Source organism: Salmo salar, chromosome 06 (assembly GCF_965601325.2).
Source record: "Salmo salar chromosome 06, fSalSal1, whole genome shotgun sequence".
NCBI lineage: Eukaryota > Metazoa > Chordata > Actinopteri > Salmoniformes > Salmonidae > Salmo > Salmo salar.
This window is the reverse complement of record NC_138296.1, coordinates 73,091,051-73,163,139: the sequence shown is the minus strand read 5'-3', so window position 1 is coordinate 73,163,139 and position 72,089 is coordinate 73,091,051. Positions and strand designations below refer to the sequence as shown.

The 72,089-nt window shown below is 42.0% G+C and overlaps 1 protein-coding gene and 1 long non-coding RNA gene across 3 annotated transcripts; one reads left to right on the top strand and one right to left on the bottom strand.

The window, feature by feature from the left end:
- Positions 1-29,708: 29,708 nt before the first annotated feature.
- LOC106608022 (ALK and LTK ligand 2b) lies at positions 29,709-34,221 on the top strand. The gene is made up of 6 exons (XR_001329360.3): positions 29,709-30,508; positions 31,013-31,355; positions 31,967-32,020; positions 32,162-32,242; positions 32,399-32,473; positions 33,050-34,221. It is a non-coding gene; the product is annotated as an ALK and LTK ligand 2b (long non-coding RNA).
- A 2,917-nt stretch (positions 34,222-37,138) lies between these two features.
- On the bottom strand, positions 37,139-50,252 carry acp1 (acid phosphatase 1). Of its 2 annotated transcripts, none has more exons than XM_014205655.3 (6): positions 50,026-50,252; positions 48,861-48,934; positions 46,758-46,871; positions 43,465-43,526; positions 41,401-41,506; positions 37,139-37,448 (listed from the first exon to the last, which is right to left on the bottom strand). In XM_014205655.3, exons 1-6 carry the CDS (start codon positions 50,066-50,068, stop codon positions 37,371-37,373), a joined length of 477 nt encoding a protein of 158 aa, XP_014061130.1. In that variant the 5' UTR covers positions 50,069-50,252; the 3' UTR covers positions 37,139-37,370. The 2 variants fall into 2 exon arrangements, with proteins under 2 accessions (XP_014061130.1, XP_014061132.1); XM_014205657.3 differs by lacking the exon at positions 46,758-46,871 and adding an exon at positions 46,581-46,694.
- Between the last annotated feature and the right edge of the window lie 21,837 nt (positions 50,253-72,089).

Genomic DNA, 72,089 nt, shown 5'->3' with positions numbered 1-72,089 from the left:
TGGAGGCTGTCTCGTCATTGTTGGTAATCAAGCCTACTACTGTTGTGTCGTCTGCAAACTTAATGATTGAGTTGGAGGCGTGCATAGCGACGTGCTCATGGGGGAATAAGAAGTACAGGAGGGGGCTGAGCACGCACCCTTGTGGGACCCTGTGTTGCGGATCAGCGTAGTAGAGGTGTTGTTTCCTAACTTCACCATCTGGGGGCGGCCCATCAGGAAGTCCAAGACCCAGTTGCACAGTGCGGGGTTCAGACCCAGGGCCCCGAGCTTAATGATGAGCCTGGGGGGTACTATGGTGTTAAAGGCTGAGCTACAGTCAATAAACAGCATTCTTACATAGGTATTTCTCTTGTCCAGATGGGATAGGGCAGTGTACAGTGCGATGGCGATTGCATCATCTGTGGATCTATTGGGGCGGTATGCAAATTGAAGTGGGTCTAAGGTGTCAGACAAGGCAGAGGTGATATAATCCTTAACTAGCCTCTTAAAATGCACTTCATGCTGACAGAAGTGAGTGCTACGGGACTATAGTAATTTAGTTCAGTTACCTTTGCTTTCTTGGGTACAGGAACAATGGTGGACATCAGTGGGGACAGCAAACTGAGATAGGGAGAGATTAAATATGTCCGTAAACACTCCAGCCAGCTGGTCTGCGCATGTTCTGAGGACCCGGCTAGGGATGTGTCATGTTGGCTAGATGTCCTTTGGGTGGTGGACCAATCTTGATAGACATGAGAAACTTTTGAGTGTAAAAAACCCAGCAGCATTGGAGTTCTTGACACAAACCGGTGCGCCTGGCACCTACTACCATTCTCTGTTCAAAGGCACTTAAATCTTTTGTCTTGCCCGTTCACCCTCTGAATGGCACACGTCACTGTCTCAAGGCTTAAAAATCCTTCTTTAAGCTGTCTCCTCCCCTTCATCTACACTGATTGAAGTGGATTTAACAAGTGACATCAATAACAGATCATAGCTTTCATCTGGATTCACCTGGTTAGTTTATGTCATGGAAAGAGCAGGTGTTCATCATGTTTTGTACACTCAGTGTATATATATAAATGTAATATTCTCAACATTCCCCAAACTAATGGATAATAAGAGGTCCCCATCACCATACATCACCAACGAATCTCTCTTCTCCAATGTATCAGAAATCAAGGTAAGACCCAGATGCAGACACGTCAAATTGACAATGGTTTAATATTCCAACAGGGGCAGGCAATAGACAGGTCAAGGCAGGCAGGGGTCAGTAAACCAGAGGTGGGGCAATGGTACCGGACAGCAGGCAGAGTGGTCAGGCAGGCGGGCTCAGAGTCAGGACAGGCAAGGGTCAAAACCAGGAGGGCGAGAAAAGTGAGACTGGGAACAGCAGGCGCTGAGAACAAAAATGCAGGTTGACCTGACAAACAAGGTGAACTGGCTACGGACAAACAGAGAACACAGATATAAATACACAGAGGATAATGGGGAAGATGGGCGACACCTGGAGGGGGGTGGAGACAATCACAAGGACAGGTGAAACAGATCAGGGTGTGACACAATGCTTTCATAGATCAGAACATAACCACTCTTAAACATGGGACAAGACCTATATTCCAGATTGATAGAGTCCAAGAAAGTGAGTCACTGATTTAAAATGGTCAGGCCTCATTCCCATGTTATGATCTAGTATATGGAAGCGAATGAGGAGAGGGATTCATTTATAGATATTGATGATGGGTGGTGATGAGGACCTCTTATTGTTCAATATCTACAAATGAATCCCTCTCTTCCAATGTGTTCATACACTAGAATATAATTACTCTTAAACATGGGGAATGAGGCCTGACCTGTACTCCCAAATGATATAGTCCTAGAAAGTGAGTCATTGTGCATGTGTGGGTGTGTGTATGTATATATATGTACAGTACCAGGAAAAAGTTTGGGCACACCTACTCATTCAAGGGTTTTTCTATATTTTTACTATATTCTACATTGTAGAATAATAGTGAAGACATCAAAACTTTTAAATAAAACATATGGAATCATGTAGTAACCAAAATAGTGTTAAGCAGAGCAAAATATTTTTACATTTACATTTACGTCATTTAGCAGACGCTCTTATCCAGAGCGACTTACAAATTGGTGCATTCACCTTGAGGTTCTTCAAAGTAGCCACCCTTTGCCTTGGTGACAGCTTTGCACACTCGTGGCATTCTCTCAACCAGCTTCATGAGGTAGTCACCTGGAATGTATTTCAATTAACAGGTAGGTGTGCCTTGTTAAAAGTCAATTTGTGGAATTTCTTTCCTTCTTATGCGTTTGAGCCAATCAGTTGTGTTGTGACAAGGTAGGGGTTGTGGACAGAATATAGCCCTATTTGGTTAAAGACCAAATCCATATTATGGCAAGAAAAGCTCAAATAAGCAAAGAAAAACAACAGTCCATCATTACTTTAAGACATGAAGGTCAGTCAAAGTTTCTTCATGTGCAGTTGCAAAAAACATCAAATGCTTTGATGAAACTGGCTCTCATGAGGACCGCCACAGGAAAGGAAGACCCAGAGTTACCTCTGCTGCGGAAGATAATTTCCTTAGTTACCAGCCTCAGAAATTGCATCCCAAATAAATTCTTCACAGAGTTCAAGTAACAGACACATCTCAGCATCAACTGTTCAGAGGAGACTGCGTGAATCAGGCCTTCATAGTCGAGTTGCAGAAAAGAAACCACTACTAAAGGACAACAATAAGAAGAGACATGCTCGGGCCAAGAAACATGAGTAATGGACATTAGACCGGTGGAAATCTGTCCTTTGGTTGGATGAGTCCAAATTTGAGATTTTTGGTTCCAACCTCCTTGTCTTTGTGAGATGCAGAGTGAGTGAACGGATGATCTCCGCATCTGTAGTTCCCACAGTGAAGCATCGAGGAGGTGTGATGTTCTGGGGGGGCTTTGCTGGTGACACTGTCTGTGATTTATTTAGAATTTAAGGAACGCAACCAGCATGGCTACCACAGCATTCTGAAGCGATACGCCATCCCATCTGGTTTGTGCTTAGCCTGACTATCATTTGTTTTTCAACAGGACAATGACCCACATTTGACCAAGAAGGAGAGTGATGGAGTGCTGCATCAGATGACCTGGCCTCCACAATCGCCCGACCTCAACCAAACTGAGATGGTTTGGGATTAGTTGGACCGCTGAGTGAAGGAAAAGCAGCCAACAAATGCTTAGCATATGTGGGGATTGCTTCAAGACTGTTGGAAAAGCATTCCAGGTGAAGCTGGTTGACATAATACCAAGAGTGTGCAAAGCTGTCATCAAGGCAAAGGTTGGCTACTTTGAAGAATCTAAGCTATAAAATATATTTTAATTCGTTTAACACTTTTTTGGTTACTACAGTGATTCCTCCTTAAAAATGTGTGTAATACTGCGGCACACCTTGCGTGCTGCCGCATAATTCATTTAATTGTCAGCCATTTCTTCTGTTACTTTGTAATAACATACTATATGGGATTGATTTTAAGAAATTTGTCTTAATTAATTTGATTAATATTATTGTTTCTATTCAGAGAGAAACGTTTCCGTTTTGATGGAATGGAAAATATGGCACTGTACACATGACGGTTCGGAGTAGGCTACATAATTGGAGGATTCTAAATTGTTTGCCTTCATTAGACAACTTTGTTCCAATATTTCTGTGAATCAGTGATATTTATTCCCATAGTAATTTGTTATGGATCCATAACTAAATCAACATCTGCATTTTGAAAGAGTATTTTCTTATCATTATTTTATTATCGAAAGGTGTTTATTTGTTTATTAGGCTACTGTGCAGTCTAGAATACATACTGTAGTAAGCATGGGAAAGTGCCTAATTCCTTACATAAGGGAGAGCAGGCCATGTCTGTACTACAGAATGCGGGGCACGCAGGAGCCCGATGTTATTTCATAGTTGTGATGTCTTCACTATTATTATACAATGTATAACATTTTAAAAATAAAAACAAATCCTGGAATGACTAGGTGTGTCCAAACTTTTGACTGGTACTTGCTTAATAAATTTGATTAATATTATGGTGTTTCTATTCCATGAAAAATGAAAAACCTTCTGGGTTTCCATTAGGATGGAACAAAAAATTTGGCGCTGTACAACGTGACACTCATAAATTCAGTATTGTCAGTTTGTAAATTCAGACCGTTTCGCTCTCGGAACGCACACTGGACGTTCGGCCCAAGGAGTAGGGTTGACTTGAACGTTCTGGCCTTACAACGGCAGTCAAGCACCCAAGCTAACGTTGGCTAGCTTGCTAGTTACGTCCAGACACAAATGAGTCCACTCTGACCATTTTACTCACCCTAGCAGAGCTGGTACGGCAGTTTTCGTGCTAACCAGAGCGTTGGTGAATGTAACCGTGCTACTGGAAACAATTTAATTACGCTGTTTTGCCAACGTTTACTGACTCCGGCCATATTCAACAGGTGTTGAGCACTCGTAAATTAATTATTCTGCGCTCTGGTACACTCAGATGAGAGTGCTCTGAAATCGGTGTAGATAGCCAGAGTGAATTTACGAAAGCACCCGAATGTCCATTGAGAACACACAACGACTATACCATTTAGCAAAGCTAAGAATGACGGGAATAAACAAGTCAATAAAAGTTTGGTAGTTAGATATAATATATATACTATAGTTAATATACTGGCAAGTTTGATGTATAACTAAACTCAGCAAAAAAAGAAACGTCCCTTTTTCAGAACCCTGTCTTTCAAACATAATTCGTAAAAATCCAAATAACTTCACAGATTTTCATTGAAAAGGGTTTAACCTCTTACATCTAGATGTTCCGCTAGCGGAACACCGCTCCAATATCCAATGATAGGGCGTGGCGCGAATTACAAACTCCTCAAAAATCCCAAAACTTCAATTTTTCAAACATATGACTATTTTACACCATTTTAAAGACAAGACTCTCCTTTATCTAACCACATTGTCCGATTTCAAAAAGGCTTTACAACGAAAGCAAAACATTAGATTATGTCAGGAGAATACCCAGCCAGAAATAATCAGACACCCATTTTTCAAGCTAGCATATAATGTCACTGTCACGTCCTGGCCAGTATAAGGGTTAATTGTCATTTTAGTTTGGTCAGGACGTGGCAGAGGGTATTTGTTTTATGTGGTTCAGGGTGGTGTGTTAGTTAGGAGGGCGTTTGATTTATTATTTCCGGGTTTTGAGTTATGGTCTATGTTGATGTATTTCTATGTGTAGTCTGGTTGATCTGTTTCTATGTTGAGTTAATTGGGGTGGACTTCCAATTGAAGGCAGCTGTGTGGTGTTGCCTTTGATTGGAAGTCCTATATTAGTTGGGTGTGTTTGTCTGTGTATTTGTGGGAGATTGTTCCGTGTTTAGTGTGTGTAAACCTAACAGGACTGTCAGTGTATCGTGCGTTCATTTTTGTTATTTTGTATGTTCGTTTTGGAATTTATTAAAAGTTCAAAATGAACCATCTCAACTCTGCTGCATATTGGTCCTCATTTTCCGATGATGATTTCGCTATATCGTCCTCCGACGAAGAAATCCCTGACAGTCACAGAAACCAAAACCACAGCTAAATGCAGCACTAACCTTTGATGATCTTCATCAGATGACACTCCTAGGACATTATGTTATACAATACATGCATGTTTTGTTCAATCAAGTTCATATTTATATCAAAAACCAGCTTTTTACATTAGCATGTGACGTTCAGAACTAGCATACCCACCGAACACTTCCGGTGAATTTACTAAATTACTCACGATAAACGTTCACAAAAAACATAACAATTATTTTAAGAATTATAGATACAGAACTCCTTTATGCAATCGCGGTGTCCGATTTTAAAATAGCTTTTCGGTGAAAGCACATTTTGCAATATTCTGAGTAGATAGCCCGGCCATCATGGCTAGCTATTTTGACACCCACCAAGTTTGGCACTCACCAAACTCAGATGTACTATAAGAAAAATTGGATTACCTTTGCTGTTCTTCGTCAGAATGCACTCCCAGGACTTCTACTTCAACAACAAATGTTGGGTTGGTTCCAAATAATCCATAGTTATATCCAAATAGCTGCGTTTGTTCTTGCGTTCCGATTTTGCAGGTTATCAAATACTTGTTCTCCCCACTGTATGTAAACATTATTAAAGTGCCATTATTTAAAGTGGCATTGTTTAAAGTGACTAGTGATCCATTTATTAATGTGTCCAGTGATTGGGTCTCAATGTAGGCAGCAGCCTCTCTGAGTTAGTGATGGCTATTTAACAGTCTGATGTCCTTGAGATAGAAGCTGTTTTCAATCTCTTGGTCCCAGCTTTGATGAACCTGTACTGACCTCATCCCTACCTCGCCTTCTGGATGATAACGGTGTGAACAGGCAGTGGCTCGGGTGATTGTTGTCCTTGATCTTTTTGGCCTTCCTGTGACATTGGGCGCTGTAGGTGTCATAGAGGGCAGGTCATAGAGAGCGATGCGTTGTGCAGACCGCACCACCCTCTGGAGAGCCTTGCTGTTGAGGGCGGTGCAGTTGCCGTACCAGGCGGTGATACAGCCCAACAGGATGCTCTCAATTGTGAGCATCCTGTCGAAGTTGTACTTTAAATATTTTTTACCTAAGTACTATACACCACTGATGTTTTGTATACTCAGTGTATATTTCCACACTATGAGGTTGGAATAATACTGTGAAATTGTGAAAATTACAATAAAGCCCTTTTAGTATAAGAGCTGTTTGAACAGATTGCCTTTGTTGGTGGGATGGAGAGTTTGCTTGTATGGTGACATCACTAATAGTTAATAGACCATTAAGAAAAATAGGTCTAAGCCAAATCAAATGTATTTGTCATATTTTGTAACGGTCGTCGTGAACACAGGACCAAAACGCAGCGGGAATATGAATGCTCATCTTTTTAATATTAAGAAAAGTGAACACTTACAAAATAAACAAAACAACGACTACACAGTTCCATAAGCCAAAGTAGCTATACAGAAAACATCTACCCACAAAACCCAAAGGAAAAACAGGCTGCCTAAGTATGACTCCCGTCGATGAGAATGGGAGTGTGCCCAGCCCTCCTTTGTCTTGATCACATTGAGGGAGAGGTTGTTGTCCTGGCACCACACTGCAGGTCTCTGACCTCCTTCCTATAGGCTGTCTCATCGTTGTCGGTGATCAAGCCTACCACTGTTGTGTTGTCGGCAAAAGGCAGTGCGGAGTGCAATAGAGATTGCGTCATCTGTGGATCTGTTGGGGCGGTATGCGAATTGGAGTGGGTCTAGGGTTAGGGTTAGTATAATGTGTCCCTGAACAAAGGGAGGGTCAAAATCAAAAGTAACAGTCAGTATCTGGTGTGGCCACCTGCTGCATTAAGTACTGCAGTGCATCTCCTCCTCATAGACTGCACCAGATTTGCCAGTTCTTGCTGTGAGATGTTACCCCACTCTTCCACCAAGGCATCTGCAAATTCTCAGACATTTCTGGGGGGAATGGCCCTAGCCCTCACCCTCCGATCCAACAGGTCCCAGACAGGCTCAATGGGATTGAGATCCGGGCTTGGCATTCCTATCTTGCAGGAAATCACACACAGAACGAGCAGTATGGCTGGTGATATTGTCATGCTGGAGGGTCATGTCAGGATGAGCCTGCAGGAAGGGTACCACATGAAGGAGGAGGATGTCTTCCCTGTAACGCACAGCGTTGAGATTGACTGCAATGACAACAAGCTCAGTCCGATGATGCTGTGACACACCACCCCAGACCATGACGGACCCTCCACCTCCAAATCGATCCCGCTCCAGAGTACAGGCTTCGGTGTAACGCTCATTCCTTCAACGATAAACGCGAATCAGACCATCACCCCTGGTCAGACAAAACCGCGACTCGTCAGTGAAGAGCACTTTTTGCCTGTCCTGTCTGGGCCAGCGACGGTGGGTTTGTGCCCATAGGCGACGTTGTTACCGGTGATGTCTGGAGTGGACCTGCCTTACAACAGGCCTACAATCCCTCAGTCCAGCCTCTCTCAGCCTATTGCGGAAATTCTGAGCACTGATGGAGGGATTGTGTGTTCCTGGTGTAACTCGGGCAGTTGTTGTTGCCATCCTCTACCTGTCCTGCAGGTGTGATGTTCGGATGTACGATCCTGTGTAGGTGTTGTTACACGTGGTCTGCCACTGCGAGGACGATCAGCTGTCCGTCCTGTCTCCCTGACGGTACATTTCAACTGTGAGAGATGGAATCTAAAACAAAAATCCAGAAAATCACTTTGTATGATTTTTAAGTAATTCATTTGCATTTTATTGCATGATATAAGTATTTGATACATCAGAAAAGCAGAACTTAATATTTGGTACAGAAACCTTTGTTTGCAATTACAGAGATCATACGTTTCCTGTAGTTCTTGACCAGGTTTGCACACACTGCAGCAGGGATTTTGGCCCACTCCTCCATACAGACCTTCTCCAGATCCTTCAGGTTTTGGGGCTGTCGCTGGGCAATATGGACTTTCAGCTCCCTCCAAAGATTTTCTATTGGGTTCAGGTCTGGAGACTGGCTAGGCCACTCCAGGACCTTGAGATGCTTCTTACGGAGCCACTCCTTAGTTTCCCTGGCTGTGTGTTTCGGGTCGTTGTCATGCTGGAAGACCCAGCCACGACCCATCTTCAATGCTCTTACTGAGGGAAGGAGGTTGTTGGCCAAGATCTCGCGATACATGGCCCCATCCATCCTCCCCTCAATACGGTGCATTCGTCCTGTCCCCTTTGCAGAAAAGCATCCCCAAAGAATGATGTTTCCACCTCCATGCTTCACTGTTGGGATGGTGTTCTTGGGGTTGTACTCATCCTTCTTCTTCCTCCCAACACGGCGAGTGGAGTTTAGACCAAAAAGCTCTATTTTTGTCTCATCAGACCACATGACCTTCTCCCATTCCTCCTCTGGATCATCCAGATGGTCATTGGCAAACTTCAGACGGGCCTGGACATGTGCTGGCTTGAGCAGGGGGACCTTGCGTGCGCTGCAGGATTTTAATCCATGACGGCGTAGTGTGTTACTAATGGTTTTCTTTGAGACTGTGGTCCCAGCTCTCTTCAGGTCATTGACCAGGTCCTGCCGTGTAGTTCTGGGCTGATCTCTCACCTTCCTCATGATCATTGATGCCCCACGAGGTGAGATCTTGCATGGAGCCCAAGACCGAGGGTGATTGACCGTCATCTTGAACTTCTTCCATTTTCTAATAATTGTGCCAACAGTTGTTGCCTTCTCACCAAGCTGCTTGCCTATTGTCCTGTAGCCCATCCCAGCCTTGTGCAGGTCTCCAATTTTATCCCTGATGTCCTTACACAGCTCTCTGGTCTTGGCCATTGTGGAGAGGTTGGAGTCTGTTTGATTGAGTGTGTGGACAGGTGTCTTTTATACAGGTAACGAGTTCAAACAGGTGCAGTTAATACAGGTAATGAGTGAAGAACAGGAGGGCTTCTTAAAGAAAAACTAACAGGTCTGTGAGAGCCGGAATTCTTACTGGTTGGTAGGTGATCAAATACTTATGTCATGCAATAAAATGCAAATTAATTACTTAAAAATCATACAATGTGATTTTCTGGATTTTTAGATTCCGTCTCTCACAGTTGAAGTGTACCTATGATAAAAATGACAGACCTCTACATGCTTTGTAAGTAGGAAAACCTGCAAAATCGGCAGTGTATCAAATACTTGTTTTCCCCACAGTATCTTACTTTACTCATAGCACATGTATATACTGTATTTTAAACCATCTACTGCACCTTCCATATGCCACTCGGCCATTGCTCATCCATATACTTATGTGTACATATTCTCATTCACCCCTTTAGATTTGTGTGTATTTGTCACGTCGTTCGTCGGAAGGAGCGGACCAAAGTGCAGCGTGTATATCATTCCACATATTTTATTGAACTGTGAAACTATGCAAGATACACAAATAAACTAAAGAACAAAAACAACAAACCGTGACGAAGCGGTGCAACATACACTAACTCAAAAACAATCTCCCACAAACCCAGGTGGGAAAAACAACTACTTAAGTATGATCTCCAATTAGAGAAAAGATGACCAGCTGCCTCTAATTGGAGATCATCCCAAAAAAACAACAACATAGAAATACAAAAACTAGAACATAACATAGAAAATCTAAACTAGAAAAAAAACCTGTCACGCCCTGACCTACTCTACCATAGAAAATAACAGCTTTCTATGGTCAGGACGTGACAGTATTACCGTAAATTCCGGACTATAAGTCGCAACTTTTTTCCCAGGCTTTGAACTTCGCGGCTTAAACAATGACGCGGCTAATATATGGATTTTTCCCGCTTTCAAATGTTTTTTTCCAAAAAAACACATTCTGTGACGTGCTCAGTTTTTTGGCGGCATGAAGCTTTCATTAGACCAATGAAATTGCCGAACGGGTTAAGGTCAAACAACTTTTTTGTTTACTGTTTAGATTAAATTGAGCGCTCTCAAACTTCCCATCATTCTGATTACGGTAGTTATTTTGTCACCCTCATCATGGCAAAGACACGGAGAAATGCATATGATGAGTTGAAGGCGATTGATCTGGCTGTTGGAAAAGGAAATAGAGCCGCTGCACGGGAGCTTAGTCTTAATGAGTCGATGATAAGATGTTGGAAACAGCAGTGTGAGGAATTGACTCAGTGCAAAAAGACAACTAAAGCTTACTGCTAATTTTTTATTTTTTGTTACAAGCCGTGTTTCGTTAAAGCCTATTTATTTTTGTTACAAGCCGTGTTTCGTTAAAGCCTATTTATTTTTGTTAAAAGCCGTGTTTCGTTAAAGCCTGTGTAAAGTTAATTTGTTTCAATGTACCGGTAGGCACCTGCGGCTTATAGACATGTGCGGCTTATTTATGTTCAAAATAATATATATTTTTAAATTCAGTGGGTGCGGCTTATATTCAGGTGCGCTTAATAGTCCGGAAATTACGGTAGGTAGTTGTTGGGGAATTGTGAGATTACTTGTTAAATTTGTGTGCATTAGGTAGTTGTTGGGGTATTGTTAGATTACTTGTTAGATATTACTGCACTGTTTGAACTAAAAGCACAAGCATTTCGCTACACTCACATTAACATCTGCTAACCATTTGTATGTGACCAATACAATTTGATTTGATATGACTTAAGTCGTTTTTGGAGAGATTATTACTTTACTTTACTATTCATATTTTTGACTACTTTTACTCCACTAAAAGTTCCTGAAGAAAATGGTAGTTTTTACTCCCATACATTTTCCCTGACACCAAAAATTACTTGTTACATTTAGAATGCTTAGGCAGGACAGAATTATGGTCCAATTCACGCACCTATCAATATAACACATTGTCATCCCTACTGCCTCTGATCTGGCAGACTCACTAAACTCAAATAAATAGTGTTGGAGTGTTCCCCTGTCTGTCCATAAAAATTTCAAAAATAAACAATCGTGCCATCTGTTTTGCTAAATATAAGGAATTTGATGTATTTACTTTTACTCAAGTATGACAATTAACTACTTTTTTCCACCACTGTACTTAAGTACATTTAAAACCAGATACTTTTAGACTTTTACTCAAGTAGTATTTTACTAGGTGACTTTTACTTTAACTTGAGTCATATTCTCTTAAGGTATCTTTACTTTTACTCAAGTATGACAATTGAGTACCTTTTCCACCATTACAAAACATTAAGGACACCTGCTCTTTCCATGACATAGACGGACCAGGTGAATCCAGGTGAAAGCTATGATCCCTTATTGATTTCACTTGTTGAATCCACTTCAATCAGTGTAGATGAAGGGAAGGAGACAGGTTAAAGAAGGATTTTTGTGCCTTGAGACAATTGAGACTGATTGTCTATGTATGCCATTCAGAGGATGAATGGGCAAGACAAAAGATTTAAGTGCCTTTGAACGGGGTTTGGTAGTAGGTGCCAGGTGCACCGTTTTGTGTCAAGAACTGCAACGCTGCTGGATTTATCACTCTCAACAGTTTTCTGTGTGTATCAAGAATGGTCCACTACCCAAAGGATAATCAGCCAACTAGACACAACTGTGGGAAGCATTGGAGTCAAAATGGGCCAGCATCCCTGTGGAACGCTTTCAACATCTTTTAGATTCCATGCAACTCAATATTAGGAAGGTGATCCTAATGTTTGGTATACTCAGTGTATATAAAACACAGGAATATCATGTTTTTGACTGCACTTGGTCTTTAAAGAAAAATACAATGTAATTAATCTCTTAGTCAGAAAGTGTTCACTCAGCCTGAACGTTGACAGTGATGCTGCTGTATCATATCCCAACTCATCCCTCCCACCAAGCTAGCATTAAGCAATGGCAGAACAAGGAAGTGTTGGCTCAAGCACAAACAGACTGGCACCTAGACAACCCCCAAGCAGTCCATAACAGTGGCGGCTTGGTTGATATTCATTATTAAAGTACATGCTCATACAAAGGGGAATCATTGTAGTTTTCCACAACAAGTTCTTCCAAACCAGCTTTAATTTGAGGGTATTTTTATCCATATCAAGTGAACCGTTTTGTACATAGTCCCCGCATTTTAGGGCACCAAAAGTATTGGGACAAATTCACTTATGTGTTTATTAAAGTAGTAAAAAGTGTAATATTTGGTCCCATATTCATAGCATGCAATGAGTACATCATGCTTGTGACTCCACAAATGTGTTGGCGCATTTGCTGTTTGATTTGGTCGGTCCAGATTATTTTGTGTCCAATAGAAATGAAATGTAAAATGATACAATACATTATTTACCATTAATTTCTATTGTACACAAAATAATCTGGACCAACCAAATCAAACAACAAATGTGCCAACACATATGTAGAGTCACAAGCTTGATGTAGTCATTGTGTGATAGGAATATTGGACCAAATACAAGAATAAGTGAACTTGTACCAATACTTTTGGTGCCCTAAAATTCTAGGACTATGTACAAAAAGTGCTGTACGTTCTACACGGTTCACCCGATATAAGTGAAACTACACTCAAATTAAAGCCGACAGTCTACACTTTAACCTTATAGTCATCGTTTGATTTCAAATCCCAATTTTTGAAGTATAGAGCCAAAAGAAGAAAAAATGCTTCGCTGTCCCAATAAATATGGAGGGCACTGTATACATATGTGTATTAAAGTCGTCAAAATTTAAGTATTTGGTCCCATATTCATACCACACAATGACTACATCAAGCTTGTGACTCTACACATTTGTTGGATGCATATGCTGTTTGTTTTGGCTGTGTTTCAGATTATTTTCTGCCCAATAGAATAGAATAATGTATTATAATAAGTATTGTCCCAATACTTTTGGAGCTCACTGTATGTTCAAATACTTTCAAACACTTCAGCTGTGCTTGAGTGGGTATGGTAAAATAGAACCAATGGAATAGTCCCAAAAGTGCAAAGTGCATGTACTTGACTCAGGTCTAGATACTGTTCTATATACGGTTCAGGAAGAAACCGTTGTTTGTGACTTCAGCATTCTTCCATAACTGTAGAATCTGGGGGAAGACAGTCAGAGGAATGTTCTTTTTATTGTCATGGTGATTTTGGAGTTGAAATGCAGCGTTGTGGAATGGAATGAAGGGGCTATTTCACTTCTGGCATCTCTCTTGCTCTCTGCTCTCTCTCTTTCTCTTGCTCTGTCTCTTGCTAATTCTTTCTCTCTCCCTCTCTCTCACACACACAAACACAGACACACTTTATCCCCCACTTTGTCGCTTGCTGTTTCCACCCTCTTTATATTCTGTGCCAGTGCTTATTTGGCAACGGCAGCCAAATATTGTACTTGTTGGGGGGCTGAAAGCAGAGCTGGTAAGCCTCCTCAACCTCAACCCTTTAGCAACAGGAGACAGGGGCAAGACAGAGAAACAGTCTGGCCTCTAATCGAGCGATCCAATTCTTCAGAACACACAGTATATAACAGCATCAGACAAAACACACAGGAATCAGGTAAAATAGGTGCTTGGTGCTCACACACATAACTATCGCATAAACATGCTTCCAATGTATGTACGTTTTAGGAAAGGAAGACAGGACTTGACAGGGGTTAAGATATGGTTTGATTTCCAAGGTTATTATCAAATGAGATTTTTATTTACAGTCAATCTGTTAAAAAAAAGGAGAAAAAAAGGAGAAGATACAACTCTGTATTGACTAGAGCAGACTTCTCGTGGACTAAAGATTATTTTTAGACTAGGTAACAGCCTTTCACAACAGACAACTCATTTACTTATAACTCTTGGATTGTCTTAAGCTTTTGCTTGTTTTTTCAGTTTAAGTAAACACCCAAGAGTGTAAACTTCCAAAACTTTTGGACAGGAAGACAAAATGTCCAAAAACCAACAAATCCAGACAGTTGTCTGATTTGTTGCAGGATTGTTTTACTGCACCAATAACCAGTCTCCCCATTCAGCAACCCTTCATTCCTTACTCAGCTCCAACCACTGTCTCCATCTTCCATGCAGATGTGAGAAAAACTTCAAAGACTCGCGTGCAAACACAAAAGATGTCCGCCAATGACTGCGTTCTAATCACGTCTTCTTCATCAAAGCTTGAGGAGGCTCTGACACCTGAGGCTCTGCATGACAGGCAACAATGTTCTGATGACTAACACATCTTAAGATATATTATAAACAGTACAGTCACATAATCATATTTCCATGATCAAAAGATTTAGTCAGTTGATTTTGGGCAGTATGATGAAAAACAATGATGACTGAGTACACATGCCCAATTTCCCAGTATTTGAACGCACAGTATGCTGTATAAAACACCATAAATGAGGTATGTGGTCTGTCTTTTAGCTTTTCGGGTGGAATTTATATCCTTTGAGTTTCTCCGCACCCACTGTGTATTTATCATGAAGCCTAATGGACTCAGTTTTAGCAGAGTCATTTGTCCTCACGTTTGCCAGTTGGGACAAGACAATATTTAGGGGGGAAAGGCTGCCAAGGCTTTCTCACATCCATCTCTCTTTAAAAGCCTCATCATTGTTTTTCTTCGCTCAACACCAATGCTGAATTGAAATCCCTTTCATTCTTGTAAACAAAACGTTTTGTTTAGTCTTTGCGGCCGCCCCAGGTCTCTTAGATGGTAAGTGTCGAGTTGAATTGACAACATGCTGTCCTAACATGTTTCCTTTTTAACTACACGCCTCTGTGTATGTTTCTGCACTTTCCAGGTCACTAAACTAAAGCCGCAAAGCCCTTAATAATGACAGCATCACAGCCTTTGTGTCCTGTGTGCATGCTGATGCTGTCAGTGACTCATACCAGGTGAGTGACTATGTGTGTGTGTGTGTGTGTGTGTGTGTGTGTGTGTGTGTGTGTGTGTGTGTGTGTGTGTGTGTGTGTGTGTGTGTGTGTGTGTGGAGGAATTGAAAACTGGTCAAGGTGTGGAGAATTGCTGAATGCAAGAGATAAGATGTAAACTTATACTAAACAAAGATGCGCACAGGGAGACAATCCGCCACCCTCCAGAGAAAAGGGGGGACCTAAATACTCATGTTTGTTGTTTCATCCTTCCGTGCCTAGTTCCAAAGCATTAAATCAAAGCTGAGACCTTGGGGTTAAATAGACTATACATTTGAAACATCTTAATCGCTTAAGGACATCCTTGGATGATTTTATGGCTCAAGGGCCCAGATATCAGTTTCTAAGACCTGCTTTATGGTGACCTCTGGCCTTAGAGAGGGTACCTGGAGGCCAGAATTCCAATAGGGAATAATCATCAGAAAATTATTCTTAACAGTGTGTGTGAGGGGGCCGAGTTCACACAGGTTATAACCAGGAGGTGGTGAGAAAGTATCAGTGAGGACTGGTGTTGACAGGACCACTGAAGACCTCCGGAGTAACTGGTCTGTTAGACAGGTGTGTTATGGAGGTGAGTTAAGCCTTGTTCACATTAGCAGTTTGAAGTGAATCCATTTTTTTTGCATATCCGATTAGAATCTGCTATTTTTCCTGCAGTCTGAACAGCCAAAAAGCACATGGAATTGGACATTTGAAGCCACATTTTAAACCACCTTCGTAGGTGGTTTGAATTCAGATACAAATCTAAGTCCTGGCCATACTACTTGTGTCTGAACAGTTAAATCTGATTAATTTGACCTCAAGTGGTTTTTAGACTGTTGGCATATCTTGTTGCTCGCTAGCGAGCTACTCTGTTGACAGTTTGACAAGAACATGCGGTAGCTAACTACCTTTTTAATTGTTTACAAACAAATTAGTGAATGTGCTAGACAGCTAAACACCTACCTAGCTAGCTAGTTGACCGCTGCAACTAGCCAAAGTTAAACGTTGAATCATCTTATCCTTTGAGGCTTTAAAAGTATTATTAAACTATGATTTTGAACATTCAAAGCAACAGGGAAACATCCATGGCAGGCATTGTTGTCACCTCAGCTTGTGACATAACTTTTGAGTGATAGGAAACACAAGCACCACCACCAATCAGCCTGCACCACTGCACACACCGTTACTATGAAAACTAGCGTAGCCATGTCAGCAAATTACTGCTGTCTGAACACACACAAATCCAATTTGGTCAATTGTAACTTGCTGTTGGGACAGTCAGTATTCCAAAACGGATTTGAAAAACAAAACTGATTTGAGCATTAAGGTCTGCAGTGTGAACAAGCCTTTAGAGAAAGAGAGAGAGCATTAGGTCACATTACTGTGACTTCACTTCTGAAGGAGTGACTGATGGTTAAAACATTAATTTAGATAAACGTCACGATCGTCAAAAGGAGTGGACCAAAGCGCAGCGTGGTAAGTGTTCATCGTAGTATTTATTTACCTCAGAACACTACAAACAAAAGGACCAAACAATGATAACGACCGTCACGTCTTGTCGGCTTAACGAGCAGTACAAAAATAAGATCCCACAACTACAGGTGGGGAAAGGCTGCCTAAGTATGATTCCTAATCAGAGACAACGATAGACAGCTGCCTCTGATTAGGAACCATACTCAGCTCAAAACAAAGAAATAGACACCATAGAATACCCACCCCACACCCTGACCTAACCACATAGAGAAACAAACCCTCTCTTTCAGGTCAGGGCGTGACAATAAAGGAGATAGATATTTATCAAAAGTCTATATTTCACTTTTGACTGGACTAGACTAGATTGAGAATAGAATAGAACGGAATAGAAATCTAGAAACCAACTGGAGAACTGTAAAAAAAAAGACTTATGAAATAAAATCTTAATAATCTCTATTGTTTGCTGTGAAAGGGAGATCTGCTGTGATTGGTCAGACTTTTGTGGTACACACTGGCCTGTGGATTTCCCCATTGCAATTTAGGGAGGTACTCTCTTCACAGCTATTCCCCATATGCCTCTCTGTCATCATTAGAAACAGATAGAGAATCTGTCAGAGGGAAATAGTAAAAACACTTACAGAGAACATAGAGAGAAAGAGAGAGAAAGAGAAAGCGAGAGAGAGAGAGAGAGAGAGAGAAGAGAGAGAGAGAGAGAGAGAGAGAGAGAGAGACCGCCAACAGAGTGATTACACACACACACACACACACACATTTAGACAAACTGTCAGCCCTTCTCATCAGTTTCTTCTAACAGAGCCGGTCGGTGAGATGGGACCAACTCAAAGCCAGTTCCCATTATATCTTTGTGTTTAGGAAGGATCCTAAACACAAACCTCTGTTTTTGTCATGTAACATTTCCTCTAGATGACATTAATGTTGAAGATTTCTGTTGGGAATAAACCCTTCCAATCCAATGAAGAATAGCCAAGGAGTGTCATCATGCTAATACTGAGGAGCATGTTCTGAATCGGTCCAAGCTAACCGGGATCCTTGGGACGTCCCTACCCCATTGAAGTTGACATTTAAAATGTTTTAGGTAAGAGTTAAGGTTAGGGTTAGGTAAGGTTTCTGGTTATGGTTAAGGTTAAGGTTAGGGTGGTGGTTCAAGTTAGGGTTATAGGTAGGGACGTCCCAAGGAACCCAGATAGCACTTAGAATTCTGAATCCCATCGAGGCATTATGCTAACATGGGGATGATACGACCTTCAATAATAATACAACAGAGAGCTGGGACTGGCTGTATCGACACTACAGAATCATCTCAATCACTGTTCTGTTCTGGTTTCAAAGCGTACTGTCTGGAAACTATTACCTCCTTGAGTGTCATTTTAACTGGCGTTCACTGCTCCAAGTACAAGCCAAATAAAATGAAGCAAAGGATTTGGACTTGGGTTTTGTTTCAAAGAAAAGCAGATACTAGTGGCACGCTTGCGGAGGGAATTATCACCTGTCAAGGTGTAAGCCTGATGAATTTACATCTCAGAAATGACTTCCACTTTACTTTCTGAGAACTTGAACTGTTCACCTTTTATCCCCAGGCCAGCCCTATCTTGGTTTGTGGGCTGCTTGTGTGGGAGAGGGATTGTGTGAGGTTGGTATGGGGGCGTTGAAACAGTGAATAACAGCAGATTTAATTTATCTCGGAGTAAATCGTGCTTTAGACAGGCTGCGGTGGGTTTCGTTGCCTGAAAACAAAGATGTCATGACCGAGTGAAGGCTGGTCTCCACCTCCTAAAGGTAACCCTGTGCCAGAGGTCACCGCAGCCATTACAACGCACACAAATTCCAATTCTACCGACACTTACAGCCACAACACCATCCGTGATATGTGAGCTTGGTCGATTGGAGGAGAGATTGTAATCGCTTCCACATTGATAATCTCCCTTTCTAAAAATCAGTAGCGCCTTTCATTGCACATAAAAATCCCCCAAAAAAGGATGGGCCATGATACTGCATGTGTTTACAGCATGATACTGCATGTGTTTACAGTATGATACTGCATGTGTTTACAGCATGATACTGCATGTGTTTACAGCATGATACTGCGTGTGTTTACAGCATGATACTGTGTGTGTTTACAGCATGATACTGCATGTGTGCATGTGTTTACAGCATGATACTGCGTGTGTTTACAGTATGATACTGCATGTGTGCATGTGTTTACAGCAGGATACTGCATGTGTTTACAGCAGGATACTGCATGTGTTTACAGCATGATACTGCGTGTGTTTACAGCAGGATACTGCGTGTGTTTACAGCCTGATACTGCATATGTTTACAGCAGGATACTGCGTGTGTTTACAGCAGGATACTGCATGTGTTTACAGCATGATACTGCGTGTGTTTACAGCAGGATACTGCATATGTTTACAGCAGGATACTGCGTGTGTTTACAGCAGGATACTGCATATGTTTACAGCAGGATACTGCATGTGTTTACAGCAGGATACTGCATATGTTTACAGCAGGATACTGCGTGTGTTTACAGCAGGATACTGCATGTGTTTACAGCATGATACTGCGTGTGTTTACAGCAGGATACTGCATGTGTTTACAGCATGATACTGCATGTGTTTACAGCATGATACTGCGTGTGTTTACAGCATGATACTGCATGTGTTTACAGCAGGATACTGCGTGTGTTTACAGCAGGATATTGCATGTGTTTACAGCATGATACTGCATGTGTTTACAGCATGATACTGCGTGTGTTTACAGCATGATACTGCGTGTGTTTACAGCATGATACTGCATGTGTTTACAGCATGATACTGCGTGTGTTTACAGCATGATACTGCATGTGTTTACAGCAGGATACTGCGTGTGTTTACAGCAGGATATTGCATGTGTTTACAGCATGATACTGCGTGTGTTTACAGCATGACTGTTTGCACAGTTTAATTTGTTCTATTTTGCATATGGTCTAATAAAAAGCATGAGCTGGCGCACACCCAGATACATTTATTTCGCGTAGAGGTACTGACTAACAGTGAATGAACTGTAAGCTACAAAAATAAAGAGTCACACACTCTATATATAAACTCCCAGTAATTTATTGTGTAAAACACCAACGTTTCGGCATCACTGTGCCTTCTTCAGGGTGTTTTGCATATGGAACGCTGTACAGGCTATTGCACATCATATGAAATGTGGTTGTATAAAGTGTTTATCATTTACGCATGTTTCTCCTCAGGCTGCTTCCTTTTTGTTTTACACACTGGCAGAGTTAGTTCTGCATGGTGGATGAGAGAGTCCAAGGCTGGATCCAGACAGGGGGGACTGTGGCTCATGGCATCCAGTCGCCCTAGCCTCCCTTTCAGGTTGCTGAGTCCGGGTTTGTACGAGGACACCAGGGCGCATGTGAAATGCATTAAGGCCAATTCACCCGCATCCTACACTTTCTCTAGCTTTTTCTCTCCCGGTCTCCAAACTCTGATAACAAACATGTGTGTTTAACATGGAAGAAAAGCATTTGTTTCATGTCAAGTTTTTTTGGGGGGGGGGGGGGGCGGGGGTTGAAACATGTATTCCATTAATTCCTTATCGGATAGTAGTTAAATATTGATCATTCACTATATCATATTGAGTTTTATCCTTCGACTTCTTGAATTCCTCTCCCAGTGTATTATTCTCCAATATACACTACATGACCAAAAGTATGTGGACATTGTATGCTGTATCGTTAAGATTTCCCATCACTGGAACTAAGGGGCCGAGCCCGAACCATGATAAACAGCCCCAGACCATTATTCCTCCTACACCTAACTTTACAGTTGGCACTATGCATTGGGGCAGGCAGCGTTCACCTGACATCCGCCAAACACGGATTCGTTCGTCGGACTGGCAGATGGTGAAGTGGGATTCATCACTCCAAAGATTGTATTTCCACTGCTCCAGTCCAATGGCAGTGAGCTTTACACCACTCCAGCCAACTCTTGACATTGCACACGGTGATCTTAGGCTTGTGTGTGGCTGCTCGGTCATGGAAACCCATTTCATGAAGCTCCCGATGAACAGTTGTTGTGATGACGTTGCTTCTAGAGGAAGTTTCGAACTCGGTAGTTAGTGTTGCAACCGAGGACAGATGATTTTTACGTGTTTCACCACTCGGAGGTCCCGTTCTGTGAGCTTGTGTGGCCTACCACTTCGCGTTCCTAGACGTTTCCACTTCACAATAACAGCACTTACAGTTGACCGGGGCAGCTCTAGCAGGGCAGACATTTGATGAACTGACTAGTTGGAAAGGTGGCGTCCTATGATGGTGCCACGTAAAAAGTCACTGAGCTCTTCAGTAAGGCCATTCTACTGCCAATGTTTGTCTATGGAGATTCCATGGCCGTGTGCTCGATTTTATACATCTGTCAGGAACGGGTGTAGCTGAAATAGCCAAATCCACAAATTTTAAAGGGGTGTCCACATACGTTTTGTTATGTAGTGTATTAAAGTTAACATTATAAGTACTTATATGATCATACATGGAGAATATTGGATGTGACATTTGCAGCAGTGAAGTATGTCTAGAGAGAACATGCAGGGTCACAAGATTCTACAGTAATACTCAGGACCCAGTTTAAAAAAAGTTATCAATCTGGATTTCACTTATCGGATAGGATTAAATGCATATACATGTAATTAATAGAATGGGAGTCCCCATTCAGGACAATTATTTGTCCGTTGTATTAATACTATTTCTATGCATTTAATCCAATCTGATAAGCGAAATCCAGATAATTTTGAAAAACTGGGCCCAGGTGATTGACTGTTCAAACAGCTAGTCGGTGAGCCCACTACCCCCTACCCTCAGCCTTCACGCACACAGTACCCCTGCACATTGATCTGGTACTGGTACTCCCTGTATATAGCTCCACATTGATCTGGTACTCCCTGTATATAGCTCCATATTGATCTGGTACTGGTACTTCCTGTATATAGCTCCATATTGATCTGGTACTGGTACTTCCTGTATATAGCTTCATTCTTGTGTATTTTATTCCTCTTGTGTTACTATTTTTTTTTTATTGTAATTTTTAAACGCTGCATTGCTGGAAAGGGGTCGTAAAGCAAGCCCATTGTATACGGCACATGCGACAAATACAATTTGATATCTACGAACCTAATCCCTCCCCACCCTCACTACCCACATATATGTGATTCAACTGCTTAAGATGTGAAAAAAATGTACATCAGAGGAAAGTGTAAGAGTGACCGGTGTGCGTGCAAGCACACCACACACACACAAATCAAACTCCTAAATAGCCTGAGATGACAGTGCCAAAGACAAACCCTCCGGAAGAGATACCTTCGAGGAACTTCTTGACCCAAAAGAGAGGGCTTAGTTTCGTTATATATTCAACCAGAGGTGTGGACTCGTGTCTTTCTCATGGCTACCCATGTATTTCCATGGAAATATAACGTTTATTGGAAAGTAATAAATATATAGATATTTTTAAATGCATTCATGATTTGCATAAATGTAATATACTAACTATTACTCTTGTTAAAAATATGAAATGGTATTACATTTGGTGAAGAGCACATTATGACTTGTTTAGGACTCAAAACTCAAAGTTTAGGACTTGAGACTTGACTTCATACTTGATGGTCTTGACTTGAGACTTGACTCGGACTTGCCTGTCTTGACTTGGGACTTGACTTGGGACTTGAGTGCTAAAATTTGAGACTTAATTGTGACTTGTAAAACAATGACTTGGTCCCACCTCTGTATTCAACATCTTCTCTACAACTTCTGTGAGTAACTGAACAGGGTTGATATATATAAAACATTTTGCCTGTGTTTTGAGTGGACATAGCATTGAGTACATGTAAATAAGACCTTTCAACACAAGTCCATATTTTCTTTTCAACATTATTTTCATTTTGTTGGGGAATGTTTTTGCATTCCCCCATCCACGTCCCTGGAGTGAAGAGCACATTTTTTCATTGGCACGTTGGTGTGAACTCTGCAACTGAAAACCTGCAATTTTGCAATCAGGAAACATTTTTCATTTTCTCATCATGAAACAAAGACGCCTCACAGTTTATTGATATTGAATAACACTTTATAAAGTATTAGGACAACTGCATGTTTGACAAGACCAGCGGTATTCTGCGAGAGGATGGGAGCTGAAAGATGAAGCTAATTGGTTGCGATGTATGGTTGTTGGTGTTTTATAGTCTGTTAACCATAAGTACAGAACACACTCAAAGCAGAAACATTTCAGCTCAAAGTATTGGTTTACTCTCATTTCTTCATCTGAAAATTATTGCATGGAACAAATCATATCCAGCACGACTGTGCCATGATTAGACATTATTGTTTTTCACTGGGGACCATAAACAAACAACAAAATCCAGAAACACTCAAGACAAAGTTGCTCGCACTCTGTCTCCAGCTTTTACCCAGCTCATACCATATTTTTATGTGAGAGGCCAGAGGCCCGATGTGACTCAGCTAAAAATTGAAAAACGTACAATCAATATGAAACAATTAAATCTCCTGTAAGACCACAAGAGGGACCAAGTTGGTCGGACAAATAGGGGATTTATTATTAGAGAAAAATCATGTCTCAGTGGTTCCCAAAGTGTTTGTGTTGAGACCCACCAATATCCACTGTCCGGTCCCCTGGAGGGAACAAAATGCAATGAGAGACAGTGGAATTCTGAAGCTGGCAGTGGGAACCATTTGTTCCACCATATAACTGATGAAAATTGAAGAGGTGAAGGGAAAAGAGAGACAGAGATTAAGATACTGGCACAGAAACAAGAAGGGCATGTGTGTGTGAGTGTGTGTGTGAGTAAGTGAGTGAGAGAGAGAGACACAGAGAGAGAGACTGCTGCACCCGGTGTAATGCGGGTCGTCTAATGGGGACCAAGACGCGGCATGTGACGTGCTCATAATTACTTTTATTTAACTCAAAAATCAAACGACCGAAAACAGACCCGTCAGGTGCAACATACACAAAACAGGAAACAACCACCCACAAAACACAGGAAAAAAAAAACACTCCTACTAAATAGGACCTTCAATTAGAGGCAACGAGGAACAGCTGCCTCCAATTGAAGGTCAACCCAAGAAACTTAAACATAGAAATAAACACACTAGAACAATAATAGAAATATACTAACATAGAACATAAACCAAAAACCCCGAAACACATAAAACAAACACCCCCTGCCACGCCCTGACCAAACTACAATAACAAATAACCCCCTTTACTGGTCAGGACATGACACCCGGCCTCACCCTACTAGAATCTGAAGTCAAATGTCTACTGTTTGCTGATGATCTGGTGCTTCTCTCCCCAACCAAGGAGGTCCTACAGCAGCACCTAGATCTTCTGTACAGATTCTGTCAGACCTGGGCCCTGACAGTAAATCTCAGTAAGACAAAAATAATGGTGTTCCAAAAACGGTCCAGTTGCCAGGACCACAAATATAAATTCCATCTAGACACTGTTGACCTAGAGCACACAAAATACTATACATATCTTGGCCTAAACATCAGCACCACAGGTAACTTCCACAAAGCTGTGAATGATCTGAGAGACAAGGCAAGAAGGGCCTTCTATGCCATCAAAAGGAAAATAAAATTTGACATACCAATTAGGATCTGGCTAAAGATACTTCAGTCAGTTATAGAACCTATTGCCTTTTATGGTTGTGAGGTCTATGGTCCGCTCATCAACCAAGAATTCACAAAATGGGACAAACACCAAATTGAGAAACTGCATGCAGAATTCTGCAAAAATATCCTCAGTGTTCAATGTGAAACACCAAATAATGCATGCAGAGCAGAATTAGGCCGATACCCGCTAATTATCAAAATCCAGAAAAGAGACGTTAAATTCTACAACCACCTAAAAGGAAGCGATTCCCAAACCTTCTATAATAAAGCCATCACCTACAGAGAGATGAACTGGAGAAGAGTCCTCTAAGCAAGCTGGTCCTGGGGCTCTGTTCACAAACACAAACATACCCCACAGAGCCCCAGGACAGCAACACAATTAGATGCAACCAAATCATGAAAAAAACTAAAAGATAATTACATTGGAAAGAATTTACAAATTTTTTTGCAAACTAGAATGCTATTTGGCACCAAACAGAGAGTACACAGTGGCAGAATACCTGACCACTATGACTGATCCAAAATTAAGGAAATCTTGACCGTGTACAGACTCAGTGAGCATTGCCTAGCCTTGCTATTGAGAAAGGCCGCCGAAGGCAGTCCTGGCTCTCAAGAGAAGACAGGCTTTGTGCACACTGTCCACAAAATTAGGTGTAAACTGAGCTGCACTTCCTAACCTCCTGCCAAATGTATGACCATATTAGAGACACATATTTCCCTCAGATTACACAGACCCACAAAAATTCTAAAACAAATCCAATTTTGACAAACTCCCATTCCTATTGGGTGAAATACCACAGTGTGCAATCACAGCTGCAAGATTTGTGACCTGTTGCCACAAGAAAAGGGCAACCAAGAACAAACACTATTGTTGTCACGTCCTGACCAGTTAAGGGGTTATTTGTTATTGCAGTTATTGCAGTTATTGCAGGTCAGGACGTGGCAGGGGGTGTTTGTTTTATGTGGTTCGGGGTTTGTTGGGCTATGTTCCTATGTAAGATGGGTGTTTGTTTAGAGTGTTTCGGGATTTGTTGGGCTATGTTCTTGTTAGTTTATTTCTATGTTAGTTCTAGTCTTTCTATTTCTATGTTTAGTTAATGGGGTTGACCTTCAATTGGAAGCAGCTGCTCCTCGTTGCTTCTAATTGAAGGTCTTATTTAAGAGGGGTGTTTTTTTCTATGGGTTTTGTGGGTAGTTGTCTCCTGTTTTGTGTCTGTGTGTCACGTCATAACCAGTAAAGGGGTTATTTGTTCTTATAGTTTGGTCAGGACGTGGCAGGGGGTATTTGTTTTATGTGGTTCAGGGTGTGTTTGTGTATGTGTTCATGTAGAGGAGGTATTTGGTTTATATGGTTCGGGGTGGTTATGTATGTAGAGGGGTATTTGATTTATTAGTCCAGGGTTTTGGTTATTGTTCTATGTTAGTTTAGTTCTATGTTCAGTCTAGTCGTTTGTATTTCTATGTTTAGTTAATTGGTGTTGGGGCCTTCAGTTGGAGGCAGCTGTCTATCGTTGCCTCTGATTGAAGGTCCTATAAATAGGTATGTGTTTGGCATGGGATTTTGTGGGAGATTGTTTCTTGTTTTGCTGTGTGCCTGATGAGAGTGTCCAGTTCGTTTGTTTTTTGTATACGTTGTATGTGTTTTTCCTTCTTCACTCTATAAAAAGATGATGAGTATACATTTTCCCGCTGCGTTTTGGTCTACACCCTACGACACTGTGCACCTGACAGGACTGTTTAGTGTCGTTTGTTTTGTATACGTGTTTTTTTGTTTTTCCTTCTTTTAATAATAAATAAAGAAGATGAGTATACACGTTCCCGCTGCACCTTGGTCCAATCCTTATGACACCCGTGACAATTGTAAATACAACCTTTATTTTCCCTTTTGTACTTTAACTATTTGCACATCATTACAACACTGCATATAGACATATGACATTTGTAATGTCTTTATTCTTTTGTAACTTTTAAGTGTAATGTTTACTGTACATGTTTTTGTTTATTACACTTTTGTTTATCTATTTCACTTGCTTTGGCAATGTAAACATATGTTTCCCATGCCAATAAAGCCCAATAAATTAAAACTGAATTGAGAGATGGCTGGCTGGCCCAAAAACATTTTCACCTAAGCGGAGGACCAAAGCAGGAATTAAGGAGAGATGATGGGATCCAGAAGGAGGAGTGGGAACGGTTATCACAGTAAGAAACCAACATCTGGGGGTTATGGATGATTTTAAGAGAGGATTACTAGTGTGAACAATGAGTGGAAAATGTATGAATAGATAAGATGTAACGAGAGACAGATTGAGAGAGAGCTGTATAGAGGGTGAGGGAGGGAGACAGAGTGTGAGATTGAGAGAGAGATGTATAGAGGGTGAGGGAGGGAGACAGAGTGTGACTGTGATGGAGGGAGGGAGGGAGGGAAAGGCACAGTAACAGCAGTCTGTATTATATCTGAACAGGATTAAGACTGACCAGAAACACATGCAGAGAAGATCTTGTAATGGTTTACAATGGTGTGTACAGCAGTTTGTAATTTGGGATAGGAAATGGGGCTAATATTTAAGATAACAGGCGTACGTGTGGAAAGGGGGAGGAAGACATCCCAAAAGCACACATATGTTTTAGGGTGGATGCCATTCTCCTTCCTGCATTTATCAGAGCTTAAGAGCCCTATTCAATTAAAATGACAGTTTCTTTACTAAGAGGATGAATGTATAACTTTTATCTAGATTAAGTTCTGAATTACTGTTTTGCTTTTGTAACAGTTTCGCTAGCTAGCCATTTCACGCTGGTTACACTCACCCCCCTTTTTACCTCCTCCTTTTCCGCAGCAACCAGTGATCCGGGTCACGGCACCAATGTAACGGTTTTGCTTCCATCCCTCTCCTCACTCCTACCTGGGCTAGAACCAGGGACCCTCTGCACATATTGACAACAGCCACCCTCGAAGTATTGTTACCCATCGCCCTAACGTAACAGTTAGTGGATTCCAAAAGCCAAAATCTTAAAAGTGTCACCAACCCTCACAACTGAAGATATTCCAACATTCCTGATTACGACAACATTGGTTCCTTTGCTGTGGCGCCAAGTGCAGAGGACATCTCATTCATTATTCTGACAAAGAACAGAGAACCATCTCAAATATCACCTTGAGGAAGTAAAAAACCAACTGATGATGGGACACCCTGAGGAGAAAGGTGCATGACAGAGGTATAATGTATAATATCAAATGTATAATATCATCACCCAGAAAGAACACGCACAGCACAGAAAAGGGAGAGGGGAAAAGGGAGAAGAAATTAGAGGCCTCCCCCAAAACCCACCAGACAGAAAATCAGGTGACCAGCAGAGGTCACATATTGTGAGAACAGAGGTTAATCATAGTGATTTAGACATTCAGCATGTTCTGGACATGTAGGTCATCACTCTAAGAGAAGATATAAAAATCATTCATCACTGTGGTATGAGTATAAAAAAAAACATTAGTTCAGAAAGGGAACATTTGTGGGCAAGTAAGGTGAACAATGACTAATCCTCATGTGAATATGTTTGTTCAGGGTGACTAATTCCCAGGGGTGCAACTTTCCTTGGGTTACATTTTTGTCGTCCCCCCCCCCCATTGTTATCGTTGGAATGTGATAAAAATGAGGCAACAGTGTGCTTTAGGACCATGCGGATGCCTCTGGGCGGTCGGGTAGACTGTTTGGAGTGTTAATCAGACTGGATAAAACTTTTTTTTTTACTATGCCCCCCCCCCCCCCCACTTCTAAAACCAAAGTTGTGCCCCTGCTAATTCCTATGAGTCAGAAGAATGTTTAAGAGTTTAACCTTAACAGGGTTAAATAGGGTATTTCACTACAGGCAAACACTAGGCTACTTTTATTCATTGAAATTATAGCAGACTGGGACACCAACTGCCTAAATTGACCTCTTTATTCCATCTCTTTATGCATTGACAAAGGCCTTGTGACTGAGACATGGCATGTGGCTGGCTGTATGTGTAGCTTTTACTCCTTATCACTCACTCTTCATCAGGACAGGTAGTTGTCACATTGTGACATATGGTGGGTCTGTCGCCTGGCCAAAAGTTCCAGCGGAATGTGACATGAGATGTGGTGTTATTAGCGGGTATAAGGCATATTTGTGGAGGGGATATGAATACGACATTTTGTTATAGGGAAAGGCACGAGGGCTCACACAGAGAACGGCTAAACGCACTCTTCTTCGGTTGATTGAGTTGACTCGCTGTGGTTGTTGGTGGTGGTAGATACGCCCAGTATGCAAGGTGTTTCAGGATCGCATGAGAGCGTTCAGCGTTTCTGTTTCAACGCCCGCCTTCGTTCATTATAGAGCTCACTCGCTAGTCACAGACTTGATACAGCGTTCACAGCAGTAGATTTTAGTTTTAGTTTAGAACCTATTAACGTTATATATTAATGTTACCTACACGGATGCGCTCTCTATATCAGAACTCTCCTTCCCTCCCTAGTAGATTGATAGCCTGTATCTGTATGCCCAAAGAGATAATACCGGTGTGTGTTAAAGGTATAGTGTTGATGTCATGTCAGTGAGTAAGCTATAGGGATGAAGGCGAACGGAATGGTCACTCAGACATGTTTGATTGATTTACATAGTTAATAATAGGCAGAAAGATTGAAAAAAGTGATAAAATAAGTGAAATATAATAATAACGATATATTATTATACACAACCCTCTAGCCAATTGTATTTTTACACACCAGTCCCCACTCCCTTCTGGTGAAGCAGCAGCTACACTTGAAGGTGCGCACTGCAGGTGAGCGCTATCCTTTCAGCACCACACTGTCCTTACGCACGGCAGTAACATTTAACCTGGGCGTTGCCTTTATCGAAAGACACCAGATGTCGTGTCAATTATCGTTATATAGGCCTGCTATAATTTGAACATCCGATAAACGAAGGAGTCTTGGCAACATTTGTTACTGGCTGTCATGAAGACTCCATAAACACAAATAAAGAGACACATGGGAAAAGTTTCAAACAGGTGAAGGTTTTGCAACAAATTGATAAGTAGGCTATTGGTCATCATCTAACAAATCTCAAATTTCATCCAATAGATTGAAACCAATTATGAGCGTTTAGGGGGAGGCAGGTCAGTGAAACCAAGCCAATTACACAATGAGGCTTTACTTAGATTGAGTTGTACCAACGAAAGTAAACAAAACGAATCTTAAACCGGGCGAATGCTTCAGTTCACTTGTTCCTCTCAGTCCGTTGGTATCTATTATTGAATCGATGTTGGAATTACGCAAATAATATAATAATTACGAAAGATTGTGTCATGGTGGATAATTGTATTGTCTTACAGTGTATTTGTTATTGATTTGTAAAGTGACGAGGTTATTATGAGTATATGCAAGACGAGATGCGGTTATCTGTGAACGTTCACATCGGTCATTTGGAATTTCAGTTCAAGGAAACAATTAAAAAAAGCTTCCTGGTAAGCGCGTATTGCAGATAGGCTATAAGTGGAGTGACGAAAAAGGGAGAGCGCAAAGAAATTGACAAGGCAGAGCGGATGATCGGGAAATTTGAGTGATATTTCCTTTTTACGCCATTCTAATTGAAGACATGGTGATCCTCGAGGGACAGCTCCTTACGTATGAGAGCGAGAATAAAAAGTGAGCGGCACCCTGGCAAACAACCTGAGACTTCATCAAGGCGCACACAGAAGTTAGCCTATAGGCTATATGGAGCAGACCTTTTAATTACTTTTCCATTCTCTCCCATCAAGTCGGTCAAGGAAGGATCAGATGACCGCACTTGCAGCCCAAATACACTTCTTATAAAAACTGATGATTCTCTCCTTTCCTCTGTGGTCGTGTTTTAAATCGTGGAATGGTATGGGGCAGAACGGTGCCGAAGACTGAGTTATCCGGCGCGGTTCAATAGCGTTGACATTAAAACATCGACGGATTTACTGGAGGATATTAGAAACGGAGACAAAACAGGTAATTTCACAGTTTTCCATCGGACTTCTCTCTTTCTCTCTGACACTTTCTCAAGTGCACAGCATTCTGATTAACTATAGCACTTTATTTCATAAAGGCAACATTACTGTCCCATATAAGCATAACTTTTGTAATTTCTATAAGGAATTGTAAGAAAAAGTCTATTTTGTTTGAATAAACAAATATGGATCGATTTGACCAATGAAAGTTGGTTCTTCGCCTGTTGATCTCCTACAGAAAGTAGATATCCTATTTGCTTGCCCCAATGGGTGTGAATAGGCTATATCAAATAAAATACAATTGTATTTCACATGCTTCTTAAGCAACAGGTGTAGACTAACAGTGAAATACTCTGTTTAAGAGGACAGGATATATAGGCATGGTAGATGTGGGGTTATATAATGTATCATTTATGTTGTAGAAATGCTGAAGATAAGAACACAATGTAATGATTCTGTGCGTCAGAGGACTTCATTTGTGACCCCCAAGTCTTAACTCTTGCAGGGGTCTCGTTAAACTCACGGCAGCGTCAGAGAGGGAGATCCCTTTCCTCAGCCTGCGGTAGCAATGAGCGGGCTGTGCAAGCCTGTAGTTATGGGACTCATATTGCTGATCTGCAGTACTACCAGCCACTGTGAGGAGAGCGCGCCAGCCACGGCTCCCACGGACGCGAGGAACGACAAGAGCCTACTCAGGCGGATTGCAGACATAGTGAAGCACGTGGAGGAAAGCCGCGGTGAGAACGGCACGAACGCAGCATCGCAGTCGACTTCTAGGAGAGAATCCCCGGATGAGACAAAACGGGATTTACGAAACCTCAAAACAGATAGTGGCGATCAAATTATTGGTGAGTTCGCACATTGACAGCTGGGCGTTACCATGAACTCCAAAATATGTTGTATAACAGTCTTAAGTGGTGGTGTAAAAAGACCACCACGGAATGTAAAGCGCTATGCGGGTACTGGGTGCACATCGTTCAAATATGTTATGCCTTGGGAATTTAGAAGTTGCTGAATCTTAAGAAAGTGATTTACATTTGACATTTTAGTCATTTAGCAGCAGTGGCGGTTCTAGACCATTTCAACTGGGGGGGCCAAGCTGGGGCCAGTTGTACTGTTAGAGGGGCCAGTTACATTAGACGTTATTGTTGTCATATCGTTTTCTTCACTGCATTGCAGGCATTAGCAGGCAAAATACCATGTTCATAATCATTAGTGGTCTGCATTGCCACTGTCTAATAACGAATGTAAAAAAAGAAAGATAGCAAAAATGTGTTATGTAAAAATTATTTCATACTCCACATTTAGGGGGGCCACAAGGGGTCCAAAATTGTTGTCACAGGGGCACTGCCCCCCGAACCGCCCCTGTTTAGCAGATGCTCTTATCCAGAGCGACTTACAGTTAGTAACACACTTTGATCTCCTGTTCTGACCCCCTGCCTTCTTTTTTGTCTTTCAGAAATATTTCCTAGAGATCTCAGAAAGAAAGAAAAGTTTTTAAAACACTTAACAGGTGAGATATACATCATATGATGTGTGTGTGTGAGAGAGATTTGAGTGCGGTGGGTCAAGATGTAAAGGACAAGAAAGGGAGAGAAAGGTGATAGTAGTTGGTCTGCTCTGCTTTAATTCAAAGGCTTTCTCTGTCCCTCAGGTCCTCTGTATTTCAATCCCAAATGCAGGAAGCACGTATACAGACTATATCACAACACCAGAGACTGCACGATACCTGCATGTAAGTTCCTCAACCTCTTCATATGACAAAGAGTACATTTTCCCTGGATTTAAAGCAGTGTTTATAGGCATGTCACATGTGTTATGTATAAGGGGAGGCCTAGTACTGTCTCCCAGGCATTCATTCATCCCTCTATTTCTTTTCTTTCCTTTTAAGACTTCAAAAGATGCGCACGGCTTCTCACACGCTTAGCAGGGAGCCCACGATGTACAGAAGGGTAGCAGAAATCAAGTAAGTGTGCATACAATTTTTTAAAGAGTTTTTCCTAGTCAGGTCACATGGTCTGGAAGAGAGCAGGGCCCTAAGTATTGTGTATGTTTGTTTATGGCTGAGGTCCTTGTCTATTCAGGGAAACTAACAACAGTCTAATGGGCTTCACACAGGTCAAACAGAAAGTGTTAATCAAATACACCTGTTACATGTATAATAATATGCATTGTTAAACCTGGCACAAATCAATGGTACTTTTCCCACATAAAAAATACTTGTTGCAAAGTGAAATGTGACCTAAAACACCTGGCCAAGGTAACCCGCACCTCACATGGTTTCAATTTACTGTGTAGAGTCATAGCATTAAGTTGAAAGGAAGAAGTTAAGTAATGTTAAAATGTCTTTCTCAGCCTTATAGGTAGATCTAATCAGTGCCATGCACAGTGTCCACACACTTTTTGGCGCACAGCATGAAATGCAGATCTGTAACAAATCATGTTTCTTTCTCCATTTTTCATGGTACTTTTGGAGAGGAAAGAATTTCCGGGCGCTGCCAAGTACGAGAGAGCACTAAATTTCACTTCCTCTCTCTCGCAGGTTGAAGCCAAACCAGAGCTGTCCAGAAGAGAGAGCCCTGAAAAAAAGTGCCTTAGACAACAACAGGGAAACCAAACAAACTCGAACCAGTCACGTCCGCCATTACGCAGTGTCCGTCACCAGAGTTCACTATTTTACAAAGGCATGGATTACCACCCACAGGCCTCCCTGGACCCTACACAGTCTGTGGTCACTGCGGGTCTTGACAAGAGACTATACAGAAGATACAGGCGAAGGGAAAAAATGGCAGCAACCACAGATTTCGTGGTTATTATTGTCCTGCTGGCTGGACAAACTCTACTTTCTTCTTTCTTTCTTGGTTTTTACCAAAAGAGAAAAGGGATTGCTTTTGTTTGTTTTTAACCCCCCCCCCCCCCCCCAAAAAACCCCCAACAACAATTGAAATCAATCAAATCTTTTGGTTGGGTTGCGACGTGCCTTTTTAGGTTGTATTTATGTTGTGGTTCGGCGTCATATCTTTGTCAGCAGTACTACCTATTAGTGGATAAAAGGCTATCTCGGACATTCTCTCACCTACCTGTGACCACACTGAAACATATGATTAAATTATTAACTGCATGACAATATCCTTGCCTTTTTATGTCTTTGTAAGACATGTATTAAAACAAGAGACACTATATATTAGGCACTGGTTGCAGTCAGAAGTTGTGTGTAAGAAGAAACCCTCCTGTGAGTCTGAGTGTGGTAGTGTGGTACATAGTATATTTATATATTCAAGTTGTCATATGTTTTCCTCTGTATACAGTATGTATAAACATTCTAACCTGAGTGCAATATGTACATATTGTAAAAAGCATAAAAGGAATCCACATAACGACCATAAATTAAAGTGTTTGACGTATATTAACTTGGTGTTAAAAAATATATATCAAAAACATGAAATATATTTAAATAAATTATAAGATTGGTACAAATATGAGCGGCCTCTCTCTGTTGTTTCTTAAAGTACGTGGTGTTGTTCATCACTGACTATACCAGGCAATATGATTCAATTGGAATCTATAGGAATCCAGTAGGTTGCACAGGTATCTGGCTTCCTCACAGTTCTAGATTAATACACTGAACTAAAATATAAATGCAACATGTAAAGTGTTGGTCCCATGTTTCATGAGCTGAAATAAAAGATTACAGAAATTGTTGTGCACAGATTTGTTTACTGTTAGTGTGCATTTTCTCCTTTGCCAAGATAATCCATCCACTTGACAGGTGCGGCATATCAAGAAGCTGATTAAACAGCATGATCATTACACAGGTACACCTTGTGCTGGGGACAATACAAGTTAAAAATGTGCAGTGTTGTCACACAACACAATGCAACAGATGCCTCAGGTTTTTAGGGAATTGGCATGCTGACTGCAGGAATGTCCACCAGAGCTCTTGCCAGAGAATTGAACTTTAATTTCTCAACCATACACCGCCTCCAACATCGTTTTACAGAAATTGGCAGCATGTCCGACTGGCCTCAAAACCGCAGACCACCTGTAACCACGCCAGCCCAGGACCTCTACATCCCACTCCTTCACCTGCGGGATCTTCTGAGACCAGCCACCCGGACAGCTGAAGAAACTGTGGGTTTGCACAAACAAAGGATTTCTGCACAAACTGTCAAACCGTCTCAGTGAAGCTCATCTGCGTGCTCGTCGTCCTTGACATGACTGCAGTTTAGCGTCATAACTGACTTCAGAGGGCAAATACTCACCTTCGATGGCCACTGGCACGCTGGAGAAGTGTGCTCTTCACGGATGAATCCCAGTTTGAACTGTACCGGGCAGATGGCAAGACACCGTGTATGGCGCCATGTGGGCGAGCGGTTTGCTGACGTCAACGTTGTGAACAGAGTGCCCCATGAGGGCGGTAGGGTTATGGTATGGGCAGGCATAAGCTACGGACAATGAATGCAATTGCATTTTATCTATGGCAATTTGAATGCACAGTGATACCGTGACGAGATCCTGAGGCCCATTGTCGTGCCATTCATCCGCCACCATCGCCTCATGTTTCAGCATGATAATGCACAGCCCCATCTGTACACAGTTCATGGAAGCTGAAAATGGCCCAGTTCTTCCATGGCCTGCATACTCTCCAGACATGTCACCAATTGAGCATGTTGGGATGCTGTGGTTCGACATGTACGCCAGCGTGTTCCAGTTCCCGCCAATATCTAGCAACTTCGCACAGCCATTGAAGAGGAGTGGGGGGGAAAAATCCACAGTCCACAATCAACAGCCTGATCAACTCTATGCGAAGGAGATGTGTCACGCTGCGTGAGGCAAATGGTGGTCACACCCGATACTGACTGTTTTTCTGATCCATGCCCCTACCTTTTTTTTAAGGGATCTGTGACCAAAGATGCATATCTGTATTCCCAGTCATGTGAAATCCATTGGCCTAAGAATTTATTTTAATTGACTGATTTCCCTATATGAACTGTAACATATTAAAATCTTTGAAATGTTTGCATGTTGCATTTATATTTTTGTTCACTGTAGATTAAAAGACAAATAAAACACGTTTGCAAAGTCAGTTATCTAAAATTCACATTACGTATTGTAATAGTAATGGACAATGAGCATTAAAGGGATACTTTGGGATTTTGGCAATGAGGGCCTTTATCTACTTCCCCAAAGTCAGATGAACTTGTGGATACTATTTTTATGTCTCCGTGTCCAGTATGAAGGAAGTAAGAGGTAGTTTCACAAGCCAATGCTAACTAGCATTAGCATGCGAGTTCATCTGACTCTGGGAAATTAAAGGGCCTCATTGTCAAAATCCCAAAGTATCCCTTTAAAGCCAAGTAGTTTTTGCTTAATGAGCATTGAGTGAACTTGCCGTCTGGGAAAATGTATTCTGTCAATGGAAGTTCTCTTTACCTAAGAGAGAGTAAATATTTGTCTGAAAATGTCTATTTGTTTAAGTTCAAATGACAAACCAACCAAACAATCAACCATTTGTTGTATTGCAGGATTTATGCGTTGTGGATCCCATTCCCCCGTGCCAACATATGTTTGTACAAGCTAGCAGGCAAAGTGATCAACCCTAATCAACCCTAAGTTTTTTCTCAGCCTGATACTAGTAAGAGTCCTACTCAATCAAAATCAGACACTCAACTTTAGATTAATTCAAATACTCTCTTGTGCAATGCTGAATAAATAATTCACCATGCTTTGGCTTTACCCTAGTATGACAAACTTCTGCTTGCTGGTTTGGATTGAGCACAGTCCTAAGAGGACAGACTGGACCACACTAGCAGAGAACAGTGTGTGGAGGGACATTCCTTTGGTCGTTCCACTCAAACACGATATATCAATGCCTTCATCTACTTCCTCTGGTTTATTATGTATTACCGCTCCCAATTTCTGTCAATCACAGCCTAGGAACTACATCCACAGTGATATACACCTGAAAACGTACAATTCAGGGTTTATGTTCACGGGCAGCATTCTGCACTACCTTGGGCTGCCATGGTTTAGGATTTTAATCATCTTTGACATAAGGAGGAATATGTGCAGGTTCAAATCAGACATAATGGTGGAGGTGCCAGTGGTAAGATAAAGAGGCTAAGTAGCATCATTAGTTAGTTATGAGAACAAATCATTGCAGACTATTTTAGTCCTCTCATCTCTCTAAAATACCAATAGCTGAACTACAATAATTACACTCATTAAAGTGATTTTATAGGTTTTGTTTTATCAAAGCCCTGATGTTCGAAGTAGGATGTCATGGGAGGAGTACAAATGGAAGAAGAACTCAAAATTAAAAAAAACATTGTGACATGAAAGTAACTAACTAAACCCTTGTCAAATACCCAACAAGATTATCATTTGGGCAAGCATTAACTTTGACCCTGGTCTCAACCTTTAACCCTGCCCTCTGAACCCTAAAATGTCTGGTCATGCCATAATGCATCCATATTAATCTCTATAAACGTTGATGGCTATGTTAGACTAGATTAGACTAACAATTTACAAGATGTAAAAGAGAGAGAAATAAGATGAAGAGAAAGAATAATGCATTGTTAGTTCTGTTGAGTATGTATTGTTTATTTGAAGAGACCAGACAATCTGCAAATTCCTCCAAAAAAGCATTTTATTTAGGACACAGTAAACCGTTCATTTTACCGACATATTGTAGATTATGTGACAATCAACTGATTGCTACACCATATTGATGGGAACTACTGTTGGTGTGACCTGGCAGATGTGTATTGTAACTGCACAACTATGGCCGATAAGGGAGGATCGTTTCTTTACTATCAGTCTAGTATTTGGGTGGATGTTCACCGGTCAGATCTTGGGTCTGGTTACGAGTTGTTTTCCAAAAACACTTTGCAGCATCTCACACATTGTTCGTACACATTTTCAAAGTCTTCCTCATGCCCCTATAAAAACAGAAAAAAAGGGAAATCAATGAATTTTGCCCCAAAATATTGTATGAATAAAAGTTATATACATTTTTGCTTTTCAGAAAGCTATAAAATAAAATTTGATGTGTTCTTAAAATATTGTTTTTATAAGGCATCAAAATAAAACTGCAGGAAAGAGCCTTTTCCTTGAACAATGAAGCAGTTCATCATTCTCCAAATCGGAATCAGAAAGCCTCTAGTTACGAGCTCAATCATTTCCCAACCCAGTAGAATATACAGCTGACATTGGATAGGGGGTTTCTTCATTGACGTTTTCCCCCCCAAAACCCACACAATTCTGGCCAGTTGGCTCTTGTGATTAAATTAGGCAATAATAGAGAAGAAAACAGCCCAAGACAACTTTCCAGGCCCACCATAAATAACGTTACACCTTTCAGAGACCTGTGACACCAATCCAAAGTGCCAAAAGGGCATGTCTTATCCTTTGAAATGTTCAGCTTTTTCCTTTAGAAACCTTAGAAAGCACATTCCTCTTAACTTCTCTCTCTCTCGTGTTGAGTGGCAAACTCATTTAAAACTGAAATTTACACTGTGTGAATAGTAATGTTAAAACATGAAGAGACTCTTTCCAGAAAAATATACAAAACAGAGAAGCAATAAAAAAAACAACAATAGATGTAATATCTGTCCACATGCATTGGTGAAACACAGACAGTCCATTGTAGACTCTTAAAGCGATGATCTCATATTCATAAACAATAATATCTGTAACAACCAGGGAAGATGCCCGATAACTCAGTCTATGCATGACAGCGGCATGTAACCCTAATTTTAAAAAGTTCATCCAAAAATGAAAGATATTTTCTTTCCTCAGAAATGGTCTAGGAGTAGAGCGCACATGCCGTTTTGTAATACGTTTTAAAGTGTTTTTTACTTGTTCAGGCCATTGTAAACGGTAAAAACAGTCTGAAAAATTGTATTGTTTTTTTATAACGGACTGCTCGTTTTATACCATACTGGAACTAAAATCAAAAGCAGAAACGTTCAGAAATGAGTCCCTGTACAAAATGTACTTGGACACATTTGACAGTTAGCCTTTTAATATACTCCTTCGCTGGCAGGAGAACAGCCAACCACACCTGAAGGCTCTTAAAACACCCACCCAGTTCCTCCACCCCCTTCAACCCCCAAACCCAGTCTCTGATCCAAACAAAAAGGCTCCAAACTAAGTCTTTGGAACCCCATTCAGCTACGCCCTCCTCAGAGCTTGTCATCGGCTCTAAGGTTGGACTGAGAAACTCGTGTCTCAATTTATCAAAAAAACTGAGCCATCTGGCTCTCGTCCTTTACTGTGCTTCTCTGCCATGCGTTGTGGCGACGGATGACGGACCACAGCCCAGCGCTGTCAACACGCCAAAATATTTATTTACGCGCCTCTGAAACCATGTTTAAGGCTAAGCTCCCTCTGGCTACCACATACTCACAGCTGGTGTTAAAGGTCCAATGCAGACATTTTTATCTCAATATCAAATCATTTCTGGGTAACAATTAGATACCTTACTGTGACTGGTTCTAATTGAAATGATCAAAAAGAAACAAAAATAGCTTCTTAGCAAAGAGTAATTTCTCAAGCAAGAATTTTGCTAGGACTGTTGTAGTGGTCTAAGTGGGGAGGGTAAAACGGAACATTTGCTGTTATTGGCAAAGAGATTTAGAACTCTTATTGGTCTATTAACTAATTTACTGCCTGGTGAAGCCAAAACTCCATCCCACCAAAACAGGCTGAAATTCCAGGCTTTTTCTTTTTTTTTCAAACAGCTCTTACACTAAAAGGGTATTATCATTATCACAATATTTTTACAACCTCAGTGTGGAAATATATATAAAACATAGGAAAATCACATTTTTGACAGCACTGGGATTTTAACACACAGGGACAGACAGCCACAAAGAGGGACACACATGATTGAACCAGAGTGCACACAGACACTTTATTTTGGTCAACCACAACCGTCGCAACATTAATACTTTACCGTCATTATTCAATCAAAAGGGATTTTTCCTGAAACCCTAATAGAAACATCTCAATTACCCACACATGACATTATGCGATCAGAGGTCTACCCGCAACATGCATGTCCCTAGTCAAGACCACACAACAAATTCATTCATTTATTATTGTAACAAGAATATAGGACAGAGGATATGATTTATATAGCATTCCTCATCAAACCAAACATGCAGTTTGCCTGCATTTTCACATTCCTGAAACATTTCCCTCCTTTTTTCTAATTATCTTCCTCCGCAACCAACAACAGAGACTGTAGTAGACCAACAACAGAGACTGTAGTAGACCAACAACAGAGACTGTAGTAGACCAACAACAGAGACTGTAGTAGACCAACAACAGAGACTGTAGTAGACCAACAACTGGACTTCAATTATCAAACTAACTGCCCTTCTTCTCCCCCAGTATCAGTCACCCCCCCCCCCTACCTCGCTCATCACATCCATGTAAAATTCTATTTACTCTGCACAAACAAACCGGCCTCCACTTCCGATGCCATTTGGCAGGACTTACGAATGCATAGGAAGCATTTAAAGCTGGGAAAAGTTAACAAAGCCATTAAACATGTAGTGAGATGGTAAAGGAGGTGCTGCAGAGAGACTTGAGGACACAGGACATTAGTGATGGGGGACAAAAATCGATAGTTACAGTACCAGTCAAAAGTTTGGACATACCTACTCATTCCAGGGTTTTTCTTGTCTCATTGTTCTGTTGAAAAACAGATGATAGTCCCACTAAGCGCAAACCAGATGGGATGGCGTATCGCTGCAGAATGCTGTTTCCATGTGTCATTTCATAGTTTTGATGTCTTCACCATTATTCTACAATGTAGAAAATAGTCAAAATAAAGAAAAACCCTTGAATGAGTAGGTGTCCAAACTTGTGACTGGTACTGTACATATCAGGATATTATTTTTGACGATATATCGTATCATTTTGACAATTTTGCAATATTATTTTTGCGCTAGTTGGCTGTAACTGCACCAAAACTCCAGTATTTTTCCTTCATAGCTTGTTCTCCATCTTTTTAAGTAGGGAGACAATTCGTTTTTAACAGTTTTATTTCCATAACTGATCAAAACTTTCTCATGGCTCTCTTGTCCCTCTGCAGCAGACATATGGTGAGCAATAATGTTTGGAACATCAAATTGCAATAAAATCAAATTATCGAATCACAATACATATAGAATTGTGAAAATCACAATATATATCATATCGGCACCAAGGTATCGTGATAATATGGTATCGTAATAATATCGTATCTGGGGACATGAGAGGAAGACAAGATCTTGCTACTGGTTTCCCATCAGAAACCAATTGTTCCATACAGTGGTTTTAACTGGGGATGGTTTAAAAAAATAAAACATTTTACTAGGCAAGTTAGTTAAAAACAAATTCTTATTTACAATGACGGCCTACCCCGGCCAATCCCGGACGACGCTGGGCCAATTGTGCACCGCCCTATGGGACTCCCAATCAAGGCCGGATGTGATACAGCCTGGAATTGAACCAGGGACTGTTAAAGACGAATTGTACTGAGATGCAGTGCCTTAGAGCGCTGCGCCACTCGGGAGCCCAGAGTGAGGCTTAGGCATAGATAGTGCTGGTGTGAGGACACAAGGACTCTCTGAATTATGGGAGTTAACATGGAAACTTACCCTGTAGAGAACAGGACATTGTTCTACTGAATGTGTTACCTTATCTCGCTGTAAGTGTATGGATTCATGTAGCCTACAGTACTTTAGAATAATGTTGGTGGGTTAAGCCATATGCAGTCATGTTTCTTTTTTATTCACAAGGCGAGCAGCAGAATCAGTTTTTTTGTCTAAACCTAGTAACCCAGTTGTGATAGGGCCCCTGAATACTGGTGGGAAAACACTGTCAGTGCAGTAGACTTACGTAGTATGGGTCTTTGATGATCAGTTGTTTCTCTGGGTCGTACGAGCCCAGCAGCTCAATCTTGGCTTTGCTGTTTTTCACAGAGTTTGCCTTCTTTTTCAGGTCACTGTAAAGAGAGAGAAAAGTCAGAGACTGTTAGGATTTGTTCCTGTGACAATACTAAAATCAAATACCACCAGTGCTATTTTGGACCAAATATCTGACAGACTTTTACAAATGTAACCACCCATTTGATAGAGCAACTTTTATTGTGCTATAAATGGCCATCTGTCCATAACAAATGGAACCAAATAAAAAAAGGTTTAATAAGTCTTAGACAGCCATTTTGTTGGGTTTGGTGTTTCTGTGACACGCAAGAGCCTATCACAGAGAATACATCTATTCTATTCCAAGTCTTCTAAATGGCTTACTGTGGTATACACTATCAGTGCGCAACAAGTCGAACTCTGAAACCAAATATCAATAGATGAGAATGTATTTGTGACTAAATCATTTTGACAGTTACTAGAACAGTTACTTAAAGGCTACACAACTTCTTCAAACAAGTCCTCACAATCCAACTGTGGAGATGAGTCTTTTATTGACCCAACTGGTTTCTTTTATTTTGATGCTTGGGTAATTGGGCTTATAAATCCAACAATACACTCAGACAGTAATAAAAGCAGCTAGAAAGGATCCATGCACCATGCCTGGCCGTAAACCAGACCACAGGGGTTTAGAAATGCAGCGGATGGATATTAAAAAAACTATTACTAACCCAGGCACTAAAACGAAGCGGTTGCCAGGTCCTTCCCATTGTAAGTAGTGTAATGGCTCAAATGAGATGGCCAGCCATACTGCTTGGACCGAGAGGGGACTGACTCCCCCACAGTGAGGGTATGGGGCCAAGCTGGGAAGCTTCCAATACTGGGAATGGGACTCAAAACAGGGAACTACCGCCCCACTGCCACCTCCCGTGCCTAACCCTGTGGTAGAGCAGCGGCCCCCTGACGCTTTCATGGGGGGGGGGGGGGGGGGGGGGGGGGGTTAAGGTGAGTTGTATAGCACTGCATTGTAAATGTAGAATGCAGCGGAGCTGAAAGGGCTCCTGGTTCCCACTGACTAAACTGAAATGTAAGTAAAGCACTATAATCCAACATAAAACATGTAAAAACTAACTGCTGATGATTAATTAGGTCATTGGTAATAATTGGCGGGGAGTTAAGGTTAATCCCTTTCTCTCGCTAGCCAACCAGAGAGAAACAGAATGGAGGAAGAAAAGGGAAAAGTCGCCCCCAAACAGAAAAGACGAGGCATCCAAAGACCTCAGTAAGCTGCTTACAGACCGCACTGCCTTAGGCATGTGATCTCTAAATGATCCCTGAACGTTCAAAGTAGCAAGAAATATCCCTCCCCCTGCCCAGGCTTCACATGCAAACAGCTTAGGGACACTCACTTGTTAGACTTTACCCCTACACTTTACATAGACCTTGAGGTGTACATGTCTGCCTGTATGTCACATCTGCATCTGTGTGTGTGTACACAGTATACTTCTCCACAATCACTAAGGCGTCCCCCTACCAGGGAAAGCCTAACTTTAGAATACAGATAATGACATTTTGAAAGGACAACAGCCATCACCAAGTTCCTGATATAAAGTTGGATCTGACAATTACCTCGTTCCTATTGTACTTTTATTGCTCGGTCTGTTCTGTCTATCTCAATATCCCGGGTCATTTCTACACTCCGCATAAGCTCTTCTCTGACTTAGTTTGTGACCCCGGTAATCATGTTTGGGTAAGTGCCATAGGGTCATAGAACAAGTAAACCCCAAGGATGTTACTTACTTAAACATTTTTATTTTTACTCCAATAAATAATTTTGAATGGCAGCCCAGAATAGAATAGACTTGTGATGTCATGGCACAGAACACTGTTCTGTGAGTCAGAGTATCTGTGCAGATGTTGCAAATTGTGTTCACCCCCCCCTTGAACAAAGGAAGCAGACCGAGCACACACACACACATATAGACGCATGGACACACACATGCACTCACACACGAACATAGGGTTAAGATGCATATACCTCAAATTGCTCTCATCCATGCACAGAATGTAGTCAAATGACATAAAATCCTCCTTTGTCACCTAGAAGAAAAAAAAACACATAAGACAAAATGTTAACATTGGTACTGGTGTGTGTTGACAACACAAGACTGGATGCTGTGCATTCTCTATAAAGTTTAACTGTCAGGCACTAGGCCCTATATAACTTCTGCCTGGTATATATGTTCCATTACAGTGGTAAAGACCTCTCCCTAGTTCTCGTTGAGTCAAATTGAGAGGTTCCAGAGAACTCAGAGAGAGAAGAGGAAGGAGAAAGAGAGGGAGAGCGAGATGGAGAGGAGCGGTGTCTGGGTCCCTCCATGTTCAGGGTTATGAAAGGGATCAAAGCAGTACATCTTCAAGTACAGGGCATTCGGAAAGTATTCAGACCCTTTGACTTTTTCCACATTTTGTTACGTTACAGCCTTATTCTCAAATTGATTAAATTAATACTTTTGCTCAATCTACACTAAATACCCCATAATGACAAAGCGTAAACCGGTTTTAAAAAGTTTGCAAATTTATAAAAAATATAAAACACTTATTTACATAAGTATTCAGACCCTTTGCTATGAGACTTGAAATTGAGCTCAGGTGCATCCGGTTTTGGCATCATCCCTACGGTGAAGCATGGTGGTGGCAGCATCATGCTGTGGGGATGTTTTTCAGTGGCAGGGATTGTGAGACTAGTCAGGATCGAGGGAAAGATGAACGGAGCAAAGTACAGAGAGATCCTTGATGAAAACCTGCTCCAGAGCGCTCAGAACCGAAGGCGAAGGTTCGCCTTCCAACAGGACAACGAACCTAAGCACACAACCAAGACAATGCAGGAGTGGCTTCGAGACAAGTCTCTGAATGTCCTTGAGTGGCCCAGCCAGAGCCCGGACTTCAACCCGATCTAACATTCTGGAGAGACCTGAACATAGCTGTGCAATGACGCTCCCCATCCAACCTTACAGAGCTTGAGAGGATCTGCAGAGAAGAATGGGAGAAACCCCACAAATACAGGTGTGCCAAGCTTGTAGCATCATAACCAAGAACACTTGGGTCTGTAATCGCTGCTATACGTGCTTCAACAAAGTACTGAGTAAAGGGTCTGAATACTTATGTAAATGAAATATGTTTTTATATTTGTAATGCATTTTCACAAATTTCTGAAAACCAGTTTTTGCGTTGTCATTATGGGGTAGTGTGTGTGGATTGATGAGAAGAAGAAAAAACGAATTTAATCCATTTTACAATAAGGCTGAACGTAACAAAATGTGGGGAAAAAATCAAGGGATCTGAATACTTTCTGAATGCACTGTATGTGAATCTTGTTGTGCAACACTTACTCAGCAGCCATGACTCAGGAGAGAGTGAGGCCATGCCTCAATTATGGTTTGAAAGGGTTTCTAGGGTGGGACTTGGGAATGGAGAGGTTAAAAGAGTGAAGAGAAAGAAGTAGAGGGAGTAAAGACAGAGAGAAAGAGAGAAAGAGCAATTTACATGTAAGCTCGCCAAAACTTGACCATTCCAGATTTGTATAACAAGAGTATATAATAACTAGGTGTTGTGTATGTAGTATTTGTATTGATCCAAAAACCCTTGCAAAATCAAAGTTAAGTTGGCAAAATGTCAAATTCCATCCACTACTATTTCAACTCTAGTTCCCCGCTTGGGCTTTACAGCGCAAACACACACACACAATATTTGTCTTCTCCCTTTGCAATAATCTCTGGCCAAAATCCTCACGTGAACCCCCTCCACAATGCAGCGATAGAGCCTGGTTGGATTTCTGGAATTTTTGACTGACAGTCAGGGAGGCTGTTATATGAGGAACGGGTAGGAGGGGAGAGATATAAGGAGAAATAAGGGAGAACGAGGACCCGGTCTGAGGTCAGACAGATAAAAAGTTCAGAAACCGTGTGGAGTTGTTGAGTTATTGTATGACTCCTGGTGTGCAGTGAGTGGAGCAGGGAACTATCTGCTAACAAGAGCTCAGTCTAAAGCTACAGTAAGTCAAATGTGGTGATGGGAATTGGGATGACACCCAGACCGAAAAAATTATGCTTGATTCTGACAATTTGCATTCAGGGCAAAAAATCATATCGCTTCAAACCCCTTGCAGGGCCCCCTCCAATCAATTATCTGGGATTTCCAGTGTTAAGACTAAAATAACTTACTCTTTCTCTGTGACGATGCATTTATGGATTCATTAACTCAATAAAAAATAATAATAATAGTCCCCATTCTATCCCCTTGCCGTTGTCTCTCAATAAAACAAACAAAACTCACGTTTTTGATTAAACAGAGCCCCCTCTGTCTCCAAACAGTATTTTCTGAGGCAAGCCGAGACATTACATTAGAGGCAAGAAACAGTGAGTTAAAGTTCACTGAAATTAGCAGGGAACGGGGGGAACAGAGAGCGAGAGAGAAACTCAGAGCTTATCAAAGTTCATTGCGTGGAGACATGGGTGGCTCAGAGCCAGGGCAGCGTTGAGCTCCCATCCCTAATTTGTGGAGATTAGAACGGGGTTGGCCTCTGTCCGTTATGAGAGACAAACCAACATGACGGCAGCTCCCCTTCCCAGCATTGGGTCAGGGAGGGCACCAGAGAGCTGGCAGGAGAGACAGGGAGAGCTGGAAAAACTTTGGAGAGAAAAAGACCAGCAAAACATGAGGCCCACTAACACAGTTGGCAAATATGGTTGGGGTGAAATCCATTTCAATTCCAGTCAATTAAAAAAGTAAACCAAATTACACATTTTCCAAAATGAAAAGGGTTGACAAGAATTGGAATTTCAGTGTACTTCCTAAATTGACTGGAATTGAAATGGAATGAACCCCAAGCTTGTCTCTTTCAATACACTGAGTAGATTTGGAGAGCCTAGATACCAGACTTCATAACATCTTGGTGTGATTTAACAGCGTCTATAAGGATGCAATACTAAGCATTGGCAATAAAAGTTAGTACTGTTAGGAAAGTCATTGTGCTCGAGTGTTTATTCATGGGATTTAGCCTAATACATCCAACTCACACACACACACTATCCATGCCACACACATTTGTATACAGTCTCCAAAGGACCCCAGGGTGACTGATGTATCATATACCTGTCGGGCCCTGTGTTTTGTTTCAATGCCATGTGTCCTCAGGCAGGCCAGACCACGGGCGTCCGGGGAGCTGCCTGTATTCCAGTCAGTCGTGGCACCACTGTCTATGACCCACTGCAACAACAGAGAACACAGGAGCTAGCTAGCTAATAGGAAGGATAAAGGGGTTGGTCGTACCTGCCTGGCTACATGCCTCATGGGCACCCCGTGTTTCTTCATGCAGGCTTGACCACGGTGGTCTGGAGGGTTGCCTATCTCATAGGTGGAGGTGGCAGCACTGTCTATCCTCCACTATGCAGAGCAGGAGAACAGCAACAACAAAGCAAAATGTATTCATATGCAAACAATGACTCAGCACATGCAGCACATTAGAGCAATCTAATAATAGGTTGATAGATTTCAGTCTAATTTGTTTGTTTCCTTAGCCTATACTGTTAAAAATGCATCTCCATCTCTAGAAGCAGAAGACTGCAGAGCTGGTCATCTCCGTATACCCGTCGCAAGACCCACTGGTTGATGCTGATTTGCAAAACCCTCTTAGGCCTCACACCCCCCTATCTGAGATATCTACTGCAGTCCTCATCCTCCACATACAACACCCGTTCTGCCAGTCACATTCTGTTAAAGGTCCCCAAAGCACATACATCCCTGGGTCGCTCCTCTTTTCAGCTCACTGCAGCTAGCGACTGGAACAAGCTGCAACAAACACTCAAACTGGACAGTTTTATCTCAATCTCTTCATTCAAAGACTCAATCATGGACACTCTGACAGTTGTGGCTGCTTCGCGTGATGTATTGTCTCTACCTTCTTGCTCTTTGTGCTGTTGTCTGTGTCCAATAATGTCTGTACCGTTTTGTGCTGCAACCATGTTGTGCTGCTGCCATTTTGTTGTCATGTTGTGTTACTGACATGCTGTGTTGTTGTCTTAGGTCTCTTGTTTATGTAGTGTTGTCTCTCTTGTTGTGATGTGTGTTTTGCCCTATATTTGTATTTAATTCATTTTTATTTTGAATCCCAGCCCCCGTCCCCGCTGGAGGCCTTTTGGTAGGCCGTCATTGTAAATAAGAATTTTTCCTGAACCTTTCCCAAATATCCCAGGTTTTTCAGAAATCCCATTTTGAGAATTCCCTCCCTGCTTATTACCTTCCGGAATTCTCTAACTGGTATTTCTGAGAAAAAAACGGGGAACTTTGGGAACATTTTTCAGAAATACCAGTAGGAGGATTCCTTAAACAGAAGAGAATAAGCAGCCTCAAAATGGGATTTCTGAAAAACCTGGTACATTTTCTGGAATTCTGCTAAACTCCTCCCTGGGAAAGGCGGTCATCAGTAGATGTGAATGGTCTCACTCCCCCCTATCTGAGATATCTACTGCAGCCCTCATCCTCCACATACAACACCCGTTCTGCCAGTCACATTCTGTTAAAGGTCCCCAAAGCACACACATCCCTGGGTCGCTCCTCTTTTCAGCTCACTGCAGCTAGCGACTGGAACAAGCTGCAACAAACACTCAAACTGGACCGTTTTATCTCAATCGCTTCATTCAAAGACTCAATCATGGACACGGTTACTAACGGTTGTGGCTGCTTTGCGTGATTTATTGTTGTCTCTACCTTCTTGCCCTTTGTTTTGTTGACTTTACCCAATAAATGTTTGTACCATGTTTTTGTGCTACAACCATGTTGTTGCCATGTTGTGTTGCTACCATGCTGTTGTCATGTTTTGCTGTTATGTTGTCGTCTTAGGTCTCTCTTTATGTACTGTTGTGTCTTTCTTGTTGTGATGTGTGTTTTGTCCTATATTTATATTGTATTTATTTTTTTAATCCCAGCCCCCGTCCCTGCAGGAGGCCTTTTGGTAGGCCGTCATTGTAAAAAAGAATTTGTTCTTAACTGACTTGCCTAGTTAAATAACGGTTTTATTTAATATATATATATATATATATATATATATATATATATATATATATATAAAAAAAAATATATATATATATATATATATATATATATATATATATATATATATATATATATTTTTTTTTTATATATATATATCAAAAAAATGTTTTAAACAGTTTGGAATATGATGCAGTAGGGGAACAAATCTTTATCAATGAAAAGAGTACAGTAGCTCAACAAACGCACAACATATGTGGAGCAAAGTCTTCACAAAACAAGTTATCAAATATTTGCATTACTTCAACGCAGTACTTCTATGTAACAGAGCTGTCAATATGTTCCTGTGAAGATCTACCCACACATATACATTTAAGCCTTTACCTTGTCAACAACACCAGCATCTGTCGCCATTTTCCTGAAGACGGCTTCGGCGATGGGGGACCTGCAAATGTTCCCTGTTAAAAAAAAAGACATAATAAGCTGACTATCATTAGAGTGCTTGGCTAAATTAGGTCACGCTGCTTGCTTCACCAGTACCACTTCCTCCTAACTCAGCTCATACCGAGGCTCGAACTTGGGGCCTCTGCCTCGCAAACGCATATGACCGCCCTCCTGAAGGGTCTTACACAGTTGAGCCACAGAAAAGTTAGCTATTTGGCAGCGCTAGTGGAGATATCCATCTGCGACACTTGCATCAGCAAAAACGGATTATCTCACAATATCCCTTGGAGTCTTGGCTAATATCTACCCTATATTTCTGAATGAAAAATAATAACTGAACTTGTTGAGACCCAAGTGAGTCAACTACAGTGTTTGAATTGTGGTATTACAGGGCAATGTTTGACATTATGCAATCTGAACAATGGAACATCGTTGAAATGAAATCTCCAATTAACAGTTCAATATAACATATTGGAAACATGTGAAACTTTTGATAGCTGGCTGTTGACTACAAAATGAATTCCCATCATCACCTTAGCCTGCCTGGCTATGGCACAAGATCTTCGTACATAATTTTACATTGGACTCTACTGTCCAAAGGTCTTAGGCCGTGGTAGAATCATTGAGCAACCTTTTCATTGCCTTTGCATTTCAGATAAGGAGAATCTGGTGATATATTAGCAAGGGATATTAGGCAAGTTTGATGAGTAGTCACTAGTTTTTCAGAGGAAGATGTGAAAGAAATGTGTGGCCCAACTGCATGAACTAATGGACAGATTCCAAATTAAGTCATGGCAGTTAATGTAAGGTTTTGGTATTGCAAGTTGGATACAGAAATTGATAGCTAGCTAACTAACTACAATAGCGGTTGCAATAGCTATTGTACCAACGTTTTCAATGGTTTAGCTAGCTAGTTACACAGTAACTACTGGAGCTAGCATAGCATAGCACCCGTTAGCATCACTTGCCATTCATGTACACACGGCAGTCAGTTCCAAGTGTATAGCAATTTTTTTTTTTAATGTATTATCACCTTGACACACCATTGACTCGTTATGTGCATGAAATCACAGAGACTATGGGTTTTTTCTTGGTCGTTTCTTACCCAGACACACGAACAGAACAGATTTTCCACTGCTGGCTGCCATTTTGCTTTTAGGGTCTTACGTCAGTATCACTCGATTTTTGGCTAGAAGGGATACAGTTTATGTCAGAATTGATATTTCGGAACAGGTTAGGAGAATTTACGCGGCAGGTTAGGATACTTTACGTAGCAGTTTGAGATAATTGGGTTAAGGTCAGAAAAATAGTTCGGGTTAAAATCAACTTTTGACGTTAATTTGACATGGCTAGATGGGATACATCCTATGTTCACATCACTGGCACGTTCTTCTTCTTCTTTTTCGTGTAGTTTTCAGGCAGACAAGACGCTTTGTCGCATATTGCTGGCTTTTACAGGTTGGAGTGTGAATTTCACATTTGTTCACAAAAAAAGGGAAAAGGAGAATGGGAAAAATGCATTGCACCACCATCTAAACCTACTGTACATACAGTTGAAGTCGGAAGCTTGCATACTCTTAGGTTGGAGTCATTAAAACTCGTTTTTCAACCACTCCACAAATTTCTTCTTAACAAACTATAGTTTTGGCAAGTCGGTTAGGACATCTATTTTGTGCATGGCGCAAGTAATATTTCCAACAATTGTTTACAGACAGATTATTTCACTTATAATTCACTGCATCACTATTCCAGTGAGTCAGAAGTTTACATACACTAAGTTGACTGTGACTTTAAACAGCTTGGAAAATTCCAGAAAATGATGTCATGGCTTTAGAAGCTTCTGATAGGCTAATTTACATAATTTGAGTCAATTGGGGGTGTACCTGTGGATGTATTTCAAGGCCTACCTTCAAACTCAATGCCTCTTTGCTTGATATCATAGGAAATCAGCCAAGACCTCAGAAGAAAAAAATTGTAGACCTCCACAAGTCTGGTTCATCCTTGGGAGCAATTTCCAAATGCCTGAAGGTACCACGTTCATCTGTACAAACAATAGTACGCAAGTATAAACACCATGGGACCATGCAGCTGTCATACCGCTCAGGAAGGAGACGCATTCTGTCTCCTAGAGATGAACGTACTTTGGTGCTAAAAGTGCAAATCAATCCCAGAACAACAGTAAAGGACCTTGTGAAGATGCTGGAGGAAACCGGTACAAAAGTATCTATATCCACAGTAAAACAGTATGTGTCCAAAGAAAAAATAACTATATATTAATGTACATACCTCAATTGGGCCGACCAACCAGTGCTCCCACACATTGGCTAACCGGGCTATCTGCATTGTGTCCCGCCACCCACCACCCGCCAACCCCTCTTTTACACTACTGCTACTCTCTGTTTATCATATATGCATAGTCACTTTAACCATATGTACATACTACCTCAATCAGCCTGACTAACCGGTGTCTGTATGTAGCCTCGCTACTGTATATAGCCTGTCTTTTTACTGTTTTATTTCTTTACTTACCTATTGTTCACCTAATACCTTTTTAGCACTATTGGATAGAGCCTGTAAGTAAGCATTTCACTGTAAGGTCTACACCTGTTGTATTTGGCACACGTGACAAATAAACTTTGATTTGAAATGTATATACACTGAACAAAAATATAAAGTGTTGGCCTATTGTCTTATCAGCTGAAATAAAAGATCCCAGAAATGTTCCATACGCACCAAAAGCTTAGTTCTCTCACATTTTGTGCACAGATTTGTTTACATTCTTGATAGTGAGATTTTTCTCCTTTGCCAAGATAATCCATCCAACTGACATGTGTGGCATATCAAATAGCTGATTTAAACAGCATGATCATTGCACAGGTGCACCTTGTGCTGGGGACAATAAAAGGCCACTCTGAAATGTACAGTTTTGTCACACAACACAATGCCACAGATGTCTTAAGTTTTAATGGAGCGTGCAATTGGCATGCTGACTGCAGGAATGTCCACCAGAGCTGTTGCCAGAGAATTTAATGTTAATTTCTCTACCATAAGCCGCCTCCAACGTCATTTTAGAGAATTTGTCAGTACGTCCAACCGGCCTCACAACCGCAGATCCGTGTGTGTGCGAGCGGTTTACTGATGTCAACATTGTGAACAGAGTGCCACATGGTGGCGGTAGGGTTATGGTATGGGCAGGCATAAGCTACGGACAACGAACACAATTGTCTTTTATCAATGGCAATTTGAAGGCACAGAGATACAGTGACGAGATCCTGAGGCTCATGGTCGTGCCATTCATCCGCCACCATCACTTCATGTTCCAGCATGATAATGCACGGCCCTATGTCACAAGGATCTGTACACAATTCCTGGAAGTTGAAAATGCCCCAGTTCTTCCATGCCCTGCATACTCACCAGACATGTCACCAATTGAGCATGTTCGAGATGCTCTGGATCGACGTGTATGACGGCGTGTTCCAGTTCCCACAATATCTAGCAACTTTGCGCAGCCATTGAAGAGGAATGGGACAACATTCCACATGCCACAATCAACAGCCTGATCAACTATGCGAAGGAGATGTGTCACTCTGCATGAAGCAAATGGTGGTCACACCAGATACTGTCTGGTTTTCTGATCGGCGCTCCTACTTAAAAAAAAAAAGGTATCTGTGACCAGCGGATGCAAATCTGTATTCCCAGTCATGGGAAATCCATAGATTAGGGTCTAATTCATTTATTTCTATTTACTTATATGAACTGTAACTCATTCAAATTGTTGCATGTTGTGTTATATTTTTGTTCAGTATATGTGTAAAAAAATTACACATGTTACCGAGCCAATGAAAGCCCTGATTGGTTAGCTCTTTGTCTGTTGGCAAGATTAGGGATATTTACACAGTGTTCTCAACACACATTTGACATATTTAGTTACACAGTAAATATTATTCAACATGTCCTCACCTGGGTTTTGAACTCACCTCTTGGTTCATGGTACTCTGAACTTCCTGCTACACCACAATGTCAGGTATCAATTCATCTGAGTATTTTCATCATTTAAAAAAAACTACTTATTTCAGCAGTTGTATAATGTTGGTGGGGTATATTAGCCTGTTTTAATGACAAGACACAACTTTATTAGTCCCCACGAGATGGAAATGTGTCTTCTGCTTTTAACACACACGCTGTGCAGTGCCCAATGAACAGTTTAGCGGGATAAGTTCGTTAACCCTGGCACTTGAGGCTGGATGCCAGCTACCCTCCAGTTGCTGGCTCACTCCTCACCAATTCCTCCCCACCTGTCAATACTGGTATTTGAATCACTATGTTCAATAAAATATTTTCTTGAATGTACTTAACAGACCCGAGATTTACTTCAAAATGCATTAACCCTATTGCTTACACCTACAATATCAAGTTGTTTCAGATTTACACAATTGCCTAGGAAGGAGGGTTTATGGTTTCTTCTGGACAGGGCCTAACTATATTGTCCCAATAAGCACATTCCCTAGAGATATCCCATATTGGGACAGTAGTTAGGGCATTTGTCATTGGTGCTGGTGGCCTGGTTTCTAGACCCGTTAGGAGAGTCACCTTACTCTCACTGCCAGAATGTGTTGTCACTGAAAAATGCTGTTGCCTGCAACTGTGAGACAGCTGGTTAAAACAATGTACAGTAAGTGTATATTTTGCGTTTGTGAAATTATTTTGATGTGACATGAAAGTAAAGGGCTTTATGTTTATAGAACAGTGTGGCAATTGAGAATCGATTCCCGTTTAGATGGAGTATTTGGCTGTTTTGGCAGCCAGAGCCAGTCTACCTCTGAACATAATATATGAAGTCCTTGGATGTTAAGGAGTAAAGGTAGGCTCCTTAACTCTTAGAAAACTGGACACATTAATGTTCTTGCAACATGCCATGAAGTATTTCTAGAACATTCATATTGCATATTTTGAGAACATGGCAACCATGTTCTGAATATGTTTGGTGGTTTGTTCATGGAATATTCTCCTAACCCTCAGAAAACTGGACACAATGTTCTTGCAACGTCTGATAAAACGCATCTAGAACATTCATGTTGTATATTCTGAGAACATTGTAACCACGTTCTAGATAGGATAACATTGCCTTAATGTCAAGCAGAACCTAACTCTAACACCAAAACATAATAACAAATGTTCTCAGAAGGTTTTTGCTAAAATAGATTTAATGTTCCACTAACAAACTGAAAACTGGACACTCAAACATTAGGGGAACATTATGGGTGTAACGGTCGTCGTATGAAAGGGACCAAGGCGCAGCGGGTTGAGTGCTCATTTTAACTTTTCATTTAGAACACTGAAAACACAAAACAAGAAAACGCACAGTAATGCAGGCTACACACAGCAATGCACAAACAACTTCCCACAAAGGGACAGGCGAAACAGGGCTACCTAAGTACGACTCTCAATCAGCAACAACGATGTACAGCTGTTCCTGATTGAGAGCCATACCAGGCCAACACAAAGAAATACACAACATAGAAATACAAAACAAGAACATTTCCCAAAAACCCCGGAACACAAATCAAACACCCCTCTTACAGGACGTGACAGTACCCCCCTCCCCCCAAAGGTGCAGACCCCGGATGCACCTCACAAAAATAAACACAAAATAAACCCCCCAAACTAAAGGGAGGGAGGCTGCCATCACCGACGGTTCCCGTGCTACACCCCCCCTCCCCAATCCTCCTACTGTGAAGGTGGCTCAGGCTCTGGCCTTAGTCCACAAACCTAACCTGTCCACCCCCGCTGAATACCTCTGGCTGAGGCATGTTGCTGTAGACCTCGGGCTGAGGCATGTCGCTGTAGACCTCGGGCTGAAGGGCGACTCTGGGAGCTTTGGACTATGGGCCGTCTCACTCGGTTCCGGACTGTGGGCCGTCTCTGGACGGAGGCTCTGGACGGGGCACTGTCGTCGGAGGCTCTGGACGGGGCACTGTCGTCGGAGGCTCTGGACGGGGACTGCGCACTGAAAGCCTGATGCGTGGGGCTGGCTTTGGAGGTACCAGACTGGAGACACGCACCCCAAGGCTAGTGCGAGGAGCGGGAACACGACGAGTTGGACTGGGCTGATGCACTGTAGGCCTGGTGCTGGCTTTGGATGTGCCAGACTGGAAACACGCACCTCAGGGCTAGTGCGAGGAGCAGGAACAGGACGAGTTGGACTGGGCTGACGCACTGGAGGCCTGGTGCATGGTGCTGGCTTTGGATGTGCCAGACTGTAAACACACACCTCAGGGCTAGTGCAAGGAGCAGGAACAGGACGAGTTGGACTGAGCTGACGCACTGGAGGCCTGGTGCTGGCTTAAAAGACGCCAGACTGGATACACGCACATCAGGGCTAGTGCGAGGAGCGGGAACAGGATACACTGGGCCGTGAAGGCGCACTGGCTGTCTTGAGCGCAGTACTGGTACCACCCTTACTGGCTGGATGCCCTCTTCCCCCTGGCAAATGCGGGGCGCTGGCACCGCGCACACCGGCCTGTGAATGCTCGGCCTCGACGCCGTGCGCATCACCCCATAGCACGGGGCCTGACCAGTAACAAGCTGCCGCCGATAAGCACGGGGAGTTGGCTTGGGGCTTAACCCTGGCCCAGCCAAACTACTCGTGTGCCACCCCAATTTTTTTTTATTGGGGCTGCCTCTCATGCATCCTACGTTGGGCCCGCTCTTCGCTCCACTTTCGCCGTTCCTCCCTCGCTGTCTCCACCTGTTTCCATGGCAGGGTCTTGTCCCCTGCCATTACCTCCTCCCATGTCCAAAATGTCCTCCACTGCCTTCTCTCCCTGGCCCAAGATCCTTCCTCTTCCTGGGCACGCTACTTGGTCCGTTGGTGGTGGGAAGTTCTGTAACGGTCATCGTATGGAAGGGACCAAGGCGCAGCGGGTTGAGTGCTCATTTTAACTTTTAATTTAGAACACTGAAACCACAAAACAAGAAACCACACGAACGCACAGCAATGCACAAACAACTTCCCACAAAGGGACAGGCGAAACAGGGCTACCTAAGTACGACTCTCAATCAGCAACAACGATGTACAGTTCCTGATTGAGAGCCATACCAGGCCAACACAAAGAAATACACAACATAGAAAACCATAGAAATACAAAACAAGAACATTACCCAAAAACCCCGGAACACATAAATCAAACACCCCTCTTACATAAATACATATCCCATTAAACCCCGAACCACATAAAACAAAATACCCCCTGCCACGTCCTGACCAAACTACAATAACCAATAACCCCTTATACTGGTCAGGATGTGACAATGGGTAACATTACAAAAATGCATAGGCCCACACGCTTGGCAGTCAGGCAGGTAGCCTAGCGGTTAGTGCGCAAGGCCAGTAACCGAAAGGTTGCTGGTTCGAATACCCGAGCTGATAAGGTGAAAAACCTGTCGATGTGTCCTTGAGCAAGGCACTTAACCCTAATTTGCTCCAGGGGCTGTAGGTATGCTGTCATTGTAAATAAGAATTTGTTCTTAACTGACTTGCTTAGTTAAATAAAAACTGGGGAGCCAGGCCCAGCCAATCAGAATTCATTTTTCCCCACAAAAGGACTTTATTACAGACAGAAATACTCCTCAGCACCCCAGTCAGACATTTCCAAGATCCTAGTTCCGACTAGCACGTGAACACGGTATGTGTGCTATTCTTTCTGCCTCAAGTTATCCTCCCACCTCCCAATATGCTTCTGGCTCCTTATGTCAATGTCACTTTCACTGGGTTGGAAAATATCATGCCTGATTGAAAATCTAGGAAATCCTGCTTGCTGTCACCCGCGGGTGTGCTCGTGTTTCTGCAAATAAAGAGGCGCGCTCTTTTCCAGCGATATTATTGTCATTTATGTTTATCCTAACCTGCTGCGTAAGTTCTTCTAACCTGCTATGAAAAGTCAGTATCCCGTCTAGATAAAACCAGTTTAGCCCGGGGTGGTGCTAGGTGTATATACACTGAGTATACAAAACATTAAGAACACCTTCCTAATATTGAGTTGCACCCCCCCTTTTGCCCTCGGAACAGCCTCGATTCATTGGGGCATGGACTCTATAAGGTGTCAAGCGTTCTACAGGGATACTGTCCCATCTTGACTCCAATACTTCCCACAGTCGTGTCAAGTTGGTTGGATGGCCTTTTGGTGGTGGTCTATTCTTGATACACACGGGAAACTTTTGCGCGTGAAAAACCCAGCAGCATCGCAGTTCTTGAAACAAACCGGTGCGGCTAGTCACCTACTACCATACTCGTTCAACAGCACTTCAATCTTATGTCTTGCCGATTCACCCTCTGAATGGCACACATACACAATCCATGTCTTAAATGTCTCAAGGTTAAAAATTCTTCTTTAACCTGTCTCCTCCACTTCATCTGATTGAAGTGGATTTAACAAGTAAGATTAATAAGGGATCATAGCTTTCACCTGGATGTACCTGGTCAGTCTATGTCATGGAAAGAGCAGGTGTTCTTAATGTTTCATTTACTCAATGTATACCTGTGTAATTATATTACTATGTAATCTGTAATTTGTACATTTTGTTTGAGATCATCTATGCGGGTAGGCAGCCCGTTGACCACAGTGCCTGCAGCCTGATTGTAGGGCAGAACCACTTTGAATTCATTTGAAGGTTTGATTTAGATTTTTGACCCTGTTTGACTGTTTTGTGAGTCAATTATTGTCATTTTTGCCAGCCTTTTAATTATTACATACCCCTCCTACCACTACTTCTAGCCTACCTAATAAGTATTAACATTTTTGCACCTTAGGCTATATTGGCCTTCCGTCCCAAGGTGGAAGTGGTGAACGAGATTAGCTTTTTTATTGAATTCATCAACATTTTGTAGGTAAATAAAGTAAATGTAATGTGATGCTCAGAAAAGAGAGAATGTTGCTGCACCTGTTGTGGTTCTGAGTGCCGAGATTACACCTGTTGCACCTTCTAGTGGACAGAGTGGACAGGATATCAACTCAGTGAAATAAGAGGATATTACAGATGTAGGATCTTAACTTGACTGCCCTGTTGCAGGAGATTTAAAAAATGTGTACTGTATTTGAGGTTTAAAAAGGCTTCCGAAGTCTGTTATTTCCACTTTAAAAATTATAACTTGATTTTCCCTTAAGAAAAATGTACCAACCCCTAAATAAATGTCAATTAATTAAAATCGACATAATAATTCACATGTCCTGTTGCTGCAGGATTATTTTCCTGCTGTAGCAAACTGGCTCAAATTAAGATCCTAGATCTGTAACTAGCCCTTTTTTATTCAAGTCAAATCTATTTACAAACCAACCCAAATATTTTCAGTATGACTCAATCAAAAGTCACAGTGTTAAATGTTGATAGTGATAACAGAGGTGACTGAATTTGGTCAGTAGTAAAGAATGTGTTCAATAATGCATTTCCTGTGGCTGACTTTTGACTCGGTTCTATCCCAAGAATGTACTGTGAAGGAGTATAGGCCAGCCTACCTTTACTCCTTAACGTCCAAGGACTTTATATACTGCTCAAAAAAATAAAGGGAACACTTAAACAACACATCCTAGATCTGAATGAAAGAAATAATCTTACATAGTTGAATGTGCTGACAACAAAATCACACAAAAATAATCAATCGAAATCCAATTTATCAACCCATGGAGGTCTGGATTTGGAGTCACACTCAAAATTAAAGTGGAAAACCACACTACAGACTGATCCAACTTTGATGTAATGTCCTTAAAACAAGTCAAAATTAGGCTCAGTAGTGTGTGTGGCCTCCACGTGCCTGTATGACCTCCCTACAACGCCTGGGCATGCTCCTGATGAAGTGGCGGATGGTCTCTTGAGGGACCTCCCCCTAGACCTGAACTAAAGAATTCGCCAACTCCTGGACAGTCTGTGGTGCAACGTGGCGTTGGTGGATGGAGCGAGACATGATGTCCCAGATGTGCTCAATTGGATTCAGGTCTAGGGAACGAGCGGGCCAGTCCATAGCATCAATGCCTTCCTCTTGCAGGAACTGCTGACACACTCCAGCCACATGAGGTCTAGCATTGTCTTGCATTAGGAGGAACCCAGGGCCAACCGCACCAGCATATGGTCTCACAAGGGGTCTGAGGATCTCATCTCGGTACCTAATGGCAGTCAGGCTACCTCTGGCGAGCACATGGAGGGCTGTGCAGCCCCCCAAAGAAATGCCACCCCACACCATGACTGACCCACCGCCAAACCGGTCATGCTGGAGGATGTTGCAGGCAGCAGAACGTTCTCCACGGCATCTCCAGACTCTGTTACATCTGTCACGTGCTCAGTGTGAACCTGCTTTCATCTGTGAAGAGCACAGGGCGCCAGTGGCGAATTTGCCAATCTTGGTGTTCTCTGGCAAATGCCAAACGTCCTGCACGGTGTTGGGCTGTAAGCACAACCCCCCCCTGTGGACGTCGGGCCCTCATACCACCCTCATGGAGTCTGTTTCTGACCGTTTGAGCAGACACATGCACATTTGTGGCCTGCTGGAGGTAATTTTGCAGGGCTCTGGCAGTGCTTCTCCTGCTCCTCCTTGCACAAAGGCGGAGGTAGCGGTCCTGCTGCTGGGTTGTTGCCCTCCTACGGCCTCCTCCACGTCTCCGGATGTACTGGCCTGTCTCCTGGTAGCGCCTCCATGCTCTGGACACTACACTGACAGACACAGCAAACCTTCTTGCCACAGCTCGCATTGATGTGCCATCCTGGATGAGCTGCACTACCTGAGCCCCTTGTGTGGGTTGTAGACTCCGTCTCATACTACCACTAGAGTGAAAGCACCGCCAGCATTCAAAAGTGACCAAAACATCAGCCAGAAAGCATAGGAACTGAGAAGTGGTCTGTGGTCCCCACCTGCAGAACCACTCCTTTAATGGGGGTGTCTTGCTAATTGCCTATAATTTCCACCTGTTGTCTATTCCATTTGCACAACAGCATGTGAAATTTATTGTCAATCAGTGTTGCTTCCTAAGTGGACAGTTTGATTTCACAGAAGTGTAATTGACTTGGAGTTACATTGTGTTGTTTAAGTGTTGCCTTTATTTTTTTGAGTAGTGTATATTATGTTCAGAGGTAGACTGAACGTGAATCGATTCGCAATTGTAATACGGTTCTAGAAACATAAAGCCCTTTAATTTCATATCACATCAAAATAATTTCCCACAAGCAAAATATACACTTACTGTAGACAGTTTTAACTGGTTTTGACACCGTTGCAGTCGACAGTCTTTTTCATTTACAGCACTTTCCTGGCGTCCTTCTTCTGTTACACATAGGTGTTCGGAGCATACTAGATAGATAATTAGCACTGGTGGGTGCCTCTGTCTCCCATCTGTCTTCCGTAAACAAGCAATGTAACATGGAAATATGGCCGTTTGGGAAAACTAACCCTATAAAGGTGTGTAGTAATTTAGTATTTTGTTTTTTGAAGAAAACAAATCTCGTGATATGAAAGTTAAGTTCCAAATATTTCCAAAACCGTATCGCAAGCGAGGCGTATTGATTTTTAGACAGAGCTTCAGGACACTGTCGGAGTGTTGGGGTGCTGCCCTCAGCCGGCAGCCATTTTTGTGAATAGACGTAAATGTTTAACATTGTAAGGCGTGGGTGTTGGTAGATGAGGAATCAAATGCAGGAGAACAGCGATTCGGTGAATGGGCTTTAATAGGCTTCCAAACAAAACGACAGCCAACCCAAACAACGCACAGAGCGCACAACAAAGCAAAGTGCCCCAAACACACGGGACAAAACAGCTTGCGCAAACATACGCACCACTGAAGAATGTGCAACAAACCGCGTGTAATCACGCACAGCATACAATGGGAAAAATAATCCCGCACAAAGAGCAGGCGGGCCTGCTGGCTAATAGCCCAACTAAAAACAGGTGCGCCTAATAACGAAAAGGGGGGAAAACAAAAAGGGAATCAGTAGCAGCTAGTAGGCCGGTGACGACGACCGCCGAGCGCCACCCGAGCAGGAGGGGGGGCCACCTTCGGTAGGAGTCGTGACAAACATTACCATCTATGAATGGGCAAACTTGGTTCATGACCCAATAGTAAGAGTGAGTCACTAAGTGATTATTCATATTCTATTGATAGATTAGTAGGAGTATATCCCACTTCTCAAGAAAATAAGAAAATGTTGCCAATCTAGTCTGGATGCTTTACATTTTCACATGTAAAGAACCTTGTATAGGCCTACAGTAGGGTCAGAATGGTCAGCGAGAACAAATCATCTTTTGTCACCTCCTATGAGTCTTGTTCAGCCAGTCTTGTTCAGCCAGGCTCCTTTCCTCTAAAAATCCATGTTTGCAAATATGAATCCAGTTTAAACACATTCCAGATCCATACATGACGTCTAGCTCAAGCACGGACCAATCCCACTCTTCTCCTCAGGTTCACCTCAGATTGAAATCTCCTTTAGTATACCTTTTATTGTCCTATTTTTAACGGCACTATATTTCCCTGAAAAGTTATGCTTGCTTGAGGTACAGTATGAACTATGAAATCGGTATGAACCACTTGTAGTGTCCGCGGACTACAGGTTGAAAACCACTGCCATAGGCTGTACTTTGCCTGCCGTCCCAACGAGATGAGCTTTTCATACCCAAAGGTAGGCTATTATATTGAATTCCTCAACGTTTTGTAGATAGAGTAAATGTAACGTGATGTTCAGACAAGAAAGACTGTTGCTCTGAGGTACAGTAGGAACTATGCAGGTCACAAGGAAGTTCTGAGAAAGTCCTGACTGAGTAAGGAATTTATTTCAACAGGCTGTTGTTCTTCTGGCTGTTGTACAACCTGTTTACCATGAGCTTTCCTCTCACATGCAGATTAGGCCTATAGGCCTACTCTGTGTTGTTCCCCACACACTTATAACTGTCAGATAAAAAACTAAGAGCTCTGATTTCTGAGGAGTGACTTTTCCAAACTCTCTCTGACTCTGATACTCCATCAGGGAGTTGGACCGATTCTGAGTACAATGACCAGAATGGTTTTCAAGTCTTGTAATTGGTTGTCATGAGGTTCTACTAGACAAATGGACTATCTTTAGGGCTCTGTGATTGGTTGAGGCCATTGGGGATCTCACATTACCTCGTTTCTACCAGGCAGTCTTGTTCTGTTTGGAGAGCGAGAAATACAGCATCAGAGCCAGGGTGAGTCAACCATTTCTGAGGCTGTGCAGAAAACCAATACTCAGTGATTCATGTCATGCTGCTTTGGAGAGCCACACATGCAAGAATCTTAATGGATAAAAGTAAATATGTGCATATTTTTAAAGGGATGTTTGGCTCTTGTTGAGAATTAGGTTCACAGCTTCTCTCCCTGACAGGATTTGGCCCTGTCTGACTCGGGCCAGTCTTTTTTCAACACGGTTTAAATTTGATATACTTTGATTCGAACAAGGGAAAATAAAACCGGAAATAGACCCATAACTCAAGCTGCCCTTTGGTAATTTTTACAAAAAAAATACACTGTATTTCCCATTTGTACTGGTTCACATAGACCAGCATTATCTTTTTCATGTTGTTTTAGAGCGCTCAGAGGTTCATGTGGGAGAATACATTAAGGGATCGGTTGAGCTAACCTAGGCTAATGTGACTAGCATGAGGTTGTAAGTAACAAGAACATTTCCCAGGACATAGACATATCTGATATTGGCAGAAAGCCTAAATTCTTGTTAATCTAACTGCACTGTCCAATTTACAGTAGCTATTACAGTGAAATAATACCATGCTATTGTTTGAGGAGAGTGCACAATTTTGAACATGAAAAGTTATTAATAAACAAATTAGGCACATTTGGGCAGTCTTGATACAATTTATTTTACAGAAATGCAATGGTTCATTCGATCGTTCTAAAACGTTAGACAAACACTGATGCCATCTAGCGGCCAAAATCTTTATTGCACCTGGGCTGGAATAATACATTATGGCCTTTCTCTTGCATTTCAAAGATGAGGGTACAACAACAAAAATATTTTACCAGATCTATTGTGTTATATTCTACTACATTCCTTTCACATTTCCATAAACTTAAGTGTTTCCTTTCAAATGGTACCAAGAATATGCAAACCCTTGTTTCAGGGCCTGAGCTACAGGCAGTTAGATTTGGGTATGTCATTTTAGGAGAACATTTTAAAAAGGGGCTACTCCTTAAGAGGTTTTAATCTATAATGGTATTAATAAAACTCTAAGAACATAAATCTGAATTATCATAATTAGACATTTCATCACTTTTTTTTAATTTGACCAGGTGTTCATCCATCAGTTTGTCTATTCAAGTGGAATAAAGACAAGATGTGTTCTTTCCACATATCTATCTTCCAATGGCCTATGCCAGCCATGCGAAGACTATTACGGTTGGCACTGATCTGTAGATTTCCTCAGCACATTCAAGTAATTATTGTTCAAGTGCATGATAGTGATAGCTACCTCACTAAATTAGCTATCTCCGGGACGTGGGCTGATTCACTGCAAAAAAAATTAAGTGTACTCTTGTCTGCCTGAAATGACAGCCATTTTGAAAGGGAGAGTTACTCTCTTAGTTGATATTTGCTAAAGCAACAAAAGCCAAACTACATTTTAAAAAACGATCCTCTAATCCGGTGTTTGGACTACAATGATTGGAGGGCAACAGGTAGTCAGAAGTCATTATTGACATTGTGCAATTGTCCTGGGGCATTTTTGTGTGAAAATGCATTGTAAAGCCAAAAAGAAATGTTAAAAGGTATGTTTTGCAACTTCTTACTTTGTTTTGCTACCGTAGACCTAAAAGAAGAAACATATAACCATTTTAAAACGACTGCACCTTACATTTCAACCGTTTTTTGGACGATTGTGTTGTTTTGCGTACATGCTCTTAAATTATTCCACTGATGATGTTATTAGTTGACAATTAGTGTAAGAAGATAAACAGTGTTTATCAGCTGCTGAGTGACAAGGAAGTGACCTTAGGCCTGTTAATTAGTGCTGTATGCATAACGGCTCATTAAAGATGGGTTACACGCAAAGATGCCTGTAGCAATTACATCTTGTAATTTGTGAGACGGTTTTAATGAATGACTCAAAGGGGTTCATTCATGTCTTAGAGAGTGCTGTTAATTGTTGTGAATGAATCACTAAAACCACAATTAATAGATGATGCACACAGACAGTAGCACATTAAAGGGTAGAATGTATTTATATATCAAGCAGGTAGAGATATGATATGAATTGCAAAAAATATAATGTTCCAGGTCAGGAGGAGAGAAGTTGTTTGGGTTGATAGACTAATGTTTGTGCTCATGACCTTACTCTACCCCTGTCTCTTTCACTCTGCCCCTGTCTCTTTCTCTCTACCCCTGTCTCTTTCTCTCTACTCCTGTCTCTTTCTCTCTACTCCTGTCTCTTTCTCTCTACCCCTGTCTCTTTCTCTCTACTCCTGTCTCTTTCGCTCTACCCGTCTCTTTCTCTCTACCCCTGTCTCTTTCTCTCTACTCCTGTCTCTTTCGCTCTACCCGTCTCTTTCTCTCTACCCCTGTCTCTTTCTATCTACCCCTGTCTCTTTCTCTCTAAACCTGTCTCTTTCTCTCTACCCCTGTCTATCTACCCCTTTCTCTCTACCCCTGTCTCTTTCTATCAACCCCTGTCTCTTTCTCTCTACCCCTGTCTCTTTCTCTCTACCCCTGTCTCTTTCTCTCTACCCCTGTCTCTTTCTCTCTACCCCTGTCTCTTTCTCTCTACCCCTGTCTCTTTCTCTCTACCCCTGTCTCTTTCTCTCTACTCCTGTCTCTTTCTATCTACCCCTGTCTCTTTCTCTCTACCCCTGTCTCTTTCTCTCTACTCCTGTCTCTTTCTATCTACCCCTGTCTCTTTCTCTCTACTCCTGTCTCTTTCGCTCTACCCGTCTCTTTCTATCTACCCCTGTCTCTTTCTATCTACCCCTGTCTCTTTCTATCTACCCCTGTCTCTTTCTCTCTACCCCTGTCTCTTTCTCTCTACCCCTGTCTCTTTCTCTCTACCCCTGTCTCTTTCTCTCTACCCCTGTCTCTTTCTCTCTACCCCTGTCTCTTTCTCTCTACCCCTGTCTCTTTCTATCTACCCCTGTCTCTTTCTCTCTAAACCTGTCTCTTTCTCTCTACCCCTGTCTATCTACCCCTTTCTCTCTACCCCTGTCTCTTTCTATCAACCCCTGTCTCTTTCTCTCTACCCCTGTCTCTTTCTATCTACCCCTGTCTCTTTCTATCTACCCCTGTCTCTTTCTCTCTACCCCTGTCTCTTTCTCTCTACCCCTGTCTCTTTCGCTCTACCCCTGTCTCTTTCGCTCTACCCCTGTCTCTTTCTCTCTACCCCTATATCTCTACCCCACCCCTGTCTCTTTCTCTCTACCCCTTTCTCTCTACCCCACCCCACCCCTGTCTCTTTCTCACTACCCCTGTCTCTTTCTCTCTACCCCTGTCTATCTACCCCTTTCTCTTTCTCTCTACCCCTGTCTCTTTCTATCTACCCCCGTCTCTTTCTATCTACCCCCGTCTCTTTCGCTCTACCCCCGTCTCTTTCGCTCTACCCCCGTCACTTTCTCTCTACCCCCGTCTCTTTCGCTCTACCCCCGTCTCTTTCTCTCTACCCCGTCACTTTCTCTCTACCCCGTCTCTTTCTCTCTACCCCCGTCTCTTTCGCTCTACCCCTGTCACTTTCTCTCTACCCCTGTCACTTTCTCTCTACCCCCGTCTCTTTCTCTCTACCCCGTCACTTTCTCTCTACCCCCGTCTCTTTCTCTCTACCCCCGTCTCTTTCGCTCTACCCCCGTCACTTTCTCTCTACCCCTGTCACTTTCTCTCTACCCCTGTCTCTTTCTCTCTACCCCTGTCTCTTTCTCTCTACCCCCGTCTCTTTCGCTCTACCCCCGTCTCTTTCGCTCTACCCCCGTCTCTTTCGCTCTACCCCCGTCTCTTTCGCTCTACCCCCGTCTCTTTCGCTCTACCCCCGTCTCTTTCGCTCTACCCCCGTCTCTTTCGCTCTACCCCCGTCACTTTCTCTCTACCCCCGTCTCTTTCTCTCTACCCCCATCTCTTTCGCTCTACCCCCGTCTCTTTCGCTCTACCCCCGTCTCTTTCGCTCTACCCCCGTCTCTTTCGCTCTACCCCCGTCTCTTTCGCTCTACCCCCGTCTCTTTCGCTCTACCCCCGTCTCTTTCGCTCTACCCCCGTCACTTTCTCTCTACCCCTGTCTCTTTCTATCAACCCCTGTCTCTTTCGCTCTACCCGTCTCATTCGCTCTACCCCTGTCTCATTCGCTCTACCCCTGTCTCTCCACCCCTGTCTCTTTCTCTCTAACCCTGTCTCTTTCTCTCTAAACCTGTCTATCTACCCTGTCTATCTACCCTGTCTATCTACCCCTTTCTCTCTACCCCTGTCTCTTTCTCTCTAAACCTGCCTCTTTCTCTCTACCCCTGTCTCTTTCGCTCTACCCCTGTCTCTTTCGCTCTACCCCTGTCTCTTTCGCTCTACCCCTGTCTCTTTCGCTCCACCCCTGTCTCTTTCTCTCTCTACCCCTGTCTCTTTCTCTCTCTACCCCTGTCTCTTTCTCTCTCTACCCCTGTCTCTTTCTCTCTACCCCCGTCTCTTTCGCTCTACCCCTGTCTCTTTCTATCAACCCCTGTCTCTTTCGCTCTACCCGTCTCATTCGCTCTACCCCTGTCTCATTCGCTCTACCCCTGTCTCTCCACCCCTGTCTCTTTCGCTCTACCCCTGTCTCTTTCGCTCTACCCCTGTCTCTCCACCCCTGTCTCTTTCGCTCTACCCCTGTCTCTTTCGCTCTACCGCTGTCTATCTACCCCTTTCTATCTACCCCTTTCTATCTACCCCTGTCTCTTTCTATCTACCCCTGTCTCTTTCTATCTACCCCTGTCTCTTTCTATCTACCGCTGTCTCTTTCTATCTACCGCTGTCTCTTTCTATCTACCGCTGTCTCTTTCTATCTACCCCTGTCTCTTTCTACATTATATATCCGTCTTGCCTCTATTTCTCATCTCTCCCTCTCTCACCATTAAGCTATTCTTGCTCATAATCACAAACAGACCTCAGAAATCTCTATTTCATGAATCAGAGACTACAATGTGAGCCAGTCTATGGCGCGTGCCAAGACTGCTATTATAGTGGGCTCCCATGCTGACAGGCCATATGGAGGGGGAGTGGTGGTTGGCCCAGGGTGTGTGCCGGGGTCGTCTCGGTGTGCCACCCATTTTCCTTTCACCAATATAACACACCAGTGAGCTTGTGTGTCTGAATCTGTTGAATTCTTTGGACCCCTGTCCCCAAACTATTATGAGATCCAGAATGAGAGAGAGACGGAAAGAGAGGAAGAGAGAGCGTGTTAAAGGGAAAGGTGGACGGGCGTATAATCGGTTTGAATAGATACTTGTCACATCTGGATTTCACATTTAAGACACATCTGAGCCAAGGATCTGCTCAGGGTTCAGCAGACTGTTTCTGTACTTTGGCGCAGGTCACCCAACAAAGTCGGACCATCAGACATGATGTTCAATCCCCTTTATTTATTTAGGATACGCTCACACTGCAACACATCCCTCATATGTTGTATTCACCCCTAAAAGTATTTTCTGTATATATATATCTATTGGCCTAAGACAGTGCCAATGAGTGATACATGGGATCTTGTTTTTTCTTTAGGCCTTTCTTTTGAGATTTGTCAAATGTATTAACTGGAAGGATCTTCAGGAAAATATTGCCACGTACTGAACTTTAGTGGCTGTTGTGCAACAAAAATATTAATTTCCAAAGAGATGAATCCCCAAAAGCCTGAATAAAACACTTTTCAATTTTCTTTTGTGTTCCAAATGCCCCCCTATTGTGTCCAAGATCCTCTATCATGTGAACCACATGTAAATCTATAGGCTTATGTCTCCTCGTGGCATGATAAATGGTTGACATACCAAGCCTAACAAAAATCTTATGGGGGGGAAGGATACGTTTGATTGATTGGTTATCATTTCCACTGACAGCACATCTGTGTGAGGAGGCAAGTTTAACTACATAGAGCCCATTATTATGGGGTGGTCTTATTACCAGTTTTTAGATTGGCAAGGAGGATGATGCTGTGGTTTGAGCTGCCTCCCTGCAACACACTCAATATCCCTTTCTGGGCATCTTCTCTCCAATGGCACACGCTCATGTGGAATGTGCTTGGCTCCGCCAGTGTTAGCCGAGTGGCTAACCTCTCATCTTCTCTAGATTTCCAGGTTTTTTTTAATGTTTTATAGGACATTGTTAAATTACAGTAGATTATGGACAGTTTTCGCTCACTAAAGCTTTGTTTTTCTCCACAGGTTGTCTGGAATTTGAGCTGGTTTGTGGCTTTGCCATTGGTATAGAACCAACCCTGTTAACTTATGTTGGGAGAGAAAGTGAGACATTTAATTTAGTTTTGCAAACATAAATAGGTTGAATACTACAGTAATTACCAACCAAAATATCTGTACAACTGAGTTTCCTGTGAAATCTAATTTCAGTAAATTGGGAGCTTGATGTGGATTCATGGGCTTATTCAGTAGCGAGATAACATTACACACAGTGTTCAAATATTTAAAATGATAGTAAAAACAGCATATGCTACATATCACAATCTCTCTATTGAAGAATACATTTTATATCAAAAAGAGAAGCCAGGAGAATATAGAACCATCTGGCTGTCAACACAAAGCCAAGAAACAACGTTATCCTTTTTTTATTATTAGAAATGAAAGTGGATGTTATTATTTTATTCACAATCACTGGATTCTAACTCTGTAATGCACTAGATGGAATGTGTGTGTATGTATGTGTGTGTGTGAGCATCTATGGAGTCTCTGGCCATCTAATTCCACAGTTAACTACTAAAACAACATTCAAAGAGTAATAGATTAAAGCCTTGTTATGAGGAGGCCCATGTGAGAAATCACACACTTCATTGCTGTACATTGTCCTTGCCAAGGACTACATGTTCTTGGGGATTTCTTCAGGACAAGGTCATTATTCATGGGGAAAGTGAGGATACAGTACAGAGGAACACCAAAAACCTCCAATGAATAGTGAGAGTGAGGCTCTACAAGCCAAGACAGCCAATCAAGGGAAAGGGTGACTGTAATTGGAACCAATCAACTGCTAGCTAGAACATGTAGTACAAGTCAATAGACTTTGAGAAAACAATTATTTTAAATTAATTTTCTCTAATTGAATGAGTTGAATGAAATAACACCTTTACTTTTTTGATTGATTCCTCTCAATGACCCTGTGTGCAAACTGAGCAGGCAGCAATTTTGTAACAGGCTGTTACAACAATGACCTAATGCAAAATATACAGTAAGCAGTTTATTATCGAAAGAAAATAGGACAAATATGTGTCATCCCTAATGTTGCTCTTGGGAAGGTATTCCGTCAGGTGAACAGCAAACAAACATTACAGCCTGGCCATCATCAGATAATGTATTTCAACTAATCATAATGCAACAACACATTAATGGTTTTCAAACTATGCTAACCATGAACATGCTGCCATCTACTGTTTTGACTGTTAATTCAAGTCTGACAGCCTATATCTCCAGCTTGACTCACACATACACATGTTTGTGGTTAAATTGATTGAATCCATGTTTTCAATTACAGGAGGGTGAAAGAGTTTTTGTCTCCTTAACATAATGGATGTAATAGTGGATGTAAATGCCAATTTCCTTTTAAATGTCATTTTATTAAGTCCAGTCATTACTTTTAGAGGGTGAAAGCAGGATTTATCACTCAGGGTATCTGCGCACAGTGCTTTACTAGGCCTGTTTGTGTACCCACATAGGTCAGAGGTTAAACAAGCAAGGAAATCAAAACGTAACAGTGATTCCTGGAATACTTACTGTACATTACAAAATGAGTGAATCGTGTTCAGTTTTGATTACATTTTACATCCAGGTTCTGGCGTGAATAGGATTATAAACTCAAACCATACAAATACAGACAAAGAAACACACGCACTACAAACACACACACAGAGTTTCCAGATCTCCATAGGGAGTGCATTAAGGTTTACTGGCATCAAACAGACGTTCACTGGAATGGGTCAACGCCCAGTGAAAGAGAGCCAGAAAGAAGAACTCAATCTTGTCTAACAAGGGAGTGCTGAAATTCATTGGGGGGTTAGTCAGTCTGTTAGGTGGCTCCCTCCTGGACTCATTTGTTTTGACCTCAACAATGTTCCCATCGTATCATGGTGAGGTTTTGACCTCTAGGAGGGATGTGCTGGGAAGAGAAATGACCGATAGATGACCCGTCAGAACTATGCACTATTGTTGTACAGTACTCAGTAGTGGTGCGTGGGTAAAATCACTAGGGAAGTCAAGCCAGTAAAAAAGCCATATTACAACCGATGTTGTGATAATTGCATTGTTTGCCCTATAACGCATTCGTTCATATGCCACCGTGATATACAATAAGGCAGAGACAACAAAAAGACAAGTCACACAGTGGAGGAACAAATTCAACTACACATATGTCTGTTTCATCACAAAACCGGAAAGCAACATCTGTCCAGTGAAGTCCACAAAGCAAATATTTCATACCAACAGTTAAATCATCTGTAGCATGGTCAAGTTAATGTTTTCCACAGTTTACTAAACAACTACTGATTTAGAACCACAGAGTTACCACAAGTCAGCACAAAGACAGCAGGAGCCCTGCCTTCGCTGTTCCAGCACAATTTACACTTAAACATTTAAACATCATCAAATCAACAAGGCTATATATGCTTAGTGTAATACACTGAAAATAAACTTAAGTGATACCAAAACAATTTAGTCCAATCAACGTTGCTAAATATCATGTGGCTGTCCATGGTATTGATTTTTGTATGTGCGTTTTTGTTGTCATAGGCTACCTAGCTAAAATGCTTGCTAGCCTGACTTCCTCGCATGGGCAACAATGAACCAGCTAATTTATCTAGCTAGCTCGCTAGTTAATGTGAGCCTACTAGGCTACCTCTAGGCTACATATTGAACTTCAATTGTCTCAGGCCAGTGGCACAACATATTCATTTATGGTTCAGATCAGAATCGGCATCATAATCATTGGCCTGTACAGAGAATTAAGTCCAAATCCCCATCTCCATCCATGGCTTAGGAAAGGGCCGATTTAGCAAGCTAGCTACTGCAGGACATCAACACAAGCAGACCAGAAACAGATAAGTTTTTCTGAAAATGACGTGATTTGATTGGTATGCAGTCGAATCCAAACTGGCCTCCCTTGGGGGGCGTTTTGCTGCAACCCAGGGACAACTGATTGGCTAATTATGTTTTATTTCTTGTATCAAGGGAGACAAATGCTCGCTGGCATCAATCAATCAAATGCTACAGTGGCAACATGTTATTTCTTTAGAGTCTCAGTATGTATTATGACACAAGATAATGGGAAAACATGCATAGGCCTATGACATGAACGTTGTGTTCATCTAGAAAACATACTGTTTTACTGCAATAGAAATACCTGTCATTAAATCTAGGCCTTTACTACTAGTGAACAGTAACTTTATTATAATATTTGGCCATCAAATTGTCATTGCATATTGTAACAAAGAGACTGTGTCAAAGTCCCAAGCTGTGATCTTGTCAACCAATAACAACAGGTTAAGGAAAGTTCCAGAGAGCTCTAGAGTTCATCAGCCCTTGACTTCCGATTTCGGGTGTGGGGGATGGGTGGTAGGGTGGGCTGGGAGGTGGTGCAGTCACCAGCAGGGGACTTCCTAACACAGGCTTCCTTATGTATTGTTACAGATAGAGAATTGTACAATGCAGGTCCATGGACAACTCTGCTAGGGGAGCTTCAGAGACGTGTCTGTGGATTTCACCCCCAGGAGGTCAAATTAATGAGGCTTAGAAGCTTAAACAACATGTATTCTCTTTTCTGATTTACTGGAATTAGATACCATACTGTAGTGTTGTCTCTGTATTCCCCCGCCCCTATATTTGAAGCACGACTCTACCAGGGGACCTGCTGGGCCAGCACCTACAGTTCTGCCAGCGCCTGCTTCTGGGTCTGGGTTCAGACTACTCCATTGAGGACTGCATTCAACTTGTCAATGCTAAATATAAACTTCTTTGTCACAAC

Excerpts from the sequence above, each read along its gene's own strand:
- acp1 (XM_014205655.3), bottom strand. The coding sequence starts at position 50,068 with ATGGCAGCCAGCAGTGGAAAATCTGTTCTGTTCGTGTGTCTGG. Across the intron at positions 48,935-50,025 it reads TGTTCTGTTCGTGTGTCTGG|GGAACATTTGCAGGTCCCCC; the intron begins GTAAGAAACGAC and ends TTTTTTTAACAG. Across the intron at positions 41,507-43,464 it reads ATGGATGAGAGCAATTTGAG|TGACCTGAAAAAGAAGGCAA; the intron begins GTATATGCATCT and ends CTCTCTTTACAG.